This window comes from Mytilus edulis, chromosome 11 (genome assembly GCF_963676685.1).
Source record: "Mytilus edulis chromosome 11, xbMytEdul2.2, whole genome shotgun sequence".
NCBI lineage: Eukaryota > Metazoa > Mollusca > Bivalvia > Mytilida > Mytilidae > Mytilus > Mytilus edulis.
The window spans coordinates 764603-836691 of record NC_092354.1 but is presented as its reverse complement, the minus strand read 5'-3'; the positions used below and the strand labels follow the sequence as shown (position 1 = coordinate 836691).

Sequence of the window (72089 nt, the reverse complement as noted above, 5' to 3'; positions counted from 1 at the left end):
AGAAGTCTAGTTCGGTAGGTCCCATTCCAGAGAAAGAGAAACAAATATGTACAAAACAGAAGTCTAGTTCGGTAGGTCCCATTCCAGAGAAAGAGAAACAAATATGTACAAAACAGAAGTCTAGTTCGGTAGGTCCCATTCGAGAGAAAGAGATACAAATATGTACAAAACAGAAGTCTAGTTCGGTAGGTCCCATTCAAGAGAAAGAGATACAAATATGTACAAAGCAGAAGTCTAGTTCGGTAGGTCCCATTCGAGAGAAAGAGAAACAAATATGTACAAAGCAGAAGTCTAGTTCGGTAGGTCCCATTCAAGAGAAAGAGATACAAATATGTACAAAACAGAAGTTTAGTCCGGTAGGTCCCATTCGAGAGAAAGAGAAACAAATATGTACAAAACAGAAGTCTAGTTCGGTAGGTCCCATTCCAGAGAAAGAGAAACAAATATGTACAAAGCAGAAGTCTAGTTCGGTAGGTCCCATTCGAGAGAAAGAGAAACAAATATGTACAAAGCAGAAGTCTAGTCCGGTAGGTCCCATTCCAGAGAGAGAGAAACAAATATGTACAAAACAGAAGTTTAGTCCGGTAGGTCCCATTGGAGAGAAAGAGAAACAAATATGTACAAAACAGAAGTCTAGTTCGGTAGGTCCCATTCCAGAGAAAGAGAAACAAATATGTACAAAACAGAAGTCTAGTTCGGTAGATCCAATTCTAGAGAAAGAGAAACAAATATGTACAAAACAGAAGTCTAGTTCGGTAGGTCCCATTCCAGAGAAAGAGAAACAAATATGTACAAAACAGAAGTCTAGTTAGCTAGGTCCCATTCCAGAGAAAGAGAAACAAATATGTACAAAACAGAAGTCTAGTTAGGTAGGTCCCATTCCAGAGAAAGAGAAACAAATATGTACAAAACAGAAGTCTAGTTCGGTAGGTCCCATTCCAGAGAAAGAGAAACAAATATGTACAAAACAGAAGTCTAGTTCGGTAGGTCCCATTCCAGAGAAAGAGAAACAAATATGTACAAAACAGAAGTCTAGTTCGGTAGGTCCAATTCGAGAGAAAGAGAAACAAATATGTACAAAACAGAAGTCTAGTCCGGTAGGTCCCATTCGAGAGAAAGAGAAACAAATATGTACAAAACAGAAGTCTAGTTAGGTAGGTCCCATTCCAGAGAAAGAGAAACAAATATGTACAAAACAGAAGTCTAGTTCGGTAGGTCCCATTCAAGAGAAAGAGAAACAAATATGTACAAAACAGAAGTCTAGTTCGGTAGGTCCCATTCGAGAGAAATAGAAACAAATATGTACAAAACAGAAGTCTAGTTAGCTAGGTCCCATTCCAGAGAAAGAGAAACAAATATGTACAAAACAGAAGTCTAGTTCGGTAGGTCCCATTCGAGAGAAAGAGAAACAAATATGTACAAAACAGAAGTCTAGTTCGGTAGGTCCCATTCCAGAGAAAGAGAAACAAATATGTACAAAACAGAAGTCTAGTTCGGTAGATCCAATTCGAGAGAAAAAGAAACAAATATGTACAAAACAGAAGTGTAGTTCGGTAGGTCCGATTCGAGAGAAAGAGAAACAAATATGTACAAAACAGAAGTCTAGTTAGGTAGGTCCCATTCCAGAGAAAAAGAAACAAATATGTACAAAACAGAAGTCTAGTTCGGCAGGTCCCATTCAAGAGAAAGAGAAACAAATATGTACAAAACAGAAGTCTAGTCCGGTAGGTCCCATTCGAGAGAAAGAGAAACAAATATGTACAAAACAGAAGTCTAGTCCGGTAGGTCCCATTCGAGAGAAAGAGAAACAAATATGTACAAAACAGAAGTCTAGTTAGGTAGGTCCCATTCCAGAGAAAGAGAAACAAATATGTACAAAACAGAAGTCTAGTCCGGTAGGTCCCATTCGAGAGAAAGAGAAACAAATATGTACAAAACAGAAGTCTAGTCCGGTAGGTCCCATTCGAGAGAAAGAGAAACAAATATGTACAAAACAGAAGTCTAGTCCGGTAGGTCCCATTCGAGGGAAAGAGACACAAATATGTACAAAAAAGAAGTCTAGTTCGGTAGGTCCCATTCGAGAGAAAGAGAAACAAATATGTACAAAACAGAAGTCTAGTTCGGTAGGTCCCATTCAAGAGAAAGAGAAACAAATATGTACAAAAGAGCAGTCTAGTTCGGTAGGTCCCATTCCAGAGAAAGATATACAAATATGTACAAAGCAGAAGTCTAGTCCGGTAGGTCCCATTCCAGAGAAAGAGAAACAAATATGTACAAAACAGAAGTCTAGTTAGGTAGGTCCCATTCGAGAGAGAGAAACAAATATGTACAAAACAGAAGTCTAGTTAGGTAGGTCCCATTCGAGAGAAATAGAAACAAATATGTACAAAACAGAAGTCTAGTTCGGTAGGTCCCATTCCAGAGAAAGAGAAACAAATATGTACAAAACAGAAGTCTAGTTCGGTAGGTCCCATTCGAGAGAAATAGAAACAAATATGTACAAAACAGAAGTCTAGTTAGGTAGGTCCCATTCGAGAGAAAGAGAAACAAATATGTACAAAACAGAAGTCTAGTCCGGTAGGTCCCATTCCAGAGAAAGAGAAACAAATATGTACAAAACAGAAGTCTAGTTCGGTAGGTCCCATTCCAGAGAAAGAGAAACAAATATGTACAAAACAGAAGTCTAGTTCGGTAGGTCCCATTCGAGAGAAATAGAAACAAATATGTACAAAACAGAAGTCTAGTCCGGTAGGTCCCATTCGAGAGAAAGAGAAACAAATATGTACAAAACAGAAGTCTAGTTAGGTAGGTCCCATTCCAGAGAAAGAGAAACAAATATGTACAAAACAGAAGTCTAGTCCGGTAGGTCCCATTCGACAGAAAGAGAAACAAATATGTACAAAACAGAAGTCTAGTTCGGTAGGTCCGATTCCAGAGAAAGAGAAACAAATATGTACAAAACAGAAGTCTAGTTCGGTAGATCCAATTCTAGAGAAAGAGATACAAATATGTACAAAACAGAAGTCTAGTTCGGTAGGTCCCATTCGAGAGAAAGAGAAACAAATATGTACAAAACAGAAGTCTAGTTCGGTAGGTCCCATTCGAGAGAAATAGAAACAAATATGTACAAAACAGAAGTCTAGTCCGGTAGGTCCCATTCGAGAGAAAGAGAAACAAATATGTACAAAACAGAAGTCTAGTTAGGTAGGTCCCATTCCAGAGAAAGAGAAACAAATATGTACAAAACAGAAGTCTAGTCCGGTAGGTCCCATTCGAGAGAAAGAGAAACAAATATGTACAAAACAGAAGTCTAGTCCGGTAGGTCCCATTCGAGAGAAAGAGAAACAAATATGTACAAAACAGAAGTCTAGTCCGGTAGGTCCCATTCGAGGGAAAGAGACACAAATATGTACAAAAAAGAAGACTAGTTCGGTAGGTCCCATTCGAGAGAAAGAGAAACAAATATGTACAAAACAGAAGTCTAGTCCGGTAGGTCCCATTCGAGAGAAAGAGAAACAAATATGTACAAAACAGAAGTCTAGTCCGGTAGGTCCCATTCGAGGGAAAGAGACACAAATATGTACAAAAAAGAAGTCTAGTTCGGTAGGTCCCATTCGAGAGAAAGAGAAACAAATATGTACAAAACAGAAGTCTAGTTCGGTAGGTCCCATTCAAGAGAAAGAGAAACAAATATGTACAAAAAAGAAGTCTAGTTCGGTAGGTCCCATTCCAGAGAAAGAGATACAAATATGTACAAAGCAGAAGTCTAGTCCGGTAGGTCCCATTCCAGAGAAAGAGAAACAAATATGTACAAAACAGAAGTCTAGTCCGGTAGGTCCCATTCGAGAGAGAGAAACAAATATGTACAAAACAGAAGTCTAGTTAGGTAGGTCCCATTCGAGAGAAATAGAAACAAATATGTACAAAACAGAAGTCTAGTTCGGTAGGTCCCATTCCAGAGAAAGAGAAACAAATATGTACAAAACAGAAGTCTAGTTCGGTAGGTCCCATTCGAGAGATAGAGAAACAAATATGTACAAAACAGAAGTCTAGTCCGGTAGGTCCCATTCGAGAGAAATAGAAACAAATATGTACAAAACAGAAGTCTAGTTAGGTAGGTCCCATTCGAGAGAAAGAGAAACAAATATGTACAAAACAGATGTCTAGTCCGGTAGGTCCCATTCCAGAGAAAGAGAAACAAATATGTACAAAACAGAAGTCTAGTTCGGTAGGTCCCATTCCAGAGAAAGAGAAACAAATATGTACAAAACAGAAGTCTAGTTCGGTAGGTCCCATTCCAGAGAAAGAGAAACAAATATGTACAAAACAGAAGTCTAGTCCGGTAGGTCCCATTCGAGAGAAATAGAAACAAATATGTACAAAACAGAAGTCTAGTTAGGTAGGTCCCATTCCAGAGAAAGAGAAACAAATATGTACAAAACAGAAGTCTAGTCCGGTAGGTCCCATTCGAGAGAAAGAGAAACAAATATGTACAAAACAGAAGTCTAGTCCGGTAGGTCCCATTCGAGAGAAAGAGAAACAAATATGTACAAAACAGAAGTCTAGTCCGGTAGGTCCCATTCGAGGGAAAGAGACACAAATATGTACAAAAAAGAAGTCTAGTTCGGTAGGTCCCATTCGAGAGAAAGAGAAACAAATATGTACAAAACAGAAGTCTAGTTCGGTAGGTCCCATTCAAGAGAAAGAGAAACAAATATTTACAAAAGAGAAGTCTAGTTCGGTAGGTCCCATTCCAGAGAAAGAGATACAAATATGTACAAAGCAGAAGTCTAGTCCGGTAGGTCCCATTCCAGAGAAAGAGAAACAAATATGTACAAAACAGAAGTCTAGTCCGGTAGGTCCCATTCGAGAGAGAGAAACAAATATGTACAAAACAGAAGTCTAGTTCGGTAGGTCCCATTCGAAAGAAAGAGAAACAAATATGTACAAAACAGAAGTCTAGTTCGGTAGGTCCCATTCGAGAGAAAGAGAAACAAATATGTACAAAACAGAAGTTTAGTCCGGTAGGTCCCATTCGAGAGAAAGAGAAACAAATATGTACAAAACAGAAGTCTAGTCCGGTAGGTCCCATTCGAGAGAAAGAGAAACAAATATGTACAAAACAGAAGTCTAGTTAGGTAGGTCCCATTCGAGAGAAAGAGAAACAAATATGTACAAAACAGAAGTCTAGTTCGGTAGGTCCCATTCGAGAGAAAGAGAAACAAATATGTACAAAACAGAAGTCTAGTTCGGTAGGTCCCATTCCAGAGAAAAAGAAACAAATATGTACAAAACAGAAGTCTAGTTCGGTAGGTCCCATTCCAGAGAAAGAGAAACAAATATGTACAAAACAGAAGTCTAGTTCGGTAGGTCCCATTCCAGAGAAAGAGAAACAAATATGTACAAAACAGAAGTCTACTTAGCTATGTCCCATTCAAGAGAAAGAGAAACAAATATGTACAAAACAGAAGTCTAGTCCGGTAGGTCCCATTCGAGAGAAAGAGAAACAAATATGTACAAAGCAGAAGTCTAGTTCGGCTGGACCCATTCCAGAGAAAGAGAAACAAATATGTACAAAGCAGAAGTCTAGTCCGGTAGGTCCCATTCGAGAGAAAGAGAAACAAATATGTACAAAACAGAAGTCTAGTTCGGTAGGTCCCATTCGAGAGAAATAGAAACAAATATGTACAAAACAGAAGTCTAGTTCGGTAGGTCCTATTCGAGAGAAAGAGAAACAAATATGTACAAAACAGAAGTCTAGTTCGGTAGGTCCCATTCGAGAGAAAGAGAAACAAATATGTACAAAACAGAAGTCTAGTCCGGTAGGTCCCATTCCAGAGAAAGAGAAACAAATATGTACAAAGCAGAAGTCTAGTCCGGTAGGTCCCATTCGAGAGAGAGAGAAACAAATATGTACAAAACAGAAGTCTTGTCCGGTAGGTCCCATTCCAGAGAAAGAGAAACAAATATGTACAAAGCAGAAGTCTAGTCCGGTAGGTCCCATTCGAGAGAAAGAGAAACAAATATGTACAAAACAGAAGTCTAGTTCGGTAGGTCACATTCGAGAGAAAGAGAAACAAATATGTACAAAACAGAAGTCTAGTTCGGTAGGTCCCATTCGAGAGAAAGAGAAACAAATATGTACAAAACAGAAGTCTAGTTAGGTAGGTCCCATTCGAGAGAAAGAGAAAAAAATATGTACAAAACAGAAGTCTAGTTAGGTAGGTCCCATTCAAGAGAAAGAGAAACAAATATGTACAAAACAGAAGTCTAGTTCGGTAGGTCCCATTCCAAAGAAAGAGAAACAAATATGTACAAAACAGAAGTCTAGTCCGGTAGGTCCCATTCGAGGGAAAGAGACACAAATATGTACAAAACAGAAGTCTAGTTCGGTAGGTCCCATTCCAGAGAAAGAGAAACAAATATGTACAAAACAGAAGTCTAGTTCGGTAGGTCCCATTCAAGAGAAAGAGAAACAAATATGTACAAAACAGAAGTCTAGTTCGGTAGGTCCCATTCCAGAGAAAGAGATACAAATATGTACAAAGCAGAAGTCTAGTCCGGTAGGACCCATTCGAGAGAAAGAGAAACAAATATGTACAAAACAGAAGTCTAGTCCGGTAGGTCCCATTCCAGAGAAAGGGAAACAAATATGTACAAAGCAGAAGTCTAGTACGGTAGGTCACATTCGAGAGAAAGAGAAACAAATATGTACAAAACAGAAGTCTAGTCCGGTAGGTCCAATTCGAGACAAAGAGAAACAAATATGTACAAAACAGAAGTTTAGTCCGGTAGGTCCCATTCGAGAGAAAGAGAAACAAATATGTACAAAGCAGAAGTCTAGTTCGGTAGGTCCCATTCGAGAGAAAGAGAAACAAATATGTACAAAGCATAAGTCTAGTTCGGTAGGTCCCATTCGAGAGAAAGAGAAACTGACATGTACAAAACAGAAGTCTAGTTCGGTAGGTCCCATTCCAGAGAAAGAGAAACAAATATGTACAAAGCAGAAGTCTAGTTCGGTAGGTCCGATTCGAGAGAAAGAGAAACAAATATGTACAAAACAGAAGTCTAGTTCGGTAGGTCCCATTCCAGAGAAAGAGAAACAAATATGTACAAAACAGAAGTCTAGTTCGGCAGGTCCCATTCAAGAGAAAGAGAAACAAATATGTACAAAGCAGAAGTCTAGTCCGGTAGGTCCCATTCGAGGGAAAGAGACACAAATATGTACAAAACAGAAGTCTAGTTCGGTAGGTCCGATTCGAGAGAAAGAGAAACAAATATGTACAAAGCAGAAGTCTAGTCCGGTAGGTCCCATTCCAGAGAAAGAGAAACATATATGTACAAAACAGAAGTCTAGTTCGGTAGGTCCAATTCGAGGGAAATAGAAACAAATATGTACAAAACAGAAGTCTAGTTCGGTAGATCCCATTCCAGAGAAAGAGAAACAAATATGTACAAAACAGAAGTCTAGTTCGGTAGGTCCCATTCCAGAGAAAGAGAAACTAATATGTACAAAACAGAAGTCTAGTTCGGTAGGTCCCATTCGAGAGAAAGAGAAACATATATGTACAAAACAGAAGTCTAGTTCGGTAGGTCCCATTCCAGAGAAAGAGAAACAAATATGTACAAAACAGAAGTCTAGTTCGGTAGGTCCCATTCCAGAGAAAGAGAAACAAATATGTACAAAACAGAAGTCTAGTTCGGTAGGTCCCATTCCAGAGAAAGAGAAACAAATATGTACAAAACAGAAGTCTAGTTAGGTAGGTCCCATTCCAGAGAAAGAGAAACAAATATGTACAAAACAGAAGTCTAGTTCGGTAGGTCCCATTCCAGAGAAAGAGAAACAAATATGTACAAAACAGAAGTCTAGTTCGGTAGGTCCCATTCGAGAGAAAGAGAAATAAATATGTACAAAACAGAAGTATAGTTCGGTAGGTCCCATTCGAGAGAAAGAGAAACAAATATGTACAAAACAGAAGTCTAGTTCGGTAGGCCCCATTCCAGAGAAAGAGAAACAAATATGTACAAAACAGAAGTCTAGTTCGGTAGGTCCCATTCGAGAGAAAGAGAAACAAATATGTACAAAACAGAAGTCTAGTCCGGTAGGTCCCATTCGAGAGAAATAGAAACAAATATGTACAAAGCAGACTGAAGTCTAGTTCGGTAGGTCCCATTCCAGAGAAAGAGAAACAAATATGTACAAAACAGAAGTCTAGTTCGGTAGGTCCCATTCGAGAGAAAGAGAAACAAATATGTACAAAACAGAAGTCTATTTAGGTAGGTCCCATTCCAGAGAAAGAGAAACAAATATGTACAAAACAGAAGTCTAGTTAGGTAGGTCCCATTCGAGAGAAAGAGAAACTAATATGTACAAAACAGAAGTCTAGTTCGGTAGGTCCCATTCCAGAGAAAGAGAAACAAATATGTACAAAACAGAAGTCTAGTTCGGTAGGTCCCATTCGAGAGAAAGAGAAACAAATATGTACAAAACAGAAGTCTAGTTCGGTAGGTCCCATTCGAGAGAAAGAGAAACAAATATGTACAAAACAGAAGTCTAGTTCGGTAGGTCCCATTCCAGAGAAAGAGAAACAAATATGTACAAAACAGAAGTCTAGTTCGGTAGATCCAATTCGAGAGAAAGAGAAACAAATATGTACAAAACAGAAGTCTATTTAGGTAGGTCCCATTCCAGAGAAAGAGAAACAAATATGTACAAAACAGAAGTCTAGTTCGGTAGGTCCCATTCCAGAGAAAGAGAAACAAATATGTACAAAACAGAAGTCTAGTTCGGTAGGTCCCATTCCAGAGAAAGAGAAACAAATATGTACAAAGCAGAAGTCTAGTTAGCTAGGTCCCATTCCAGAGAAAGAGAAACAAATATGTACAAAGCAGAAGTCTAGTTCGGCAGGTCCCATTCAAGAGAAAGAGAAACAAATATGTACAAAGCATAAGTCTAGTTCGGTAGGTCCCATTCGAGAGAAAGAGAAACTAACATGTACAAAACAGAAGTCTAGTTCGGTAGGTCCCATTCCAGAGAAAGAGAAACAAATATGTACAAAGCAGAAGTCTAGTTCGGTAGGTCCGATTCGAGAGAAAGAGAAACAAATATGTACAAAACAGAAGTCTAGTTCGGTAGGTCCCATTCCAGAGAAAGAGAAACAAATATGTACAAAACAGAAGTCTAGTTCGGCAGGTCCCATTCAAGAGAAAGAGAAACAAATATGTACAAAGCAGAAGTCTAGTCCGGTAGGTCCCATTCGAGGGAAAGAGACACAAATATGTACAAAACAGAAGTCTAGTTCGGTAGGTCCGATTCGAGAGAAAGAGAAACAAATATGTACAAAGCAGAAGTCTAGTCCGGTAGGTCCCATTCCAGAGAAAGAGAAACATATATGTACAAAACAGAAGTCTAGTTCGGTAGGTCCAATTCGAGGGAAATAGAAACAAATATGTACAAAACAGAAGTCTAGTTCGGTAGATCCCATTCCAGAGAAAGAGAAACAAATATGTACAAAACAGAAGTCTAGTTCGGTAGGTCCCATTCCAGAGAAAGAGATACAAATATGTACAAAACAGAAGTCTAGTTCGGTAGGTCCCATTCGAGAGAAAGAGAAACAAATATGTACAAAACAGAAGTCTAGTCCGGTAGGTCCCATTCCAGAGAAAGAGAAACAAATATGTACAAAACAGAAGTCTAGTTCGGTAGGTCCCATTCGAGAGAAAGAGAAATAAATATGTACAAAACAGAAGTCTAGTTCGGTAGGTCCCATTCGAGAGAAAGAGAAACAAATATGTACAAAACAGAAGTCTAGTTCGGTAGGCCCCATTCCAGAGAAAGAGAAACAAATATGTACAAAACAGAAGTCTAGTTCGGTAGGTCCCATTCGAGAGAAAGAGAAACAAATATGTACAAAACAGAAGTCTAGTCCGGTAGGTCCCATTCGAGAGAAATAGAAACAAATATGTACAAAGCAGACTGAAGTCTAGTTCGGTAGGTCCCATTCCAGAGAAAGAGAAACAAATATGTACAAAACAGAAGTCTAGTTAGGTAGGTCCCATTCCAGAGAAAGAGAAACAAATATGTACAAAACAGAAGTCTAGTTAGGTAGGTCCCATTCCAGAGAAAGAGAAACAAATATGTACAAAGCAGAAGTCTAGTTCGGTAGGTCCCATTCCAGAGAAAGAGAAACAAATATGTACAAAACAGAAGTCTAGTTCGGTAGGTCCCATTCGAGAGAAAGAGAAACTAATATGTACAAAACAGAAGTCTAGTTCGGTAGGTCCCATTCCAGAGAAAGAGAAACAAATATGTACAAAACAGAAGTCTAGTTCGGTAGGTCCCATTCGAGAGAAAGAGAAACAAATATGTACAAAACAGAAGTCTAGTTCGGTAGGTCCCATTCGAGAGAAAGAGAAACAAATATGTACAAAACAGAAGTCTAGTTCGGTAGGTCCCATTCCAGAGAAAGAGAAACAAATATGTACAAAACAGAAGTCTAGTTCGGTAGATCCAATTCGAGAGAAAGAGAAACAAATATGTACAAAACAGAAGTCTAGTTAGGTAGGTCCCATTCCAGAGAAAGAGAAACAAATATGTACAAAACAGAAGTCTAGTTCGGTAGGTCCCATTCCAGAGAAAGAGAAACAAATATGTACAAAACAGAAGTCTAGTTAGCTAGGTCCCATTCCAGAGAAAGAGAAACAAATATGTACAAAGCAGAAGTCTAGTTCGGCAGGTCCCATTCAAGAGAAAGAGAAACAAATATGTACAAAACAGAAGTCTAGTTCGGTAGGTCCCATTCAAGAGAAAGAGAAACAAATATGTACAAAACAGAAGTCTAGTTCGGTAGGTCCCATTCAAGAGAAAAAGATACAAATATGTACAAAACAGAAGTCTAGTCCGGTAGGTCCCATTCGAGAGAAAGAGAAACAAATATGTACAAAACAGAAGTCTAGTCCGGTAGGTCCCATTCGAGAGAAAGAGAAACAAATATGTACAAAACAGAAGTCTAGTTCGGTAGGTCCCATTCGAGAGAAAGAGAAACAAATATGTACAAAACAGAAGTCTAGTTAGGTAGGTCCCATTCGAGAGAGAGAGAAACAAATATGTACAAAACAGAAGTCTAGTTCGGTAGGTCCCATTCCAGAGAAAGAGAAACAAATATGTACAAAACAGAAGTCTAGTTCGGTAGGTCCCATTCCAGAGAAAGAGAAACAAATATGTACAAAACAGAAGTCTAGTTCGGTAGGTCCCATTCGAGAGAAATAGAAACAAATATGTACAAAACAGAAGTCTAGTTCGGTAGGTCCCATTCCAGAAAAAGAGAAACAAATATGTACAAAACAGAAGTCTAGTCCGGTAGGTCCCATTCGAGGGAAAGAGAAACAAATATGTACAAAACAGAAGTCTAGTCCGGTAGGTCCCATTCGAAAGAAAGAGAATAGGAGTTTTTTTTATAATACATAATCGTGTTTAACAAACTGCCGCATTTATGGCCCTGTCCTAAAGCAGGAGTTTATTTTCTACCTATAAACTAGTACATTTATGTTAAGGAACCAGCTGAAACCCGCCTCCGGGTGCGGAATTTTCCCTCTGTGTGGACGACCATTTTGGTAATTTAAGGGTGTGTTCTGCTATTTGGTTGGGTTGTCGTCTTTCCGACACATTTCCCGTTTTCATTCTCAATTTCATTTAAAGGTTGTTGTTCTTAAATATAGTGCATATTCATATATCGTATTTATGTTATCGTCCTTCCTTAGGCTTAGGCTCCGTAATTCTCGCATCACAGATTTTTTTTTGGATCGCGGCTTATATTTTACGATATCAATGTGTAGAAAACCCGATAATCTATACTTTAGTCAAGCGTGAAACTGTCGTAGGGAAGTGGAAAAGACCAGTAATGGAACGATAAACAGATAATCGGGTTTTCTTCATAAAGATATCGTAAAAGATCAGCAGCTTGACACAATGTAAAGCTTTTTAGCTCGTTTGTTGAGTTCACTCGGCAAAATTTTTCCCATTGTGACTCGCGCTTGATATTTAACGATATCAATGTGTTAAAAAAACGCTAATTATCGTCCTGAATATCAATGCTATATTTGCCACGTGACGTTATCCAAACACCCATCTATAAACACCATAATATATTACAATAACCAACAACTGCTACCATATCTTGTTCAAATTGGTTTGTAGAGAAGCATGAACAAAGGGCTTTCAAAAACACCTGGCCTGCTCTTCATCTGTTTAAAAATTATATATATTGTTTGATCAATGCTGGTCATTCAAGAAATTAGTTGCAAACATTCAACTGATTCCAGATATAAAAAAAAAAAACGAAGTGATTAGAAAATTGGTGATAAAAATAGGTCTTTAAAAGTGTCTTGTATATGTTCCAGACAGTATGAGTATTTGGACCGTACGCGTACGGTCTGGACCGTATGCGTACTTTTTCGAAATACTCATACGGTCGGACCGTACGCGTACGGTCTGACTAATATCAAGGAGTTGGTCAATTGTACTAGATACAAATACATATAACAGATCAACATAACTTAACTCTCAAATAAATAGAAAAAAAATCAATTGTAATTGAAATAAAAACTTTACATTTTAACTATTTAAAAAATTCACGCTAATTAAATCTGTAAATCTCTAGTATTTAGCATGTAGATCAGTCATACATAATACACTAATTGAATTATGACAATTATTCTCACTGAAATTGAATGCGAATAATGTGGGAGGACAATTGCTTTAGAATATTTAGCAACTTTAAAAAAAAATGCTAATCGAAAGGAACATGCATGAACTGAAAAAATGTAAATATGAAAAATATACTTTTGGTAGCGAGTGTCACCTTTGACGAGAGTTTCAAAATAGGATTCAGATATACAATTAAACAAATATCTAATTTAAATTGTTAGGAAGTTCATTTTATCCATCTTATGTAATAATAACAATTTGTAAAACTAAAAATAAAGATTGTGATAAATGTTTGTATAGATGTATCCAATAACATGTATGGTCAGCTCATACTGGACCATACGCGTATACTCATACAGTCCGACCGTACGCGTATGGTCGGACCGTACGAGTATACGTATACGGTCTGGACCGTACGCGTACGGTCCAAATACTCATACGGTCTGGAACATATATACATGATAAACATAGTGTACTCGGTTTAAATAAATCAATATTCATTATTGTATAAATATACATGTAGTTACAAACAAAAAACGGAAAATTTGCAAACTTCCCCGATGTAAGTATATACATTTAACATCAGCGCTAAATATGTATTTTTGTAGTTTTACTTCCTTAATATTCAATTATTGATTTTGCTTCGATTTACGTAAAGTATTGGTAAGTAATAAAAGTAGTGACACTTAAAGATGTAGGTTTTGTTTTTAAAAGGCAGTAATATTTGTCTCGTTAAAGTAAAAATACTGATTGATTGATTGATTGATTGGTCTTAAATGCCACTTTCGGTATTATTGTGCTATTTCGTGATGGTTAGTTTTTTATTGGTGGAGGAAGAAGGAGTGCCAGGAGAAATCACCGACCTTCGGTATGAAACTTACAATCCTTTTTAAGTAAGATTGCAGTGGAGCGCATCTGCGAGTTTAAATCTGGCTCGGTGAGAATAGGAACTAGGGTACAAAGGGTTAACTCGAGGGGTCCAAGTAAACTCGTGTTGTTGAAACCCGAGTAATTAAAGTTAACTCGAAGGGTTCAAGTGTTTACGGCTAGTGATATATTAGTTCGACTTCTTATAGGGAAAACGGTACTATTTATTCTGCCATAGGCGACAATGTTAACATTTTCTAAATTTACCACTTTTTAAGATAAAAACCTGGATAAAACAGTTATATGTTGTGTTAGTACTTTATTATTCTGTTTTAAAAAATAAAGCCAAATAGTATCATGACCAACTTCCAACGGAGCTTGTTTATGTTATCCATGCCCACCGTCGTTTTGCACCAAATTTATGAAATTTTGCAAGTCTTTTCGAATAATTCTCTAGAAAATATTTCAATAGGTTTTAAAATTTATATTGTAAATATACACACTGTAGTTATTCATAGATAAATAAAAAAATATATTGTACCCTTACATCCAATCACAGCGCTCCTAATTTGACTTCCTTCACCTGCCTTGGGTACACAAAAGGCCAACATAATGCTGGGGGGGGGGGGGAATATCGTTGTGAAAAGTTTTCATTAATTTGATTAAAAGTTTTTATATACGTTAACCGTCAGTTTGTTTAAACACGAACTTCATCTTAGATTCAGTAATCTGAGGAAGATTTACATAAATGTCTATTTTATCTCATAAATTTCGGTGGCAAAAAATGACTACTTATAATGTTAAGCTACATGTATTCAATGATAAAACTAACGACCTTATGTATGTACAAAACATTAAACGAAAAACAAAATATGATAAAACAGCACAAATCGGCAACAATTGAATTACGAATTTGTGACTTGTGATAGGCACAAATTCTCACTGAACACATTTTTATTTAAGTGCCAGCAGAAGCCTGCCTCTTGATGCGGGATTTTCTTGCTGTGATGAAGACCCTTTGGTGGCTTTTGGCTGTTTTGTGCTCTATTGCCGGGTTGTTGTCTCTTCGACACATTTCCCATTTAAATTCTCAATTGTACATACATCTTGTGGCGGGTCCTTGATTACCATGTTTGCTGTGATCAAATTCTCTCTTTAACCTGGGACAGTGACACATCAGTACTAAATTAAAAGAAGACTGAAAGTCGGTTGAATATGCCTGCCGCATCTCTAGTTACCACTGTGAACCCCGAACCAACGAACAATGATAGCAAAAAATACCTATTTTGATGTTAATTGTCAGCTTTTTATACAAGTATATACTTTTTGTTACTTTTAACATTTAAATTAATCCCCGTACAGTAATACGAAATACAGTGTTGCTCAAGCTTAATGGGATATACCTTTGTTCTACGGAAACATCAAATGAATAAATGTGTTTTCGGACTCGTCGCATGCTTCGGTGAATAGGTACCATTCTATTCCACTAGTATTCCGGTAATTTGAAGAAAGAGGCAGCCAATTAGCGATAACAATCAGCCCTAAATAGTAACTACACTATTCGGATTCAGTATCACATACCTGTCACCAATGATATGACGAAAATAAGAAGTATTTGACCATACCTTTTGTTTTTATGCCCCATTTATGGGCATTATGTTTTCTGGTCTGTGCGTCCGTTCGTCCGTTCGTCCGTCTCGCTTCAGGTTAAAGTTTTTGGTCGAGGTAGTTTTTGGTGAAGTTTCAGTCCAATCAACTTGAAACTTAGTAAACATGTTACTTTCTGATTTTATGCCAAATTATAGATTTTATCCCATTTTCAGGGTCCACTGAACATAGAAAATGATAGTGCGGAAGGGGCATTTGTGTACTTCTTGTACACATTCTTGTTTCCACTGCTTCGGGTAACCTGTATCCGTCAGTGAGCTTCACAGTGGTTACTCCAAAACCGAATTTGGCCTTGATCAGTTGTCAGACCACACGACACGCAAACACATGTTTCTTATTTCTAACGAAATGTCTTACCATATATTTTTTTTTTATAGATTAATCAAGTCGTGTTTCCATGGCAGGCAAGTTAATTTTATAATGTGTTTAATTCAGTTTCTTACTAGAATTTTTTTATTAGTCCAAGCGTGTGTTTGTCCTAAACAAGCTTGAAATGTTGGCCACTTGACGTTTCGCACCCTCCAATCAATCACATGTTTTACTTTAAGGTACTAACTTACTTTTTGGCGGATGTTATCAAATATTACCTAACGTTTAAAAACCAATTTTTTTTCAAATGATGAATGTTCTAGAATATTATTTTAATATGCAGCTAGAATGATTATCTTCCCCAAAAGCAATAACTTAATACATATTCAATCAATACTTACTTACATAAATTTGTGACTTGTTATGCCCAACCTACGATAGTAGAGGGGCATTATGTTTTCTGGTCAGTGCGTCCGTTCGTTCTTTCGTCCGTCTGTCCTGCTTCAAGTTAAAGTTTTTGGTCAAGGTAGTTTTTGATGAAGTTGAAGTCCAATCGACTTCAAACTTAGTACACATGTTTCCTATGATATGATCTTTCTAATTTGAATGCCAAATTATAGTTTTTATCCCAATGTCACGGTCCACTGAACATAGAACATTATAGTGCGAGACGGGCATTATTGTACTGGGGACACATTCTTGTTTTATATACAATTTGATTAACGTTTGTTAAAGATGACTTTTTTTTGCCCTTTAAGATTTTAAAACATATCCGCTAAACCTACAAGGCATATCGAGTCTGATATGAATAATAAGATTTGGTATGAGTGCCAGTGAGACAACTCTCCATCCAAGTAACAATGTGTTAAAGTAAACAAGTATATACCAAAGTACGACCATCAGCACGAAGCCTTGGCTCACACCGAACAACAAACTACAAATGGCCAAAAACAATTACTTGTAAACTTGTAGTATTTAACAATTTAAGAAAGAAACCCAACTTTCTAATCTATATAAAAAACGGGAAACGAGAAACATTTAAGAAACACACAAAAATCTCTGAACAACAGATTTCTGACTTAGGACAGGAGCATATACATGCAGCGGGTTTAAATATTAAAATAGAAATGATCAAACAAAAAACATATAAAAAAACACAAGTAAACTGAACTAATAACTCTGATCTTGACAAAATATATAGAAAAGTACATGTTATGCACCAAGTGTTTTACAACAACATTATTTTTTTTTAAATAAAATCTCACATCGAAGGAATCAACATTTAAATGATTTTAAACTGTTGACAAAATATTAGCAGCAGCTTCTTAAAAGTATTGAAATTTTATTACATTTTCTAATATGATTTATTATAAGTCTTGATTTGCTAACTTTCGGCAATCTTTTGCAGGTATATGCAAATTACTTGTACTTACCGGCCTGTCCGTCATCATTATTATACTTCTGATGCCAGTACACATGCTTTCATTTTACAAATCATGTAAGTAGGAATATTGCAATATTTTAAATTACTTCACGTATGCATTTTACGATATGTTTTGTATGATATTTTACACACAGCTTTGTGATTGCATTTCTCCCTCTTAAATCCTTATTTGGCAGTTCATTCTAAATTTTAAGTTCAGACGTGTTCATAATAAGATATACGACTTTGAAACCCAGAGAGAAGAATCGGCTCCCATGCATTTATTTTAAAACAACATTAATCTTTGAACATATTGCATCGAAGGACCAAACATTAATGAATTTGTATCTGACAAGATCACAGGTACAGTATACATCTGAATGATGTAAATACTTTGAATATTTTCTAAAACGATTTTAATTATATAAGTTATTCGCGATTCATTTTATATTTTACATGTTAGTTTTTTACAATATATAGTGACAATATTTTTGCAGGTAAACATAAGTCTCTGGTAAACGCTTTTCTTCTTATCATCGCTGTTATACTGTTGGTGCCAGTGAATATATTAATGTTTTACAAATCATGTAAGTAGGACATATCTGACATTACTTCACGTGTCCGTGTACCGATGTATTTTGTAAATGAGATATTTCAGCACAGCTTTGTTTATTTGCCTTTTTTTTCTTAAAAACTTTATAAAGCAAATTCAAGGATGTAGTTCAAGAGAAAGGTGCAATAAAATAAGGAGAAGAGGTATAATTGCCAATGAAACCAAATGACGTGGGTTTATGTCACCGTATAGCCATTAACAATGAACAAAACAGAAACCATTAGCTATATCAAATGGCTCTGACATGTACAAATGCGAAGCAATTCATTTGAGAAACCCAAAGGCCTTGTTTATACGGAAACAAAAAAACGAATAACAAGTATTACTGACATCCACTGAGTTACAGGCACCTGACTTGGGTCGAGGTTATTACAATTTGGCAAAAATAATATCGTTTTCAGAACATGTAGCCTCGTTGAATTGTCTGACTCATTAACATGTATCACAAATCTCTTTTTGTTCAACATTAAAAATGCTTAGAAAAGTCAGAACTTGAAATGTACGGAAGCCGGTTAGTGCCAGGTTGGAGTTTTACTTTTCAGTCGTTATAACGACTTAGCTAACTTGTTATAACGACTTAGCATATTTATCTTGTAAAACGACTTAGCTAACTTCTTTTAACGACTTAGCTAACTTGTTCAAACAACTTAGATAGCCAATTGACACATAAATTACTAACTATAGGTCAACGGAAGGCCTTCAACAATAAGCAAAGCCAATACCGCATAGTCAGCTACAAAAGGCACCGAAATCACAAATGCAAAACAATTCAAAGTAGAAAAATAATATATATCATGTATATAGGAAGATGTAGTATGAGTGCCAATGAGAAAACTCTCCTTTCAAGTAATAATTTATAATAGTAAACCATTATGCGTCAAGGTACGGCTTTCAACACGGAGCCTTGTCTCACGCCGAACAGCAAGCTATAAAGGGCCCCAAAAATCAAAAGTGTAAAACCATTCAAATGGTAAAACCAACGGTCTAATCTATATACAAACGAGAAACTAAGCATGTATTGACTGTATGTTTCTAAGTAGTGAAAAATCACCAATGCGTAGTTATGACAATAAAAAAACGCGAGTGCAGCCTGGAAATAAACCACGAACATTTAGATGCATGGTAATACTGTTATTAGAACTCTCTTGGAACCATAATAACTAATTGCCTTTGTCTATAATTTGTTTATATTACTTTAGTTCATTAGTATTACAATGGCAAAATTGCTTTCAGTTCCAGAATATGAATTTCTATCTTCAACAAATGGTCACTTCAAATGCAGGTCAGCTGACCACCAAACAGTTTCAATGGATCCCATGCCAGAAGCTACTATTTGTGGTTCAACACAAAATATGTTTAAATACAAAGGAGTTTATGCAAACAAAACTTTTGATTGTTCTGAGAAACGCCATAACTTTGATGTTAAAGTTAAATTGAGAAAGAAATTTAGAGATAAGAAATATTATGAAAACAAAATATTGTTTGAAATAGGGTTGACAGAGAGTTCCATAAGTTCAAAATATATGCGAGACATGTATGATAGAAAGATATGGTCGGTTACAGCATTTGTCTGTGAAAACGAACATGGTATATGTTTCAATGAAAGGAATGATTTCCCGCCAAATATTGTAAGTCATTCATACAGTGTTAGTGGCAGTTTAATTAATACAAATGTAGACCTTTCTGTGGACTGTCATCATGATGATCAACCTCAGACAGAAAATAGGGTTACTCCAGTTTTTGCCTTATATGAACCGGGTGTTATCGCAATTTCAATGACAATAAACTCCGTAATAGACTTTCTCGGTTTCAATGGCTCAACACTTCATCGCCATCTTGAATTATCACCTGACAATAAGATCGTATCGAACACACCTGTAGAAGTATTTGCGGATGTAAAGAAAACAAAATCGCCATATGGTGTTCTAAAGTATATTGAAAATACAAAATATTTGCATCATATCATTGACTTAGATATAGACTACCATCAAAATGTTGAAATTACCGAAGAACTGTTTGAACTAAATATAGGACAAGTTGACACCGAGTACGAAGTTGTAGGCCACTTTACTGCTGAAGTTTGTCCGATTGATCAGGGAATACAAATTGTAGTATCACGTTTTTGTTTTTTCACTGAAGAAACAAAGTTCCAACCTAGCGTGGTGTATGGCAGTCATCTCACACTTGATCTTAATTACAATTTTGAAGTAAATATGATAACGGTTAAAATATTGACCGACGAAATTGAAGGGCAAGACACTTTCATTTTTTCGCCTGAGAAACAACTCCATGGCAACGATGTGAAAGGCCAGTTTATCGTTCTCGATCACGTGTCAGTAGATAATATGCAAGTCTCGTGTAGAGACGCGTACAATTATAGATTGATATCATCTCTTTTTCGATTGGTGGGGAAAATTGTATACTTTATCACTGACCCTTGTTGTTCAATCTTTATGACGATTTTTAATTTCTTTTACAAATTGTACAGCGTTTCGTCTAATTATGGTATAACCATTGTAGTGATCATAATTCTATCTTGTCCATTTTGTTATTCTAGCATTCGACCATGGGATGACCGATACTAATTTTAAAAAGTTAGCAAATATGAATGAGACGAACGAAGTCATTAAGTCTATGACAGATACCCCAAGGGTTGACCGTGGTTAAGTAATATGCCCATCGCCCGTGTGAATAAAGTTCTAAAGTTAAGATTTGTTCCGAACGGACGGATTTTTCTACATGTCCTACGATAAATTAGTACTACGATTTGATATCTTAACTTCAGAAGTTTTAAACATACCAGCCTCTGGCCTACTCCCATTCTTCTGAACATTAAACATGTTTTAACAGAATGTATTAATTTTTTCCGATTTTTGCAGAGAATATTTCAAAGGAAATTATGTGTATGCTTTATTCAACAGTATTTTTGGTCAAAAGATCTCATTTAATAAGAAAAACTGAATATGAACAAGTTGTTGTTAAAAAGTAAGAAATTGTTTTAACTTTTTGTGCTGATGCTGCTTACAGCAACAATCAATCTGTAAAGCTCAGAATATAAAGCAGCGACCATTACACTGTTCGGGATACATGAATACACAGCCACATCAATTCGCCGTTTCAGAATCTATTGCATTCTGGGTAATATTTTCAAAAGTGTACACCACAACGTCCTGATTGGTTGAAAATGTCATAAACAATGGAAATTTAACCAATGACGTGGCGTTATTTTCATTTTGGGGTACGAACAATGAAATTACCCATGATTCTTTAGATTCTGAAACGGCTAAATTAAGGACAGCAATTACAGTTTGAGTTACGTAAACTTATGAGTGCTTATCTTAATTGATAGTTTTGTTTATTTTTCTTAAATGAGACATTTTTAATTGTGAATGTGATGTTACTGTACCTTATAATTATGTTCTGACTGGATAAAATTCACTTATTCTAACTTACTTATGTTCTTACTAAGGTAAAGGTGACAGCATAGATCAGTTTTCAAAATCACAGTTGTTTGGCCTCCTTTTTTATTTCTTTTCAATACAATGTGATACGCCTTCTTTTCAAACGAAATTTGTCATTGTCAACTGTATTGTCAGCTTGACATATTTCAATAAAACAAATTTTTTTCTATACATTTTTTTTTAAAATTAATTGATATTCAGTCAAATCTGAACTTTTAGAGTTACGTGTTTTTGCATTTTTTAATATCCATTTTTAAATTGTTTTTTCCTACTATAATTCGACCTTAAACGTGAGGCGAAAGATACCAGAGGGACAGTCAAACTCATAGATCGAAAATAAACTGACAACGCCATGGCTGAAAAAAAACCTAACAAATAATAGTACACAATATAAAAGACAAAAGACTATATAAGCAACACGAACCCCACCAAAAACTGGGATTGATCTCAGGTGCTCTGGAAGAGTAAGCAGATCCGGCTCCACACGTGACACCCGTCGTTTTGCTCATGTTATTACAATGTCGGCAAATAGTCTAATTCGGTATGTCATATCGTGATGAAAAGGGGAGAAGATTGTAGTTACGACGTAAGGAATGTAAATCGTTGTATCTTTTTTTTTCTTCTTGTAAATGTTTATAGCATTCATAAATACTAGTAGGTCAAGGTGCGAGCATTGTTGTTTTGTTTTGTTTACATCTTCCATTTTATTATCCTCTACAATGTCACAACAAATGTATTCATTTACACCAGCTAGGTTTTTATGTGAAAGTTGTCCACTCCATTTCTATACGAATGCTGAAAGTCTTTTAATAATGACCTTTTAACATTTTTACAGCCTATGAGTTAAAGACCATTTTCATCTTTTAGGTGGATTTTTTGCGGGCGGAATATTTATTTTTGCAACTCGTCTTTATATCCGACATTACGTTAATAATTTGGGTCACGATTATTTATTTTCGGTTGTAAATGAACGGAATCATAAAGACAATAAATAGTCACCGTACGGCCTTCAGTAATGAGCAAAGCATATACCTTATAGTCAGCTATAAAAAAAAAAAAAGGTCCCGGCATTTAGAAAATGTGAAATGAATCTAACGAGAAAATGTTAAATAAATCTAACGAGAAAATGTGAAATAAATCTAACTAGAAAATCGACGGCTTGATTCATGCTAACGGGTTTTGCTCATTGCTGAAACGGTGACCTATAGTTATTAACTTCTTTGGCATTTTTTCCCTGGTAGGGAGTTGTCTCATTTGAAGTCATACCTTTCTCAATTTCATACCATATCTCTTTTTTTTTAAACACAACTACGACAGACAGAAACCGAATACAACTGAATAACAAGTTCAGGACTCAATACAAGCACATGTGATAGGGTTAAACGTGATTGTGAGCGCCAAACCCCTTACTTATTGTGTATAGTTTAAACACAAGGACAAACTGCAGCCATCAGTTAGACAGGGTTAGAAGTAAGTTAAGTAATTTGACTATAGACAACGCTGATCAAATGGTTTACTTTTACAAGTCAAGTAGGTGTACTAACGATTTTACTTATTTGATGGTTGCAAACTGTTAAAAGTTGAGGAAGTTGATTAACGACAAATCTTATGTAATGTTTAACTGTTAAGAGTAAAGTGGGTTGATTTACAAGTTAAGTTAGTTGAATAATAACAAAGCCTATTCATTGGTAGATTTTTGCAACATGGTATACCGCCATCTTGGATTGTACAATCACAGTACAACATCGGTCTAGTTATTCGCCTAAATCTGCAAATTTGGAGACAGATTTGCAATTTAATGGTGAGACTGTTAAAATAATTTTAAACCCCATCAAAACATTGGTGATCTCAAAAACTCTGCGGGTAGGGAGATCCTCATCCACTCGTGTTGCTCAATAGAAACGTAATTATAAAATTGGTTACAAGAACAACACGGTAGGTCATTATCGAGGGGAAAGGACGGGATTGTTGTAATAAAATGGAACATATCTGTCGTGATATATATGAAACTTATATTCAATATCGGTCAACCAACTCTTGTTTTACAAACTATGATTTTTATCTCTCTCTGTGTGTATCTACGTTGACCATTCTTTTTATGAAAAAGGCATTTTTTTTTTTTAAGTATTCTAGAATGAGGAATTATATCTGTGTAAACGATAGTAAAGTCGAATGTGTTGATATTATGGCAAGAGGAAATAGACTTGGATTGGACATATAAAACCACTTTAATTAAGACATACAATCGTAGTACTATATTTTCGTTTGACATATAGAAAAATACGTCCGTTTGGAACTAATCTGAACTAATTGCTTCATGTATACGGTCCATGACCTATGATAATCCTATGTGTGCCGTTTGAGGATGTGTTGAGTTTCTAGGTGAAGTGTCAAGTCTTAAATCCATTATAAAGCAGTTTTCGTAATGTGATATTCACACACCTGGAGGCCAAAATATTTTGGTTTGCCCAAATCCCCCCTCCCCCCTCCCCCAAAAGATCAAAGAATAGACAGCGGATAGGAGTAAGTAGGTAGGCATCTTCTTTTTCGGCATAGAGATTTGATGTTGTTTTTTAGACTTCATCATATCTGATTAAAAAAACATTTAATATCAGGACAATCTCGCTATTTTCTGGGTACATGTAGGTAGATTAGAGCAAACAAGCCTGTATATTCAGTGGTTGTCGTTTGTTTATGTGTTACATATTTGTTTTTCGTTCATTTTTTTACATAAATAAGGCCTTTAGTTTTCTCGTTTGAATTGTTTTAAATTGTCTTATCGGGGCTTTTTATAATATAACTGACTATGCGGTATGGGCTTTTCTCATTGTTGAAGGCCGTACGGTGACCTATAGTTGTTAATGTCTGTGTCATTTTGGTCTTTTGTGGATAGTTGTCTCATTGGCAATCATACCACATCTTTCTTTTTTATAAACATTTTTAAGCTCAATGTTGTTTTTATATATGCGGATTTGAGATCGCAAAAAAAAATCATTTCATTAAATTAGGTTGTAGGATATAAATAAATAACGATTGGTCACTTTTCCCTTTTCCGATTTGTAGATAAACGTTTTTCTTATGGGACAAGCTGTCACAAACTGACCTCAACAAATGTATTTATAGTAACCGCTTTTTAACCATACATAGGTCATTACAATATATCCGGGAATAGAAATACATGTACATTTTTGTGCCTGTCCCAAGTCAAGAGTCTCTGGCCTTGATAGTCTCATATGATTTTTAATTTAAGTTCATTAATATATTTTGGAGTTCAGTATGACGTTTATTTTTGTTAAGGATCCAGCCGAAGCATGCCTTCGGATGTGGGATTTTCTCGCTGTATTGAAGACCCTTTGCTGGCCTTTGGATGTTTTTTGCTGGTCGGGTTGTTGTCTCTTTGACATATTCCCCATTGCCATTCTCAATTTTGTAGGTCATTACAATATTTCCAGGAACAGAAATAATTCGAAGTGTAGTATGACGTCTATTATCACTGAACTAGTACACATATTTATTTAGAGGGCCAGCTAAAGCACGCCTCCGGGTGCGTGATTTTCACGCTGTGTTGAAGACCCTTTGGTGACCTTCGGCTGTATTCTCCACTTTGGTCGGGTTGTTGTCTCTTTGACGCATTCTATAATTTGACGCATTCCCCATTTCAATTCTCACTTTTTATTATCAATAGTTATCGCTTTTTAGCCACACATATGTCATTACAATAGGGTCAAGAATAGAAATACATGTTTCTTATATCTAATGGATCCATACAGTTTCCGTTAAAAAAGGACGTTGCGTCACAAACACCCAGATATTTCTCATGACGAATAAAGAACAATGTTTTCTTTATATCTAACATGATCAATGCTTAAAATAGCCGTCAGTTAAGATCAGTTAAGGTACATAAAACCCGTGGTTACTATATGTGATCTTTTTGATTGATCATAAAACTGTCTCACCACGACAGCTAAGACCAGTTCGTAACAAAAATCATACATTTTTCATCATAAAATTTGTCATATTGTCACGTGGTATCATCTGTGTATTTGGTTGAAACAGGACAAATGAAATACTAGACTATTTTCTGTATCAGGGACTCAACATTTCAAATCAGAATGGCGGAATTTAAAATTGCAATTTTTAGCTTAGTCCTTCTAGGTAAGTCTACCGTAATCTTTTTTTTATATTTGATTCGTTTTTTATTATTATTCTTAAGATAGTTTACTTAATTGTATAGTATTTGAATTAAGTATTTGCCGTATAATGTAACTTTAATGTTAATCTTTAATACTTCCTGGAAAACCCAAATTAACTCCGACGCATAAACCCGTTCCAAATTAGGAACCTCGTCCGTGGTTGTCTATTTTAAATTATTTAGATCATTAGGTTTTGAGAGCAGATCTTTGTTAATTTCTGTTTAATTTATTCATATTGTTTTAGTAGATTCCATACGATGTTGTGCTTGACATATTGTATTTTGTTAATGATTGTAGTTTGTCATTTGAATTTAAAGAAAATTTAACATGTATTCAAATAAACTTTTATTTGTATTAGATTCGGGAATATTACTTACAAGTCTGTTAGAATGTTTAATTTGTTTTTGTTACGATATATAAATTCATAATTTCCCAATACGGACATGTTTCCTTGGTTCTATGATGTTCCAGGAAAGCATTTACTACAACTAAAGTGGAAAGCTTTTCTTGTCTTCGGACAGAGATGATGCTATAGTCTTTCTAGAAATCACGGAATGAAACATACAATAGCAAATATAAATTCGGATTCGAAAACAGGAATAAAAATAATCATATGAACCCCAAAAAGTTGTGAAAAAAACGAACTCTTATGAGATAGGACTAAAATATTGGTGTATATTTTTTTTTCATAAAAAGACTATTATGACATTATTTTTCTGCCTTTTTTTTGTAATTCTAAGCCTTGGAATTACATAACTTTATAGTTGTTATAAATAGTTAGTTTTCTCTATTTTACAGTCATCGCATCAGTTGAAGGTAAGTGATATTTTATTCTACGTCATAGAATTTTATAATTTCGTAAATGTGAGAGAAACATTATTTGTTTGGTAGGTGACATCTAATATTTCATATACCGTCACGTGACGAATTTTTTGCTTAATCAGCCTCATGACCTCATATCTTCTGTTTTATAGTTAATCACTTTTGGTACTGTTTATTTTTGTTCCTGGTGATAACCCTTGAATATGCACGTTAATTTTTTTTTAAACGATAAACCTATAATTATTATAAAAAAAAAGATATGGTATAATTTCTTAAGAGAAATCTCTCTACATAAGATAAAATGACACAAAAATTAACAATTCTAGGTCACTATACGACCTTCAACAATGAGCAAAACCCACAACGTACAGTCAGATATTAAATCCCTAAGACTATGTTTTTTTGTTGCATGTTAATCTTGTATTTTTTTACTGTAGTGTTTATATTGAGTTATATTTTTTTTTGCTTGTATATGGATGCCATTATATAGAATTATAATATAATTAGGGATACAAATCAGTTTTATCAAGTACAGTACAATAAAAAATGTATAAAACTTTTGCAGTGTATGTCCGATTTGGTAGATCAAGTTCTTAGGGAGCTACCATTTGATTTTTATGGGGGGGGGGGGGGGTGCTAGGATGAAAAATTTTGTCCTGCATTTTTTTTTTAGCTGTAATCTCTGTCCTGCCTTTTTATTTTTCACTCTGTTTGGTCCTGCCTTTTTTTTTTTAGTTTATTCTGCCTTTTTTTTTTTGCAAGTGTCTCATCCTGCCTTTTTTTTTACTCAAAACTCCTGTCCTGCCTATTTTTTTCAAATTTCATCCTAGCCCCCCCCCCCCCCCCCCCCATAAAAATCAAATGGTAGCTCCCTTATGCAAATCGACAAAAATAGAATATAGAATATGTCAGAACAATATAAATTATAGGTTACTTAATCACAAAAGTCGATAAAACATTGACGGGTTTATCTCTCGTTTAGTACTTAGACAGAAGTTTGGCAAATAGTGTACATATTCATGTTCTTATTCATATTTTCGGTTCACTTCCGGTAAAGTCAAACATGATGCACCCTGTCTGATAAATGCGTGCACCCTTTAATTTAATGGCTTTTTAGAATCTTTTGGAATGCTGAATAAGTTTCCGCATTTTTTAACCGAACGACATAAAAACTTGCTTTATTATATAAGTTTTCAATGTTGTTGTAATGTCAGAATGAATTGTTTGATATTCAGCAATCCATAAAGTCATGCATGATAAGAAGTTACAAAGCAAGTCTGTTTTTGCTTCAAAATACTAGTTTTTGGGAAGACATACTTTGTATTCTTTAGAATATAGGTAATTTTTTAATAAATATATCCTTATTTAAACTGACAAGGGGTCTTTAGTTCGCTCGTCCTTACAGTTTACGACATTCCTTTATCTTTTAATAAATATATCCTTATTTAAACTGACAAGGGGCCTTTAGTTCGCTCGTCCTTACAGTTTACCCTTCCGGAGCACCTGAGATCACCCCTAGTTTTTGGTGGGGTTCGTGTTGTTTATTCTTTAGTTTTCTATGTTGTGTCAATTGTACTATTGTTTTTCTGTTTGTCTTTTTCATTTTTAGCCATGGCGTTGTCAGTTTGTTTTAGATTTATGAGTTTGACTGTCCCTTTGGTATCTTTCGTCCCTCCACTTTTACGACACTCCTTTATAGAATGCTCATTAAACAGTTTTTTTTCTATAATGCCAACATCGATTAGGTGTTTGGTATGTTATAAGGTGTCAGACCACCAATTACTCCCTCCAATTTAGAACGTATGTAAAAGTAGTCCTTCTTTGACACAAAATAGTGCTTTTGATGTCATTGTTTACTTAAACTAACCAACAAATTTGCAGAAATGAAACTTTTAGTGAAAGGGAAATATATTTAGACCATTTTGAGCCAAAATTCACTTGTCTATGAGCTTGCATTAAAAATTCAGGATTAATGCGCTACATAGTACACTAATTTAAGATTTCCAGAAAGCCGGGAGTTATTTTGGTAGTACCTGTCTTTTAAAAATCAGAAATTTGTTACAAGACTTTAAACATTAGTTGAAAATTGGCATGTAGGAAGGTGATACATGTACAATTCAGGATATACCTGGTTTCCTTGAAGTTAAACTTAAGGTAAAATATTTAGAAAGCTGTGAAAATTGCAAAATTTGGTTGAACAGATAGGGATTTTAATTGGTGGTCTGACACCTTATAACATCATAAGAATTATAATACCATTTCAATCACTTCTATCTGTCCTTACCCAAAGATCAAACAACCGATAAATAACTTCCTTCTCTAGATGTTCAAATGTTTCAGATCCAGAAACAATTCATCTTTTCAGAAACTGAAGGACTATTGGTATATTTGATTGAAAACTTGTCTATTTTCAGCCAACAACAGACATAAGCGACAAGCATGGGGTACGTAAATATGATTTTTGTTTACTTATGTTTCTAAAATTCTTTTCTAAGTCATCTAAAATTCTTCTCTATGTCATCTGATAAAGAAAGTTCTTTGTAAAATTTGAATTAAATGTAAAACATTATCCCAAACCCAGTTGAGAAAAGATAGATCAATATATTTGGATAAAGGAAAGACTTTATTATGCAGAGAAGAAGAAAAGAGTATGAGAAGTTAGTAAATCCAACACCAGAACTTTGCCCATCCATAAAAAGTCTTTCTTTAAGTCAGATTTTTAAAAGAGGTCTACCAAATGATTATGAAACTGAATTAAATTGTAAAAATAAGGGGAAAGTTCAAACACCTGAATATGTTGCACAATTACAGAGGACTGCTCGGACTACTTTGAACTTTCTTTACAGTGTCTGAGAAGTAAATCTGCGCGCATTAATCTCACATATTAAAATTGTTAGCATGTTAAATTTTGTATTCGTCGTAGAAGATAATTACAAATTATTCACTTTCTGTTTTATAGCATGTGTGCACAATTATGTATTGGATAAAATGTAATAATGAAATATAAATGATAACTTATATTATATTGTCGTTATAATAATCTATGTGTCGATCCTGCAATTTCTGAGCCTTTGAAGATATCATTGTGTACGCATTGTTTCCAATTTTCATTGGCAACGTAGAATTAGCGGAAAGAGCTAATTCTTCTGGATTTACAGCAAACACATATTAAATGAAAGTGAAAACATACAAGCATGCATATTGATGATATCGAAAAAAATCATTCTGAAATATAAAATAATACATGTTGGTTCAACCCGTAATGAATAAGCAATTTTTATTTTTATTTTGATACGAATTCTGACGTCATATTACAGTGGCGGATCCAGAGGGGGGGTTCCGGGGGTCCGCAACCCCCCCCTTTATTTTGGCCGATTAATGCATTTGAATCGGGACATATGTTTGCACCCCCCCCTGCACCCCCCCTTTGCCCTGGGCTAGCACCCCCCCTTTCGAAAATTCCTGCATCCGCCACTGTATTAGAAGAAATTAAATGGAGACCAAAACATGACTTTTTTTAAAGTTACAAAAGCAGATACAAATGTACTTCTTTAAGTCTGGTTTTATTTGTTTACACGAAATACTTTAAAACAAAATTCTTGGTAAGGTGGAAAATTTGATCAAGAAAAAAAGAGTATGTTATGTTAGAAGGTACACACATAAGATTTGTCAGTACAATTAATACAAATGACAAGAACGGCGTTGTTTTACGACATTGAAGAGTTAATTTATGGCAGAAATCGTAACGGCTGTAACACATTAAGTTTATTTTGTGACATATTCCTTACATTTTATGACATTTATATTTATATGTTAATATGATAGGTTACGGGTCATTTATCGTAGTGTTCTAAAACTGATACAGTATCTTCACAAAAAAATAAAGTTCTGTTCTCTATTTTGTTTACTGAAAACTACCTTTTGTATCTTATATTGTTATTTACAAATAATTTATAAAGAAATTCAACATTAATGAGGGGGAGGACAGGGGGTACCCTTCTCCCTTCTCCCACCCCTCTTCTCCTTTCTCCTACCCCGGTTCTCCTTTCTCCCATTAGAATAAAACATCTCCTTTTGAGATATTTTTTCTTGAAATATTAGAAATTTTTTTAAAAGGAGAGATATTTTATTTTTTCTCCTTTCTCCAACTTTTTCTCCTTTCTCCCATTCCCTTTCTCCTTTCTCCCACCCCCTTTCTCCTTTCTCCTACCTCCTTTCTCCCTGTCTCCCTTACCCCTGTCCTCCCCCTCATTAATGCGAAATGAGAGAAAGAAAACTGTTAAAATGTCAATTAAAAGTTATTAAAGCAAAATCATCGGTCCAAATTTATTTATTAATGATGTATTATGAGGGGGGATAGGACCTTTATCGGGACTCCGGGATCGGGTGTTTTTAAGCTCGGGATTTCGGGATTGACCCTTTCGGGATCCGGGAATTCTTTTTTTCTAGTCGGGATTAAGTTTATTTAAATTCGGGACCTCGGGATTTCGTTTTTTTAAGCCAGGGATTAAGGGAATGTTAAGCTTCTCAATGAAAAAAATCATAAGGTTTTAAACTTAAATTTTCGGTCAAAGGCCATAGAAAATATTTTGCTTTTCAAATTTCTTCCTACGTATTATAATCTGGTGTATTTGTTTGATATTTTTAAAAGTTAACTCTTTCTTTTTAATTTTAGTATGACAATATACAGTAAAATATTCCACATCCATACATATATCTCTCAGAAGTATAAATGCTTTCACTGTTCTACCGATACAATTTGAAAGATTAATCTCTTTTTTGTAATATTATACTTTTTTTTTTTTTAAAGAGTTGGGATTTAATTTAGTTTCCATTTCTAACGTTTGGCTCATTTTTTGTAAAAATACTTATATTAGCATTTACTTGTGTGTTTCACTTTGTATATTTTGTCGTTATATTTCCCACATCTACTGGACATTTTAGTTTACAGGTACATGTATCTAATAATTTTACCTATTTTGTATGAAAACAATCTGTTGGATAATCCGTTGTGACATAATGATAAACTATATTCGGATGTGTATGTATCAATGTCATCGCTATATATAGTTTGTGACACTAACTGACATTTCAAAGTTTTTGATTTATTAAAAATTTCTGGGTCGAAAAGGTCCAGTCTTGAAATTCAACATTCAAGTTTATCAACAGTATCTAAGCGCATCCTATTAACGACTTTCGGCTTTGCAACTGCAACGTCAGTCGTAACAGCAGCAATTAATCATCTGTGTTTTAACATTAAATGTAGGCTTCTCATATATGAGAGACTTTATCTCCGAAGATATGAGAGGACTACCATCTGATTTACATAAGTAATATAGTTTTGATAATACAGTGACATAACTTGAAGATGTTGTATCCACTTCCAGAAGATGTTATGTTGTTCTGGATTATGAATGAAATGCTTCTTTGCTTTTATTTTTCTGTCATGAAATTGAATCCTTATTACTGATTTGTAAGGCAATATTAATCGTTGTATTATGTCATTTTTTTATTCAATTGAAAAAACTTGTTGCTGACAAATCATAACAGATCATAACAAGTCTATGTCGCCTATACGTACGAAAGAATCAATAAATGGCAAAAATAAAACAGAACGCAGAACCTATTGCATACTTCATACAGATATGCGACATTAGTGTGTGCTTTTCGATTTTAGATTTATAAATATGAGAATCAGGACTTAATTGATATGTTTGTGTGATAGTCGATTATAATGCAACATCGTTTGTGACGTTCATTTTGATTGGACATCGTCACCAATTTTTATGTCACCAATTCGAAGTTGATGCTATGAAAACGTACGCGCAAGTGCAGACAACGTACGAAAGATTTAAAATGTATGTTTTAACGATGTTTTCTGTCAGTTTGATGAGAATGGAGATACCAATATTGTAGTTTAAGCTCAGAAGGGTATGATTGTCGCAAAATACCCGTTTACTGGCTCGCCAGCTAGCCAGTAAACTTAATTTTCGATCATCAAATCTATTTGATGCCTTCGGAGCATAAAATGCAATACATTTATTTCCTAAATATACGGATTTAACAGTTCCATTTGTGGATTAAATTATGGAACTGTTGTTAACACTGATATTATACAAGACACATTGTTGTAGGAACTGGTCCCAGTTTTCGCATAACTGATGGAGTCCCTGTCAACCACCAGAGCCCGCCTAGCAAAAAAGATCCACCACCACCGCCACCAAAACCCTCCTCCCCAAAAGGTGACCTCTCAATTCATGCAACCACATCCAAATCCCTTAGTATAAGCATGACTTAATGTGTTACTAATATGTCTGCTACCTTGGTGATGGCTTACTAGTTTTGTTTAAATCTGAAAAGGAAATTAATAGATGCTAACATTATTTTTTTTTTAAATACCCTAAAAATCTTACAATAATAAAAGGGGGTACATTTTTTAACATCAAAAACATTACATAAATTACAATCGAAAACAATCATCAAAGGTACTAGGGTTATATTAAATACGCCAGACGCAACGGTAACAGTATGTATATGAAATGAATATGTTTGAATAAATTACAAGGTAACAACTATCAAAAATATTCTAGTGCAATAAAGGTAACAACTGACAGATTCTTCTCCTGAACGTTGACACATTAACATGTGTTGTTTCTATTTTGTTTCTACTTGCATTTATATTTACTTAATTTTTACCTCATCATATATATCGGGAAAGTGTTAACAGTAAAGGTATAAACTAGCAACAGCAAAATCCTTTTTTTTGTTGATGTCATTATCAAATGAATGACAACGATGAATCTCACATAATTTTGGTCTTGGCATCTATGATGAGTTTATTTAAGAAATAATTCATGGCAGTCGTAGATTAGTTTTCATTTAACCATGGGTTGGGCATTTATATTTGATTATTTTACCCTCTGCGTTTGCGAGGGATAAAATACGAATATAAATGCCCAACCCATGGTTAAATGAAAACAAATCTACGGCTGCCATGAATTCTTTCGATTCTAACAGGACAAATTCGGTAGTTTTGTTAACCTTGAAAGCTCTATATATATAATACTGTTTGGCTGTTCCGTTTTACCCAATTTTGATAATATTAGGATTTTATATAATTCAATGATTATTTTTTTTCAATCGCAATTTTCACTTATATATTTTCTTCCAATGCAATTTTATTCGTTCTAAGGCGTACAAGAAGCTTTAAAACGCCCGGTATTTACATTTGATACTTTTTGTTTACGGAAAGATGCTTTTGACGTCATCTTGTTGCGTTGCCATGACAAGACAATAACATCATTTCGCGAAATTTTCGTTTTATGAAATTTTACCATGAAAAATGATTTTGCTGTAGAATAGAGATTAATATATTGTATCTGAATCTTGGCCTACGTAAACTGGGGGTTTTGATGTTAAAAATTGAGAATATCTGGCAGTATAAATAAGTTGGTGGTAACGCGGAACAGCCGTTGTTGTGTATTACTGCGTTTGCGCTAAAGGTAGATATATTGTGATTATACTGGTTGACGATAATAGGTCGTCTTATTAGAATACTATATATTACACCTTAGTGTGTGACGTCTTAGTTAGATTAATTTGTATAAATTTTTAAATATTTTAGTCAGTTGTGTTGTATGTCTGTGATGTATGTGTACACAGGTCAGTTTCGGCTGTTTGGTCCCAATCGTTCACTTCAACCTGTTATATCGGTTCGGGCTGTCACCTATTTTGTTCGAATATGCAAGTTTTTTATAAACCCCCTCGTTTCAAAATTTTCCTTCGAGTTCGGTTATTAAATGTATACATAAAAAGAGATGTTGAAAGTGATTGGAGTAGTCCACAGAACAATTGAAAATAAGGAAATAAACTCATCATAGATACCAGGACTAAATTTTATATATACGCCAGACGCGCGTTTCGTCTACAAAAGACTCATCAGTGACGCTCGAATCCAAAAAAGTTTTAAAAAGAAAGCCAAATAAAGTACGAAGTTGAAGAGCATTGAGATCCAAAATTCCTAAAAGTGTTGACAAATACAGCTAAGGTAATCTATGCCTGAGGTAGAAAAGCCTTAGTATTTCAAAAAATTCTAAATTTTGTAAACAGATAATTTATAAATATAACAATATCAATGATAATTCATGTCGGCACAAAAAGTGCTGAAAAGGACACTAAGGTCAACGTCTTTAACAATATAAATAATACGATGTCTTAATCAACAAACTTCTCATATCGTTGTACTTAATTAGAAGAACGTTAAACTAAAATATGTGAAGAAATCATCTTTATTCTGTTAACGGTTAACTTAAACAAAAAATCATGTATTATGTCTTTTGCTGTTTTATCAATTCTTTCAAATCCATTATTGTTTGTCAATTATGTTACTTCGAATAATATTTTAGTTCTGAGACGGTTTGAATAAGAGCTACATAATTAACTTTAAATATAATCAATAGATTTTATATTTTTGTAATCAGACAGTCTTATGCCCAATTGACAACAAGACATTTTTAAAAACAAACAAAAAAAATTCACTTTTAGACAAAAATGATGATAGGAAATATCAAAGAAATACTTTGCTTATAATGTTTATTGTCTAATAGTGTTATAAGCCTTTTTCTGTTACACTAATCTAGTCTTGCACAATCTACTAAAATTGTATTTATCAAATAAACGCCCTGCCTAGCGCACCCACCCCAGCTTTGTGCATGCCATTCTGTATACAATACCTAGCGGCAACCTGCAAATGATATTAACCTTATAGCATATGTTTACCTATTTGTACTAATGTGATGGTGTCAGTGCACTCAGCGTTCAATCTTGTTTTTAGACTCCATTTATAAATTAGACATATGTTTTAGTCTTCAGTCTTTAATTAAAAGTTTTTTTACTCGTTCCTTATATTTGTGAAATACTTTGAAAGTTGATCTTAATTTTTTTTATCAGGTATTGACATTGTTGGTACAACTTAATGTTAAATGAGTAAACCATAATATAAACTTGTTAATTGTTAAGCTACACGTTGAAAATGATAAATGTTATTAACTATACCATGTTCAAATTAAAAATGGTTTAATTTTTATCCTCGACTCGATACATGTTAAGGCTTTTCAACAATAAACATACACATTTCATGATATTCATCTGGTTTCACTCAACATTATTGTTTATATTTTAAATAGGTCAACAAAATCCATGGATGACCGGAAGCGGAACCGGTAACAATGGCCTTGACCTAATGAACAGTAAGTTAATAACATTAAGAAAAGTTAGATATAACGTAAGGGTACCCAAATTGCACCTATTTAGAAAAAATAGCAACGTTAATCTTAAAAGATTTCCTAGAGACAAATCAATTTGTAATTTTATGATTTGATACTATGCACGTCTTTCAACACAGGTAAACATATTTAGATATACACAAAACGTTCACAGTATTTATCAACAGATGGACTGTTTACTAAAAAGGAAAATGTACGAAAACGTCACCATGCGACGTCATCAAAACGTCATCTTTTTAAAATTAGCAAATACAATATATTATAAGTATCCATTTTGTAAAATATGAAGAGTAAGCATGGACTAATATCCAATTGTTCAAAATATTTGAAGAAATTAAACAAAAGCTCGGTTATTAGACTTTTGACGATGTGAATTTAAGCATGGATGCAATTTGGGTACTCCTCATTACAGAATCATGGATAGTTTGGAGGTTGATTCAAACCCATTTTTTATGATTCAATATGGATTAAAAATCAAATTGGTGTACCTATACAATAAAGAAGGATAGGGCTACAAAATAAACACAGTATGGACATTCATAAAAAAACGTAGGTGAGAAAACTGTCAAAATAGGTGCAATTTGGGTACCGTCACGTTAATGCATTAGGAAAACAAAGTTGCTTAGCAGTGAATAAAAATGCTGCATTATATTGTTTATAACAGCATATCTAGTCAAATATATCAAAGATTATGAATGCAAAAAGATTATTTGGAACTACGTATGAATATCGTAAAGAATGTGAACGTAACATTAATACTTATATAATTTAATTTTGGATGTAACGCGTCTTTTGATTGGCTGAAGTTATTTTCTTATCAGCCCATAGACATAATTTAGTCATGTGACCGTGACGTCATCAACGTTTTTTCATGGTTTTCTACGGTTTAAAATAGAGTTTAGAATTAAGTTATAAGAAATGACAGTAATATTTTATCTGTCTATTCGAAATAACATAAAACATGTTGTGCACACTGTTAAATAACCCGCTACGCGCGTTTTTCAGTGTGCACCACATTTTTTATGTTATTTCTTCAGACAGAAAAAATATTAGTCATTCCTTAAATAGTGAAATGATTCTTTTGCAAACATTTAGGATAAACGTAAATGTGCATTAAGTATTGATAATTTGACTTTCCATTGCATTTTTTAAAAGAAAACCTTACCTTACGAGTTTTCTGTAAATTCATACACAATTGCCACTTCGACTCTTATTCTGATATCAAAGTTCGGGTCGCCGAATTAATTCTTGCTGTGTCATAAATCATAAAATCATAAAACTGTTTCTGATGTATCACTAGCTCAATGTTTAGCTGTGTTGATATGCAATATTATTGCTAAGGACATATTTTATATTAATTTTGAATTGTTCAAAACGCTTAGGATTTTCTACCACCAGGTTTACTTTAGCTGTATTCAGAATTTTTGGTTATCACTGCTCTTCAAACCCGAACTCTATTTGGCCCATTAACATTTTTTTTGTTTTGAACGTCACGGGTAAGACTTCTGTAAATTAAAACTGCGTCTGACATACACAATTATCACTGATGAGTCTTATGTAGACGAAACGCGCGTCTGGCGTACTAAATTATAATCCTGGTACCTTTGATAACTATTATCACCCTGATATTATTGATAAGTGTTTTCCCAATGCTCTTGTTCAAAGTATGATTTCATAAATTTCCATCGGTTCGCACAATTAAGTCCCTGTTGTCTTATTGAAGCAGAACATAGGGCACAACTTTAAAAAGTCCGACATTTATAATTATACTGAACTGAATAAGTGCTGAAAAATTGAAAAGACTTCTATTTACGCTAACATACAACTATCCATTAAACATTCCACTTGCAGTTTTTATGCAAAGAGTAACTACTTTTTTTTTATAAAATATAAACTCAGGTTAAAATGATTTATTCGAATGTTGGAACGTAGCATAATGAGTTATCAAATGTTTATTTGTAATTAATTAAATTTTGGATGTAACGCGTCTTCTGATTGGCTGACGCTATTTTGTTATTAGCCCATAGACATAATTTAGTCATGTGACCGTGAAGTCATCAACGTTTTTTCATGGTGTTCTACGGTTAAAAATGGAATTTAGAATTAAATTATAAGAAATGACTGTGATATTTTTTCTGTCTATTCGAAATAACATAAAAAATGTGGTGCACACTGTTAAATAACCCGCTACGCGCGTTATTCAGTGTGCACCAAATTTTTTATGTTATTTTGTCATAGACAGAAAATATATTACAGTCATTCCTTAATCATTTATTGCACATTTCAGTAATTATGATTTCATTTTCATTGCATGCTTACTGATTGAAAGAACAATCGGACTTTTACACTTTATTATAGTTATTTGATACGCCAGACGCGCGTTTCGTCTACATAAGACTCATCAGTGACGTTCAGATCAAAATAGTTAAAAAGCCGAACAAGTATAGAGTTGAAGAGCATTGAGGAACCAAAATACCAGAAATGTGTGCCAAACACTGCTATAAACCACACTGAACATGTTAGTTATATGTTGTCCCATTCGTTTAATGTGTTTTATCATTTGAGTTTGCCATTTGATTAGGGACTTTCCGTTTCCGAGTTCAATATCTCTGTGATTTTTTTTTAAATATTTTATTCCTTAAGTAATGAAAACGACTGTTATTATATACCTTAAACGTTCCATTCTGTTTTTCAGTGATGGGAGGAGGAGGAGGAATGAACTTTGGTGGAGGACGTAACACAGGCATGGGCGGCTCTGGAACAGGTCGAGGTAATACAGGGTCTCAAAACAGGTGGGATCACCCACCGCCACCAGGGCATAATCAACATCCGCCGCCGCCTCAAAATCATAGGAATTCACAACCACCGCCGCCACCACAACAGAATTGGAATCACCCTCCGCCACCTCAAAATCATTGGAATCATCCCCCACCCCCACAAAATTGGCACCATCCACCTCCCCCTCTCCCAGTAAATCCTGCCCCGAAAAAACCAGCTGCCGATGTTGCAGGTAAATAGTCTATAGCAAATATGTTTGGTATCCTGTAGTTTTCCAAAATCCAACCCGTCACCTACTTTAAGACTCTCTAATGTCAGTGGAACGCATCTCTCTTCTAATGTTCACGTGTTTTTGGAACACACATTTCCTTTAATGTGCATGTGTTTGGTGGGACACACCTTCCTTTAGTGTACACGTTTTTTTCAGAACACATCTTTCCTTTAATGGACACGTATTTGGTGGAACACATATTACTTACAATGGTCAAATGTGTGGTGAAACACACGTTTCCTGTAATGAACACATGTTTGATGACCCAAGTCCTTTACATGATGGGTTGGTTGTCATACCGTCATACCTATTATCCAATTCGTTTGTTGTTTTCCTTCCCTATTAACGTTATGTATTGGTGTACAGTAATACTCACTAATGCCATATAAGGATTAACATATGTAACCTGTTATTTAAATTTCACTGAACTACTCTCCAAATCACGGACTCTGGCTATGTAGTATCTTTAATTGTATGTATTTTTGTTATCATATTCTATAAAAGATTTATCTATCTGATGCTGATCGAGTTTTAGGACATTATTTGATAATGAAAATTAAAGTGAAATTCGTTAATCATTTTAAAGCATTCGATCTAAAAATTATAATTTCAATGTGGGTTACTTTGTACTCTGATTCGTTTTCATTGTTGCATGTACCACTATTAATCTGTTCTTTTTATGTATGTTTCATTATGTCTCAAATCATCCATTCAAATTGTTCTAATGTTCTTGGTACATTAAAAAAAAGGTACAAAAATGTATATATAAAATGTTTACGAATATGTGTTGGTCTAGTCACATCTGCATCATTCTCCAATTCATAATAGACTGTTCGTCTTCCTCCATTGGTAATGTGTTGCATGTGTAATGTTTTTTATTTAACTTTATTGTACGTTTTCTTATGTTCTATTGATGTTTAAATTTGTTATCAACTTCTAACTATTTACAATTTTAACGCATGTACAGTTTCAGTTTTGTCAATCAATATATTATTTTCTTAATATATCAAGACAATTTAAATCATTTAAGCAACATTTTGAAATATGTTTTCATTTACTAAGCTTTTAATGTTATATTTTCAATTCTGCTAAGGTATGACTGTGGTAGCAAACATATTTACTATAAATTGCGATGTGTATGCAAGACTTGTATTCGAGGCATTATGAAGTGAAGTTTCAAAGTTTAAAGTTTTCTTTCAAATCAAAAATCTAAAATTAATATGCTTTGTAAAATGACGATCAATGATATTGTAGATATAACAGTATAACTTTCGTTTATCTATTCTGATATTGTGAATAAGTGACTTTCAGTAATTTATACGATTTATTTCTGTCGTATGGAATTTTTAAGCCTTCGGAAAAATAAAATAGCAAATGTTGTTAAAGTTATTTTCAATATGAATTTGACGTGAAATTTACATGAAAAATTTCACGTGAATTTCACATAGAGTAATTCACAAGAATTTGTTGATTTTTTAAAATTATATTGTCTAATGTAACAGGTACCTTAGCTGCATTAAGACGACAACTAATGATGGGAATCGGTGTAGGTGAGTCGATGATGTGGATTAGAATGGTCGTTTCATGATACTGTGGATTAATTTATTTTCGTGGGCGCCAATTTTCTTTGACGGGAAAAATTTACATTTTGGTGGATATTTACCTTCACTAAAATTAATTTGGCTCGTTTAATTTTCATAAAATTTTCACAAAGTATTTACTTTGACCCTTTGACAAAAATATAAAAAAAAATCAAAAAGTTTGAACCAACCATTTTATCAGAAAAATTACACTGGTTATATAGCAGTTTGACAAACACTAATTTTGATCATTGAGTAGCTTAGTATTGCCTTCACAATGCAATGTAATTAAAACGTTTAGCTGATTTATCTCCCTGTACCACCTTAATTTCTGCATTTTTTTACCCACGAAATCAACGAAAACTGCTATCCCACAATTAATAATGAATTCACAGTAGTTTTAATACTCAATAAACCCCTGGCTCCTTTGTCCCAGCTATGAGTTGAACATTTAATTCAAAATGAGGACAAACGATACCAAAGGGATATTGAATCTCTTACGGTGAAACAGAAATAAAAATGTCATTACAAAAAAAATACGAAAAACGGCGAAAAGACAGACGACAATATACAAATCACAACATAGAAATCAAGACTGAGCAACACACATCATTTATAACAGGTGGTAATCTCAGGTACTCTGAAAGGTTTAGCAGATTCTGCTCCAAATATAGCACCGGTCGTGTGGCGATTGTAAGTACTAGAATATACCCGGTTGAGTCTTATTCGGTATGTCAAATTCGAGGAAAAGAAGACGAGTTTTTGTTGTAACAATCGATACATACACACACTTGAATCTGATATGCACTTTAAGCGACATATTTTTTTTATTTCTTATTTAATTTTTTATCAAATTCATTACCTTTTTTTTTTACGCTCGTTTCATAAGAAACTTCAGCAGCGTATTTTTATTTAAAATTTACATTTTCAAACAAACACACATACATACATCTTCATTTTCCATAATTTTGATTATTGAATAAGAGTATTAACAATACACCTAACTCCAAGAGAAATTAAAAAAGAAAGGTGAACGTCTCTAAACCTGACAAAATCATAATTTCAATTGTATCGATAAACGAAACGAAAAGAGAAACAACTGTTATATTCCTGATTTGGTACAGACATTTTCTAATGTAGAAAATGTTGGAATAAGCCTGGTTTTATAGCTAGCTAAACCTCTCACTTTTATGTCAGTCGAGTAAAATTCACTGATAGTTCCCTGCCTTACGGTCATAAAACTTTCGAGCAAGATTTTTGTACTCAGACTCGAGAATCAACCAATCAAAATACAGGATTTGGTGTTTCGAGCATGATTTTTGTGCTCCAAGCACTGAGCAAAGTTTTATGACTTCAACCCCCTGTCTTTTCATGGAGCATGATATCTCCATTGTCTTTCCATGGAGAACGTTTCCATGGAGCATGATATCTCCATTGTCTTTCCATGGAGAACGTTTCCATGGAGCATGATATCTCCATTGTCTTTCCATGGAGAACGTTTCCATGGAGCATGATATCTCCATTGTCTTTCCATGGAGAATGTTTTTTCCTTGTTTTATCATCTTGACGGAGATGAATAATATTCTAATGATTTAATACTTTCTTTTTGTAATAGATACACCAGACCACAAGAAGGGATTTAATCCAGGTAGTCTTATCTATATAACACCTGTATACATAAAAACAATGAAATGTCGTTTAAATGGAGATATTTATTGTTCTGAGTCAAATTAAATCTCGTTAACATGTTTTACTAGCTAGACTCAAACTTTAAACCTATAACTATTCAAGATAAATAAAAGGATATATTGTGAGCTTTATAAAGTAATCCTTAGAAATTTTTAAAATAAGGTTCACGTTGGTGAATTATATATATTCTTATATGATAATTAACTTGACTCGTTTAGAACTTTTTTGCCATTAAGTGTTGTAATTTCATAATAAGATTATTTATAAACTAGACTGCAATTTATGTTTCAATACAAGATAAGTCTAGACCAGGAAAATATTTTTAGTAATAATTTTGTTTTTAAATGCCTTTCAAAACATGTACACTCCAATATATATTTAGTCAAAACATAGTTCTATTTGGACTCTTCTTGTCACAGAAAAATAATAAGAATTTGTAAAAATTTTTTTTTTTTCAGCTCCAGTAGAACTTCTCCACTATGGTATGTATAACACGAAAACAGCGTGCTACACATTTATGCGTCCAAAGGGTTTTCTGTATCAGGAAAGCTCAAAACCGAATACTTGAAAGCAACATCAGAACCAGTCGAAGAGCTATGTATATGTTTATACAAAGCAATGGAGCATTATTCAAACATTATCCTAATTGACCTGATTCCGACATTGAACTTTACAAATCGAGTCTCGATATTGACCATGTACTTTTTAAAATCAAGTCTCGAAAACGACCATGTACTTTTCAAATCAATTCTCGATATCAACCATATACTTTTCAAGTCAAGTCTCGATAACGACCATGTCTGACTTTTCAAATCAAATCTGGATATCGACCGTGTAGTTATCAAATCGAGTTTCGATATCGATCATGTACTTTTAAAATCAAGTCTCGATATGACCATGTTCTTTTCAAATCATTTCTCTATATCAACCAGGTACTTTTCAAAATTAAGTCTCCATAACGACCATGTACTTTTCAGGTCAAGTCTCGATAACAACCATATACCCACAAGTCAAATCGCGATATCGACCATGTACTTTTCAAATTATGTCTCTATATCGACCATGTACTTTTCAAATCAAGTCTCAATATCAACCTTGTACTTTTCAAATCAAGTCTCGATATCAACCTTCTACTTTTCAAATCAAGTCTCAATATCAACCTTGTACTTTTCAAATCAAGTCTCGATATCAACCTTGTACTTTTCAAATTAAATCTCGATATCGACCTTGTACTTTTCAAATCAAGTCTCAATATCGACCTCGAGTTTCTTTGAGTTTCTTCAAGTAAAATCAGACAACTAAACATTATTATAAACAAAACAAAACTACAAAAATTCGACGTGACGTAACATATCATCTATACAGTCCGCCAAAAGTTAAGCACCACCTATTTTTATTGCATCGATTTTTTTTCAAATTTAAAAAAAATCAATTATTTCTCGAAAAAAAGAAAACAATCATATAGCAATTGTGCTAATGTATACCATAAACAAACCACAAATATAATTTTGGTCACTTATGAAGGTTCTATGCATGTAGGTTTTTCCTTCATAGAAATAGTGTAAATAACATAATTCAGAAACGGAATTTAAGTTTCACTGTGATTTGATTTTTTTAAAACAATTGATCACCCGCTATCATTAAAAAAAAATTCTACACATAATCTTTGGTATGTTCGGCAAATTTAATGTCAATATTTGAGTCAATAGCATGTGTTACAACCTCTCTTCCGGTACAGTTTCATAACACGACGTATCATTCTCGGTACAAGCCTTCAAAACTTTAGTTGAGGATATCTGTTGCATTAAACAACAAATATCACTTTTAAATCGACAAAATATTGTGAAGGTGGATCTCTGCGATTGAGATTTCTGTCAATGGCATCTCAGACATGTTTGATTGGGTTTATGTATGGAGACATGGAAGGTAAAAAAATTAGTGTAAATGGCTTGTTGCTCTTTGGACTCGGTTAAAATCCTTGCCCTGTGTGGTCTAGCGTTGTCGTTCATGTACAAGGGCCTTGACAATGTTGATGCAAGTGGGGGATTATTAAAATGAGGGACTACTATGTTTTGAGGCACCAAATCTCTGTATGTCTGTCCGTTTATGTTACCCTGCAGAATATGCATACCCAGCTTATAACGGTATAAGAAGCAACTCCGTACTGGAACACCACCAGCACTGAATGCAGTCCTTGTGCAAACATTGTTTTGGTCATAGGCCGTTTTTGTCCCTGCGAAATTCGTGTTATGGCGTCTACTGGCAGTAAAATCAACTGACTCCCATCTGACCAATGAGTGTTTTGTCCGCTCCTTATGTTCAAGCATAGATAGTCATTATCCCATTTAAACGTGACGGTAGAGTGTCTGCCTGTAAATACAGGTCTCTATACACCACGACTTGCTCTTCGGTTGCCTCTATTAAGTCGACGGACCAATGTACGAACACTAACACGACCACCTGGAGAAACAGTGTGTTTGTAAACGCGCAGATGACCTTTGATAAAAGGTTGCTTGACTGCTTTATTGGAGTTCAATTTTTTTGGTCGTAATGAATTTTCTTAGTGTATGTTTAAGGTAATTCATAACACCAAACATTAATATTTTTTTTTGCAATAGTTAAAAACATTTTGCCAGTTATATTTCGGTGGTGCTTAACTTTTGGCGGACTACATATAAGTCTTCACAGGATTAAACCTCTCAGGCGGTTATAATTTCACTGTTTGTGTTCTCAAGCGGATATATTTCTACTGTTTGTGTTCTCAATCGGTTATAATTTTACTGATTGTGTTCTCAAGCGGTTATATTTCTACTGTTTGTGTTCTCAAGCGGTTATATTTCTACTGTTTGTGTTCTCAAATGGTTATATTTCTACTGTTTGTGTTCTCAATCGGATGTATTTCTACAGTTTGTGTTCTCAAGTGGTTATAATTCCACTGTTTGTGTTCTCAAGCGGTTTTTTTTCACTGTTTATGTACTCAATCGGTTACAATTCTACTTTTTGTGTTCTCAAGCGGTTATATTTTCAATGCTCTTCAACTTTTTATTTGTTTGGCTTTTTAACTATTTTGATCTGAGCGTCACTGATGAGTCTTATGTAGACGAAACGCGCGTCTGGCGTATAAAATTATAATCCTGGTACTTTTGATAACTATTCACAGTTTGTGTACTCAATCGGTTATAATTCTACTGTTTGTGTTCTCAAGCGGTTATATTTCTACTGTTGGTGTTCTCAATCGGTTATAATTCCACTGTTTGTGTTCTCAAGCGGTTATATTTTCACTGTTTGTGTTCTCAATCGGTTATAATTCCACTGTTTGTGTTCTCAAGCGGGTTTTTTTCACTGTTTGTGTTCTCAATCGGTTATAACTCTACTGTTTGTGTTCTCAAGCGGGTATATTTCAAATTTGTGTGTTCTCAAGCAGATATATTTCTACTGTTTGTGTTCTCAAGCGGTTATATTTCTACTGTTTGTGTTCTCAATCGGATATATTTCTACTGTTTGTGTTCTCAAGTGGTTATAATTCCACTGTTTGTGTTCTCAAGCGGTTTTTTTTCACTGTTTATGTACTCAATCGGTTACAATTCTACTTTTTGTGTTCTCAAGCGGTTATATTTTCACAGTTTGTGTACTCAATCGGTTATAATTCTACTGTTTGTGTTCTCAAGCGGTTATATTTCTACTGTTGGTGTATATTTTATTATTGAATATCTATGTAGGCTACGTGTACTTTCTTCATGTTATAGGATGTCCACATGAACTACCTGTTCAGCAATGCGTTGTTAATCCATGTCCAATTAGATGTAAAAGATTCCCAATGGCCAAATGCTAGTAAGTAAAAGATTCCCAATGGCCAACTGCTAGTAAGTAAAAGATTCCCAATGGCCAAATGCTAGTAAGTAAAAGATTCCCAATGGCCAAATGCTAGTAAGTAAAAGATTCCCAATGGCCAAATGCTAGTAAGTAAAAGATTTCCAATGGCCAAATGCTAGTAAGTAAAAGATTCCCAATGGCCAACTGCTAGTAAGTAAAAGATTCCCAATGGCAAAATGCTAGTAAGTAAAAGATTCCCAATGGCCAAATGCTAGTAAGTAAAAGATTCCCAATGGCCAAATGCTAGTAAGTAAAAGATTACCAATGGCCAAATGCTAGTAAGTAAAAGATTACCAATTGCCAAATGTTAGTAAGTAAAAGATTACCAATGGCAAAAATGCTAGTAAGTAAAATAATAAAAAGAAGATTCAGTCCTGTGGAATCATTAATATTCGCTGGATACTAATTTTCGTGGATTTCGTGGGTACAGGGGAACCACGAATTTAAATGTTCAACGAATTACAAATTTTCTGAAGGAATGAATGCAGACTATGCCAAAACCACGAATTTAACAATCCACGAAAATGTAAGTTTTGGACAATCCACGAAAATTGGTTCCCAGGAAATAAAATGAAACCACAGTATACCTAATTATCTCAAGGGTGTCATCAATTATGGTAAGACCAAGTTTGCACAAAGGTGAAATCATTACTGATATCAATGACTATGTATGCTATAAGTAAAAATCAGAAGATTACTAAATACCGTTGTAGATCTGGAAAAAAATATCAAATCCATTTTATAAACGGAAGCGAAGCGAACGACGCAATGACAAACATCTAAAAATAAACCCAAACAAAAGAAAATAGACCTAATTACATGTAAAGATCGAGAATCTCAACCAAAACAAAAGTTATGAATGAACGGGTCTGCAGTTCCAGTGTATTGTTCATAAATTTGCCATTATTTTTTAGTAATTGCCACATACTACTATATGTTTTTTGTACATTCTATATAAATATTAATTAATTAATTCTTAAAATTAAAGGGCTAAAATTGGATCTGTACGGTAATGGGACTGGTAATACATTTTTTTGCATAAAATTATACTGCCAATCCGGAATAAGAAAACTGCCCTGTACAAATGTAAGTGCATCGAAACATTTTGTACATGTACATGTACAATGATTTTTAACTGTATATTTTTTTCCAGCACAAATGCTTGCGGAGGTTGTGCACCAGAATGGATACAGAATGGCATGAAAATTATTGACTGCGATTAAAGTATGAGTCCTATATAAAAAGTATGTAACATGTTGATGGGTTTTGTATCAATATTTAATTACACAACCCAAACAAAGAAATTATGTAGCTTCGGAAGGGTAAACAACTCAATCATGATGGCGTCCGTAAAACTTTAGAAAAAAAAATCAACTTTAAAATTACTTCTTAATACTGATATTAAAAAAACATGAAAACGAGCATGATGATAAAAGAGGCAATTTTATGGAAATCTCATGAACTCCCAATTGTATCTTGGGACTGAGTGCAGAGTCGTATGGCGGGAAGTGCATTCATAACAGGAGACTCTAACGCTGTTGTCGCATCCAGTCTCAATCCTTTTGGAGTTCATGTTTTTTTCTCAGTTTTGTTACCTTGCATTATCTCTTTAAAGTCAACGTGATAGATTTATTAACCTTTTCTGCCTTGACTTCTAATTGTGTATTTATATATATAAAAAAGACGATGTGGTATAATAACAATACGTCACCGTACAGCTTTCAACAATGAGCAATGCCCATACCGCATAGTCAGCCTTATAAGGCTCCGAAATGACAAATGTGAAACAATTCAAACGAGGAAACTAACGGCGTTCTATATTTACAAAAATTAAGAACAAAAAATAAGTAATGCAACACATCAACAACGGCGCCACTAAACTACAGGCTCTTTTCTTTATTATTAGACCTACGTTAAAGTGTTTTGTTACCAGCTTGATGTATATTAAATAAATCTTATTTCAGATGATTTAGACTGTCAGTGCGGAATGGTGGACACAAAGGACAATTGAAGTGCGAATGTTTTGTTTGTTTAGTCTCCGGACTGTGTCATGTAGTTGTGTTTAAACAACTATCCACGTTTACCTACCCGATGAAATATTTTATTATATTTTGTATCCAAAAACAATAGAGAATCTAAATAGTAATTTTTCACAGTATCTAGCGACAGTGTGCTTCTGATATTCTTATCATTCAAAATCAATACGAGAAATATGAAATTATAAAATCAACTGGCTCTTTCTTCTTTATTTCTGTCCATTGTTTGAATATATTATTTATATATTTATATATTTTCTATATTTGATACTGGGGAGATAATATAATTCACTCAAGGCGTATATATGTACATAAACATGTATTTCTTGGTTTGTTCTGTTATTCATTTGTTACTACTAGCCTCGCCTTGTTGGTCACGTGGTATAGGTTGTTATTGTAATCACTAGCCAGTCAACACTGAGGTTGTGACTTCGAACCCTACTCATTCGGGTGCACCCGACTCCAATCTTGATTGACTAGGGCCGTGTTCACATTGACCTAAACTCGGTATTGTGTTAGTGTAACTCGCACGTACACTAAACAAAATTACGTTCCCATTGATAAAACTCAATGTTTACATGTAGTTTAAATCATGTTTTGTCTACATGCAGTCGATACTCGATGTAGGCTTTGTGTAGATTAAGTGTACACAAAACTAGGCATTTAGGCAGCAACCATTTGATTTTCTGGGGGGGGGGGGGGGGGTGTCTATGGTTTTTTTGGAAAAAAAAGTTTGTTTCCAGTTTTTGGAGAAAAAATAATTTGTTTTGAATTCTGAAAAAAAAAAATTGTTTGTTACACCCTCAGCTGCCACTATATGTAATGCTAAAATTGAAAGAAAAAAATTGTTTTCGACTTGTCGCAAAAAAAAAAGTTTGTATTTCGCCGCAGTTTGTACAGAAAAAAAAAACCATAGCCCCCCCCCCCCAGAAAATCAAATGGTTGGTGCCTTAGAATATCAATTTTATCATATATATTTAAAGAAGAAACGATTTTTGAATTAAATTGATATTTATAACAATTATTAATAAAGTTCTTTACAGAAATATTTGTATAAACTTGATATATTTATTTGTTCTGAATAAAACTTAACGTTTCTTTATTGACCCCTTATCAAGACTCATAGCATCATCATTTCCGAACAAAATTCATTTGAAAAGGTCTTCCGGAATCCACTGGACGTACACAGAAATATTTGTCACTGATCTTTACTCAAACAACGATTCGCTCATAAATGCATTACTAAAAAGTGAGAGTTAAATTATTTTGTTTGTCTAGTATCTCAGATCCGTTAACATACACTTAGAAATATCCAAAAAATCATAACCCCCTACTTTTGCAAAATACTCCTTGGAGAAAAAATACCAACAAAAGAAAAAGAAACAAACAGAGAGGATAGAAATGTAGTACTCCTTAACATCTCAATCCTTTTTCATCGTCTGTAAGCATGCCGAAGCAGCTTACGTTTTCTGAAACGTAATCGAGAAATATTTAGTATCTTTTTAAACTACTGCAAATCAGCAAAATAGCTTTCATAAAGGAGCAACCACTTAACTTATAAAAAGGGGGGGGGGGGTGAGTCAGATTTTTTTTCGCGCGAACGTTTTTATTTTTTTTTTTCGATGCCAGCAATCAAATTTTTTTTTTTTTACAATATTTAACACTTTAATGTATGGGGAAGCTCTGGATTCCGAATTTTTTTTTTAATCATCTGTATCACCAGGATATTTTTTATTTATCAAATTGGGGATCAGAATATTTTGCAAGTAAAAAATCACCCCCACCCCACCCTTTTGAAGTCAAACTGTTGTTCTCTAACTGCTAGAAAAGTTGTCCGAAAAAAATGCATTTGGTTCTACGTAATGAACATTTAAATGACACATAGTTTACAAGTGTGAACAAATCTTATGTACAGGTAACTAAACAAGGTGTATGAATGTGAACAAATTTAATGTGAAACCAATGTACATTACACTAAACTAAATGTAAACATGTTTACTGTACATGACGTTTAGTGTGAACACGGCCGAGGATTGTCAGTTTTCCTATTGAAGGTCGGTAGTTTTTCTCCGGACACTCCAGCTTCCTTCACCAATAAAATCTGGCCTCCACAAAATAGCCCAAAATGAGCGCTTATAAGTGGCGTTAAAAAACCAACAATCAATTAGTCATTTATTACTACCATAGTCTTTTGGTTGACTGTTATTTGTATACAAAATAGCAACAAGTATTTTTGAATAAATTGAAATCGACAATGTTTAGACTATACATTATTTTAAATTTATTATTATTAATGCTCTCTTTTCTTTTTATTCTGCTAGTTAGTTGCTTACTCTTGTTCTTAATGTTTAAGTTTGTATGGTTAGTTGCTTACTCTTGTTCTTAATGTTTAAGTTTGTATGGTTAGTTGCTTACTCTTGGTCTCCATGTTAAAGTTTGTATGGTTAGTTGCTTACTCTTGGTCTCCATGTTAAAGTTTGTATGGTTAGTTGCTTACTCTTGTTCTTAATGTTTAAGTTTGTATGGTTAGTTGCTTACTCTTGTTCTTAATGTTTAAGTTTGTATGGTTAGTTGCTTACTCTTTTCTCAATGTTAAAGTTTGTATGGTTACTTGATTACTCTATTCTCATTGTTGAAGTTTGTACGGTTAGTTGCTTACTCTTTTCTCATCGTTGAAGATTGTATGGATAGTTGCTTATAATTACTCACGTTGTCACATGGTAATACCTATGAAGCCGTAGGGTTAGTAAATTTCATAGGGGGTTCATGACGTCACGTTTACTGCTAATCTCTAAAATTTAATGTTGTTGTGTTTCTTTGATTTTTTTTCTCTACACATCGCAGAAGAAAAGTCCTTCGTATGAAAAGTTCGTTCTACGGTTCACTACTGATCCCCTTCGGCCTTACCTCCTATGGATTTTACTAATCTTCTATGGACCTGTAGGGGGTCAGTAGCGAACCATGTAACTTATAATATGGATATAAAATGACTGAATAATAGTCAACGATAAGTCGTAGCTGAAGCTCGCATTACACCTGCTTCTTAGCCTCTTACAAAAAAGGCTGATATAAAGAGATATTAAACAGTTAGAAAGTAAAAGGTATATGAATATTCGGCGAGACAAAATGAGTATAATCGAGAGAAAAAATGCACTGTAAATAATTAAGCAAACCTTATAACAACGGGTGAAACTGAATATATAAAATCGAAGATGTGGCATGATCGTATTCATTATATTGCTTGCTAAAAGGTCAATTTGAGCTTACTACTAAACGTAAACAGATTAACGTGAGATAATGTCTAAAAAAAACCAACATCAAATCTCATGATGAAATCACCCATTATTGCATACCAGAAACACAAGAACTTGAAAGAATATTTAACATCTTCTATAAAATAGAATATGTCAGATTAAGCTATATCACAATATTCGCAATTTAGCATAAATAGCATAAAGAAAACAGAAAGATGATTCACTGAGTGTCGTGCACCAGAATTTTCGTTAATTTTTATCATGTTGCTGTAAGGCTAGGGTACCTGATAAGGATAATTCCGAGGTTATATAAAACCTAAACCGAAACACCAGGTCATCAAATCATTTAATTCATTTAATTCTTACCAAAATCTATGCGTATATAAGCGTGTATGATTTAACTATTGAAGGAGTAATACTTAAAGTATCAAAAGGAAGGCAACATATACTAACATTACCACAGGGAAGGGGATAGACATATATAGTATCAGAGGTACCGCGACACATACATACAGTACCACAGTGAAGAGGACAGATACTTATACTATCAATGGGAACGAGACACATACTAACAGTACCACAGGGAAGCGGATAGATACTTATAGTATCAATGGGAACACGACACATATTTACAGTACAACAGGGAAGCGGATAGATACATATAGTAAATAAACGGAAGACGACATCTACTTTTAGTACCACAGGGAAGGGGACAGATACGTACAGTATCAAAGGGAACGCGACACATACTTACAGTACTAGAGGGAAGGGGATAGATACATATAGTATCAATGGGAACGTGACACATACTTACAGTACCACAGGGAAGGAAATAGATACTTATAGTATCAAAGGGAAAACGAAACATACTTACAAAACCACAGGGAAGGGGATAGATACCTAAATATCAATGGCAACGTGACACATACTTACAGTACCACATGGAAGGGGATAAATACTAATAGTATCAAAGGGAACGAGATACATACTTACGGTACCACAGGGAACGGGATAGATACATTTAGTATTAATGGGAACACGACACATACTTACAGCTCCACAGGGAAGGCGATAGATACAAATAGTATCAAAAGGAACGAGACACATACTTACAGTACCACAGGGAAGGGGATAGATACATTAAGTATTAATGGGAACACGACACATACTTACAGCTCCACAGGGAAGGGGATAAATACATATAGCATCAATGGGAACATGACACATACTTACAGTACCACAGGTAAAGGGATAGATACTTATGATATCAATGGGAACGCGATACATACTTACAGCTTCACAGGGAAAGGGATAGATACTTATGATATCAATGTAAACGCAACACATACTTACCGTACCACACGGAAGGGGATAAATACTTATAGTGTCAATGGGAACGCGACACATACTTACCGTACAACAGGGAAGCGGATAAATACTTATAGTATCAATGGGAACACAACACATACTTACATTACAACAGGGAAGGGGATAGATACATATAGTAAAAAACGGAAGACGACATCTACTTATAGTACCACAGGGAAGGGGATAAATACTAATAGTATCAAAGGGAACGAGATACATACTTACAGTACCACAGGGATGCGGATAGATACTTATAGTATCAATGGGAACACGACACATACTTACAGTACAACAGGGAAGGGGATAGATACATATAGTAAAAAACGGAAGACGACATCTACTTATAGTACCACAGGGAAGGGGATAGATACGTATAATATCATAGGGAACGCCACACATACTTACAGTACCACAGGGAAGGGGATAGATACTTATAGTATCAAAGGGAACGAGACACATACTTACAGTACCACAGGAAAGGGGATAGATACTTATAGTATCAAAGGGAATGAGACACATACTTACAGTACCACAGGGATACGGATAGATACTTATAGTATCAAGGGGAACACGACACATACATATAGTACAACAGGGAAGGGAATAGATACATTATAGTAAAAACCGGAAGACGACATCTACTTATAGTACCACAGGGAAGGGGATAGATACGCATAGTATCAAAGGGAACGCCACACATACTTACAGTACCACAGGGATAGAAATAGATACTTATAGTATCAAAGGAAACGAGACACATACTTACAGTACCACAGGGAAGCGGATAAATACCTATAGTATCAATGGGCACGAGACACATACTTACAGTACCACAGGGAAAGGGATATATACATTTAGTATTAATGGGAACACGACACATACTTACAGCTCCACAAGGAGGAAATTTGGACTGCAACTGGAAAATGAGGGTATATTGGATAGGGACAGAAATTTTGCCTTACAACAGGCTACCTTCAGGCCCTCAAAGAGTTGTTGAAAGGGTTCTTAACGTCCAAAGAGCGTGGCACCCTCTTTACACGAGACATCGGATTTAACGTCCCCATTCTGACCGGACGTGACTGCGAACTTAATACATCCCACACAGCCAAACGGACGCCCCACTTCGGCAAGCGTTTTACTGCCGGTCGGAAAAAGACCAAGTGACCATATTTCTATTCCCCAGTCACCCTTGGGGGGTCCACATAGATACTTATTGTATGAACGGAAAGGCGACACATACGTAAAGTACCACAGGGAAGAGGATAGATACATAAGTATCAAAGGAACGCGACACATACTTACAGTACCACAGGGAAAGCGATAGTTACTTATAGTGTCAATGGGAACGCGACATATACTTACAGTACCACAGGGAAGGGAATAGATACTTATAGTATCAAAGGAAAGGCGACACATACGTAAAGTACCACAGCGAAGGGGATAGATACAAATAGTATCAAAGGAACGCGACACATACTTACAGTGCCGCAGGGAAGGGGATATATACTTATAGTATCAATGGGAACGTGACACAAACTTACAGTACCACAGGGAAGGGGATGGATAGATATAGTACCAATGGGAACGCGACACATACTTACAGTACCACAGAGAAGGGGATGGATACTTATAGTATCAATGGGAATGCGACACATACTTACAGTACCGAACGGAAGGGGATAGATACTTATAAAATCAATGGGAACACGACACATACTTACAGTACCACAGGGAAGGGGACAGATACTTATAGTATCATTGGGAATGCGATACTTACTTACAGTACGACAGGAAAGAGGATAGATACTTATAGTATAATGGGGAACGTGACACATACTTACAGTACCACAGGGAAGGGGATAGATACTTAAAGTATCAATGGGAACGCGACATATACTTACAGTGCCACAGGGACGGGGATATATACTTATGATATCAACGGGAACGCTACACATAATTACAGTACCACAGGGAAGGGGATAGATACTTTTAGTATCAATGGGAACGTGACACATACTTAAAGTACCACCGGGAAGGAAATAGATATTTATGATATCAATGGGAACACGACACATACTTACAGTACCATAGGAAAGAGGATAGACACTTATAGTATCAAAGAAAAACGCGACACATACTTACAGTACTAGAGGGAAGGGGATAGATACATATAGTATCAAAGGGAAACGTGACACATACTTACAGTACCACATGGAAGGAGATAGATACTTATAGTATCAAACGGAACACGAAACATACTTTCAAAACCACAGGGAAGGGGATACATACATTTAGTATTAATGGGAACACGACACATACTTACAGCTCCACAAGGAAGGGGATACATACTTATAGTATCAATGAGACATGACACATACTTACAGTACCACAGGGAAGGGGATAGATACTTATGATATCCATGTAAACGCGACACATACTTACAGTACCACAGGGAAGGGGATAGATACATTTAGTATTAATGGGAACACGACACATTCTTACAGCTCCACAGGAAAGGGGATATATACAAATAGTATCAAAGGGAACGAGACGACACATACTTACAATACCACAGGGAAGGGGATAGATACTTATAGTATCAAAGGGAACGAGACGACACATACTTACAGTACCACAGGGAAGGGAATAGATACATTTAGTATTAATGGGAACACGACACATACTTACAACTCCACAGGGAAGGGGATAAATACTTATAGTATCAATGGGAACATGAAACATACTAACAACTCCACAGGGAAGGGGATAGATACATATAGTATCAATGGGAATGCGACACATACTTACAGTACCACAGGGAAGGGGTTAGATTCTTATAGTATCAAAAGGAACCCGACACATACTTACAGTACAACAGGGAAGGTAATAGATACTTATAGTATCAAAGGGAACGCGACACATACTAATAGTACCACAGGGAAGGGGATAGATACTTATAGTTTCAAAAGGAATGTGACACATACTTATAGTACCACAGGGAAGGGGTTAGATACTTATCGTATCAAAAGGAATCCGACACAATCTTACAGTACCACAGGGAAGAGAAAAGATACTTATAGTATCAGAGGGAAGGCGACACATACTCACAGTACCACAAGGAAGGGAATAGATACTGATAGTATCAAAGGGAACGCGACACACACTTACAGTGCCACAGGGAAGGAGTTATATACTTATAGTATCAAAGGGAACGCGACACATACTTATAGTAACACAGGGAAGGGGATATATATATAAAGTATCAAAGGGAACGCAACACATACTTACAGTTCTTATAACGTGACTCTGTACTTTAAAAGATCCCGTCAGTATGATATTGTTCTATTATATGTCATTATGATATATTTCTATTATGAACTACAATATACGTTGAACCACAAACGTCAAAATCATTCAATCGCGTAGTGGTATTAACTATTTTTGGATTCTTATAAATTCTATATATAACTTTTGGACTAGTTTAAATCTCGGTCTATTTCTTAAATTTATTCTTACATATTTTGATTTTTTAACCCTGTATGCTAACATTCCCATGAAAATTTTAAAATTGTTAGTACGCACATTGAACGACACATTTATGTGACGTATAAAATTTTCTGACGTCAGACACTCAATAAATGTGTTCGTAGATAGTAGATGTTTTTGTGTTCTGTTAAATTGTTCCTTTTAAAATTGTTAAACGATGATGACTGATGTACCCATATTTTGACTATTATATTTAGTGTGTCAGTTTATTCAACGCATCAATATAAAAATATCGGAAATTGATCAGACTGTCAATAAAGTGAGAGGGTTAGCGCTATAGAACCAGGTTTAATCCACCATTTTCTACATTTGAAAATGCCTGTACCAAGTCAGGAATATGACAGTTTTTGTCCATTCGTTTTTGATGCGTTTTGTTATTTGATTTTGCCATGTGATTATGGACTTTCCCAATTGATCTTCCTCAAAGTTCAGTATTTTTGTGATTTTACTTTTTTCCACAGGGAAGGGGATAGATACATATAGTATCAAAAAGAACTCGACACATACGTATAGTATCACAGGGAAGGATAAAGATACTTATAGTATCAAAGGGAAGACGACACATACTCACAGTACCACAGGAAAGATTGATTGATTGAATGTTGGCTGCTTAACGTCCAGTGGCAAATGTTTCATGCATATTCAGGACGAGAACAAGTTCACAATAAATACAATAGGTAGCTTTTGTCCCAATAGAGGCCATCTGGGATGATTGTTGGGGAAATTTGGACTGCCACTGGAAAATGAGGATATATTGGATAGGGACAGAATTTTTGCCTTGCAACAGGCCACCTACGGACCCCTCAAAGAAATGTTGCAAAAGTTCTAAACGTGCAAAGAGCGTGGCACTCTATTTACATGAGGCATCGGAATTACATATCCAATCTAACCGGACGTGACTGCGAACTTGATACATCCCGCACAGCCAAACGGACGCCCACTTCAGCAAGTATTTTACTGCCGGTCGGAAGAAGACCAAGTGACCATAATTCTATTCCCCAGTCAACCTTGGGGATCCACAGGGAAGGGAATAAATACTTATAGTATCAAAGGGAAGACGATATATACCTACAGTACCAAAGGGATGGGAATAGATAGTTATAGTTTCAAAGGGAATGCGACACATACTTACAGTACAACAGGGAAGGGGATAGATACTTATAGTATCAAAGGGAAGACGACAAATACTTACATACCACAGGGAAGGAGATAAATACTTCAAGTATCAAAAGAAACGCGATACTTACTAACAGTACCACATTGAAGGCGATCTATACTTCGAGTATCAAAGGGAAGGTGACACATACTTACAGTACCACAGGGAAGGGAAAAACTAATAATAGTATCTAAAGGAACGTGACACATACTACCAGTGCCACAGGGAAGGGGATAGATAGTTATAGTATCGAAGGGAATGTGACACATACTAATAGTACCACAAGGAAGAGGATAGATACTTATAGTATCAAAGGGAAGGCGATACATACTAACAGTAACACAGAGAAGGGGACAGGTATTTATACAATGTTATAGTATCAGAGGGAAGGCAACACATACTTACAGTACCACAGAGAAGAGGATAGGTACTTAGAGTCTCAATGGGAAGGCGACACATACTTACAGTAACACAGGGAAAGGAATAGGTACTTATAGTATCAGAAGGAAGGCGACACATACCTACAGTACCACAGGGAAGGGGATAGATACTTAGAGAATCAAAGGAAACGCGATACATACTTACAGTACCACAGAGAAGAGGATAGACACTCATAGTCTCAAGGGAAAGGCGACACATACTAACAGTAACACAGAGAAAGGAATAGGTACTTATAGTATCAGAAGGAAGGCGACACGTGCACATACTTACAGTACCAAAGGGAAGGGGATACATACTTAGAGTATCAAAGGAAACGCGATACATACTTATAGTACAACAGAGAAGAGGATAGGTAATTATAGTATCTTAAGGAACGTGACATACTTACAGTACCACAGGGAAAGTACTAATTTTAAAGTAAAGAAATAGTATTAAATATTACAAGTGAATTTCCAGAACGACAGATTTTAAGTACAGAAATGATACCTTTGCAAAAGTAGCTTTGTACGGTATCAATGGGAACGCGACACATACTTACAGTACCAGATGAAAGGGGATATATACTTATAGTTTCAAAAGGAACTCGACACATACTTACAGTACCACAGAGAAGGGGATAGATACTTATAGTATCTTACGGAACGTGACATACTTACAGTACCACAGGGAAAGGGGTATATACATATAGCATCAAAGGAAAAGCGACACATACTTACAGTACCAAAGAGTAGGAGATACTTATAGTATCAAAAGGAACACAACACATACTAACAGTACCACAGGGAAGGGAATAGTTACTTAAAGTATCAAAGGGAACGCGGAACGCGACACATACTTACAGTACCACAGGAAAGGGAATAGATACATATAGTATTTTAAGGAACACGACACATACTTATAGTATCACAAGGAAGGGGATACTTACTTATAGTATCTACAGGAACGCAACACATCCTTGTAGTACTACAGTGAAGTGGATAGATACTTATAGTAACAAAGAAAACGCGACACATACTAATAGTACCACAGGGTAGGGGATAGATACGTATAGTATCAAAGAAAACGCGATATAAAATAAGAGTACTACAGAGAAAAAGATAGATTCTTATAGCATCAAAGGGAACGCAACACATATTTACAGTACCAAAAGGAAGGGTACACATACTTATAGTATCTACAGGAACACGACACATACTTATGGTATCACAAGGAAGGAGATAGATACAGATAGCATGTAAAGAAACACGACACATACTTACAGTACCACAGAAAAGTGGATAGATACATATAGTATCTAAAGGAACACGACACATACTTACAGTACCACAGAGTAGGGGATAGATACTTATAGTATCCAGGGAAGGCGACAATTGCTTGCAGCATATATATGAGCCAGTCCATGCGAAAAGGTACAAAAACGAAAAATTAAAATTCTAAAAAGTGTGCATAATTATTGGTAGTGGACTTGTGATTTATAAAACACATTTACTTTCCCTCATATCATCAAGCTGTGAGCTACACGCACCTGCGAGTGTTGAGACCCCCCCCCCCCTAGTTTTATCAAGATTTTTAGTGAATTATTTCATATATTTCAATCATTTTCAAAGTACAGTTTAAATGGCTTGATTTGCCAATTGATAACGTTAAACCTGGTAGCAGTGGGGATAAGGCTCTCGCTTACGATGCGGATATCAATGCAATCAAACCGGGCAACGGTTCGAATCCCGTGCAACTAAGGTTGATTTATATAATATTAAATAACTTAACTTAACTTAAATTTCAATTTCTAAAACACAAGATGTCATAGTTTTTGCATTTTCCCTCATGTTTTAATGTTGTCTTTCTTTCTTTAAACCTGTAGAACTGACGGAAATTATTGACTTTTGTCTCTGTAGTGTCATAATTTTTTGTAGTTTCTGGTCGGTATAGCATTAGTCCGGGGAACAAATGATTTTACACTTGCTCAAATACCAAAAATGCAGATATTTCTACGTCTTTTTCGGTTTTAGTTGACAAATTCGGGATAGAATTGACAATCTTATGAATGTTTACATTAATGTAATTTTTTTTCGGATAAAATCGTTTTTCAAAAATACTATAACAAACTTTGATAACGTGTCCTGTAAAGTTTACCAAAAGGACTTTTTGTACCTTTTCGCATGGACTGGCTCATATAGTATCAAACGAAAGGCGACGCATACTTACAGTACTACACTGAAGGGAATCGATTTATAAATCGATTTATAAAATATTTGAAAGAACGCGACATCTACTTACAGAACAACAGAGAAAAGGACAGATACATATAGTATCTAAAAGAACGTGACACATACTTACAGTACCACAGACAAGGGGATAGATACATATAGTATCAAAAAGAACGCGACACATACTTACAGAACCACAGACAACGGGATAGATACATATAGTATCAAAAAGAACATGATACATACTTACAGTACCACAGAGAGGGAGATAGATACTTATAGTATCAAACGGAAGGCAACACATACTTCCAGTACCACAGGGAAGGGGATAGACAATTATAGTACACAGGGAAGGCGACACATACTTACAGTACCACAGCGAAGGGGATAAATGCGTATTGTATCTAAAGAAACACGACACATACACAGAGTAGGGGATACATACTAATAGTATCCAGGGAACTCGACATACTTACAGTACCACAGATAAGGGGATTTATACTTATAGTATATCAAAGAACGCGACACATACTTACAGTACCACAAAGAAAGGGGTAGATACTTATTGCATATCAAGGAACGCGACACATACTTATAGTATAACAGGGAAGGGGATAGATACAGATAGTTTCTAAAAGAACACGACACATACTTATAGTATCACAGGCAAAGAGATAGATGCATATAGTACACATACTTACAGAACCACAGGGAAGGGAATAGATACATATAGTATATTAAGTAATGCTACGCATACTTATAGTATCACAAGGAAGGGGATAGATACTTATAGTATCAAAAAGAACGCAACACATCCTTGCTGTACCAAAGTGAAGGGGATGCATAAAGTATCAATGGGAACGCGACACATACTTACAGTACCACGGGGAAGGGGGTACATACTTATAGTATCAAAGGGAACGCGACACATACTTACAGTACCACAGGGAAAGGGATAGATACTTATTGTGTCTAGAGGAACACGACACATACTTGCAGAACCACAGAGTAGGGGATAGATACTTATAGTATCCAGGGAACGCGACACATACTTACAATACCACAGTGAAGGGGATAGATACTTATTGTATCTAAAGGAACACGACACATACAGTGGAGATCACTTTTACCTCTCATTAGAACTGTCAGAATATTCTGTCATAGAACTGTTCTAACTTGTCCTAGAACAGTTCTACCTAGAACAGTTCTACCCTAGAACTGTTCTAAGTAGAACTGTCAGAATCAGTTCTAGGTAGAACTGACTAAATCAGTTCTAGGTAGAACTGACTAAATCAGTTCTAGGTAGAACTGACTAAATCAGTTCTAGGTAGAATTGTCAGGATCAGTTCTAGGGTAGAACTGTCAGGATCAGTTCTAGGTAGAACTGTCCAAATCACTTCTAACCGTAGAACTGTCAGCAGAACTGACTTAATCAGTCAGGACTGTAAAACAGTTCTAAATGACGTCACTGCAGTAAGGGCACTTTAGAATTTAGAAGAAATAAATCACTTCCAATTACTTTGCTATATATTAAATAGCAGATTTTCTATATTTTTTACTGATCAAACGACGTTTATTACGTTACATGTACAAATATCGAAGTGAATAGAAGGTTATCCAACTCATCGGAGATATTTTTATAAGATTGCATACGGAAACATCATTGTTTACGTTACTTCGTTTCCCGTTTTTAACAGTCTCTTCGTAAATAAAACTCTACATTTAATTCATGGAATTTTAATCGTAATTTACCTTGTTTGCCTTGGATTTACATTCATTTATAATTCTGTTTTGACAAATTTTCAAACGAAAATTGTACAGTGGATGAATTATGGGATATTAATGAAAAAAGTGTTATGTAACGTAAAAAAACTATATATACATTTGCACCATCTCGTCTTAGCCAAACTTATCCGTAATATAACGATTATATAAATAAATGATATCTGGGAGTCTGCAACTCAGAAAAATATACTGGATCTGAACATGAATGAAACATTTGCCCCTGGACGTTCGGCTACAAACAAAATCATGCATTTTTCTTTGCCTTCTTCAAATTATATTAACAGTATACTATTCCAAGAAGAGAACTTCCCATACATGTACTGTTTATTTTATTTTTAAAATAAAGTATATGAATCAGTCATGTGAGTGTTGGATGATGCCATTAAATAGTTTTGTTTAAAAAAAACCATCACAACCTACTGACTTAAACATGTTAAAAAGGTCACTTGAGCATGTTTAATGACGGTTCATTATTATGGATACAGAGAGGAAATAATGGCGCGCTAAATTCTTAGATATGGTATAAATACACCTTGTCGCAATTTGTCTGCCATTACTGGATATCACACAGGTTCCCGTAAAATTTTGACGTCATAAAACAAAATATCTGACGCCACAATGGAAAAGTCATTGTTGTATGCTTCAAAAGTTCAAGAGGCCGGGTCAGCCAGGATTAGCAATAAAGTGTATTGTGTTTCAAATTTGGTGTCATTTTTATCATACGATCCGTCCTCACATAGAAATAACATTAATTTTATCATGTTTACAATGAGGCCATAATTATGATATATACATGTATATTTACATGATAAAGTGTAAATAAGTTCAGTTTTGGTTGATGCGGTCAAATAATTTTGTTAAAACAACTCTCACTCAGTCTGATATATCGAAACCACTGATTTGTTTACAATTCAATATTTTAAATAAAAAGAGGACTTGCTGATATTCTAAATTGATGTGGAAATTTTTTTGTAGCCAATGTGTTCCAATATTCATTGATATTGCTGTCATTTGAATTATACAATCCATTGTTACCGGTATATGTATTACTATAAGTGATTTAGTATGCGGCTATATATATATTAAGATTTTCATAACAAAGTGTAATTATGGTCAGTTTTGGTTGATGCTGTCACATATGGTCAGTTATGGTTGATGATGTCAAATATGGTCAGTTTTGGTTGATGCGACAAATAATTTTGTTATATTTATGAGTCAGTCTGAGATATTAAAATTACTGAAATTAGTTTACGATTCAAAATTATTATGAAAAAGAGGACATGCTGGCACTATAAACTGATGTGAGCATAATTTTATTTTCCAATATTGCTTTCATTTTTATTAAACAATCCATCCTGATATAAAAATATACAAAAAAACCGGTTTTTTTCTAAAGTGAACATTGATTGGTTAAATATTTCTCAGTCATGTCCTGTTTTTGAATTTGTTTGTTAGCTTTTTGGTCATGAATGTTTGTCTCTAATATTTAATTAACTGTGCATTTGTATTCAGATATCGCAGATCAAATTTATTCGTTCATTGTTTAATCATACGTTTTTTGATTGAGTTAAGTCTGCCAATTGATATTTTATCGTATGTTTTTCTTTGTTGTGATGTTATGCTATTGTTTCAGAAAAAGGGAGAAGGTTTGGATCCATTAAAACGTTTAATCCCGCTGCAAATGTTTGCACCTGTCCTAAGTCAGGAATCTGATATACAGTAGTTGTCGTTTGTTTATGTAATATATACGTGTTTCTCGTTTCTCGTTTTGTTTATATAGATTAGACCGTTGGTTTTCCCGTTTGAATTGTTTTACACTAGTAATTTTGGGGCCCTTTATAGCTTGTTGTTCGGTGTGAGCTAAGGCTCCGTGTTGAAGGCCGTACTTTAACCTATAATGGTTTACTTTTTAAATTGTTATTTGTATGGAGAGTTGTCTCATTGGCACTCACACCACATCTTCCTATATCTATGATTTACTTTGCGGCTATTAAGATTCACATCATGTTCATAATAAAGTGCAAATATGGTCAGTTTTGGTTGATGCGGACAAATTATTTTGTTATACCAGTCAGTCTGAGGTATGAAAACTACTGATATTTGTTTATGATGCAATATTTTGAATAAAAAGAGGACATGCTGGCATTCTAAATTGATGCAAATGAAATTAGGTAGCATTGTGTTCCCATATTTCTATCATTTGTATTTTCATGATTTTACAATCCATCCTTACATAAAAATATTACATTGATTGATTGATTGTTGGTTGCTTAACGTCCAGTGGCAAATATTTCATGCATATTCAGGACGAGAACAAGTTCACAATAAATACGATAGGTAGGTCTTGTCATAATAGAGGCCATCTGGGATGATGGTCGGGGAAATTTCGACTGCCACTAGAAAATGAGGGTATATTGGATAGGGACCGAAATTTTGCCTTGCAACAGGTCACCTACGGACCCCTCAAAGAGTTGTTGCAAGGGTTCTTAACGTGCAAAGAGCGTGGCACTCTCCTTACACGAGGCATCGGAGTTAACGTCCCCCTTCTGATATTACAGATTTACTATGCAACTAGAAGAGTTACATAAAAAAGAGCAAATATGGTCAGTTTTGGTTGATGCGGTCAAATATGGTCAGTTTTGATTGATGCAGACAAATAATTTTGTTACATGTTACTGTCAGTCTGAGGTATGAAAACTACTGACATGACTGATATTTGTTTCTGATGCGATAGTTTGAATAAAAATAGGAAATGCTGGCACTCTCAATTCCAATATTGTAGTTATTTATATACTACAGTCCCTCTTGACCTAAAAGTATAACTGAATTACTGTGCAGCTATTTAGATTTACATAAAAAAAAAAGCAAATATGGTAAGATTCGGTGGATGCGGTCAAAAAATTTTATTATACGACTCAGTCTGAAGTATGAAAACTACTGATATTTGTTTATGATTCAATATTTTGAATAAAAGAGGACATGCTCATTGGCTGAGCAAGGGGGGGGGGGGGGTTCAGGAGTTGGAACCCCCTTTTTTTGACGATCAATGCTTTTGAATTTGAACATATAGTTGGAACCCCCCCCCCCCTTTTTAAATGGCTGGATCTGCCCCTGCATGCTGGCACTATAATTTGATGCGAACAAAAATGTTTTCCAATATTGCTGTAACTTGTAAAGTACAGTCCCTCTTGACCTAAAATTAAAACTGAAGTACTGTGCAGCTATATAGATTTGCAGAAAGACTGAAGAGCAAATAATGTCAGTTTAGATTAATGTGGTCAAAAGATTTTTGTTAAACAGGTCCGTCCGAGGTATGAAAACTACTCGTAAACAGATATTACATTTGGTTAATGAGGATAATTTTGTTATGTGATAACGAGCCATCCTGACTCCCAGAATAAAAAATGTAAAACAATTCAAATAATAACCCCCCCCCCCCCCCAACACCCACCCCCCTACCCCCATAATGCTAATTAACGGTCTAATTTATGTACAAAAAATGAAAGAAAAACAAATATTTTATACTACACATCAACAAAAGAAAATCACTGAATTACGGGCTCCTGACTTGGAACAGGCACTGACATACATGCAGAATATGGCGGGGTTAAACATGTTCTCTTGCCGATTATAAATCTGAAATAAAACCGGCAAAATAGCAAAACTCTATATAATATTAATCGCTATTTTGCCGAAGCCTTTATATTAAGACAAATATTTCTTAAAACTTATAAATCAATTCTAGCCGTAGAATCTGAGACTACTATGTGTTATAGTAGTCTCAGGTAGAATTTATAAATCAATTTTAGCCGTAGAATTTATAAATTAATTTTGGCTGTAGAATTTATAAATCAATTCTAGCCGTAGAATTTGAAATCAATTCTAATCGTAGAACTGTTCTAGAAGTAGAACTGACCAAAGATATTTGGTCAGTTCTAGCTAGAACTGTCTAAAACTGTTCTAGGGTAGAACTGTCAGGATCAGTTCTAGCTAGAACTGTCCAAATCAGTTCTAGGTAGAACTGACCAAATTAGTTCTAGCTAGAACAGTTCTAACCTACAACTGACTAAAAGGTGTCAGGCTGACAGTTCTACATACTGTTCTAGAACAGTTCTCCTGACAGATTCTGACAGAATTTATGAGAGGTTAGAACTGATCTCCACTGAACTTGCAAAACCACAGAGCAGGGAGTAGATACTTATAGTATCCAGGGAACGCGACACATACTTACAGTACCAAAGAGTAGGGGATCGAAAGTTATAGTATCTAAAGGAACACATACTTGCATTGCCACAGAGAAGGGTATAAATACATATAGTATCAAAAGGAACAAGACACATACTAACAATACCACAGAATACGGGATAGATACTTATAGTATCTTAAGAAACACGACACATTTTTGCAGTACTACAGCAAAGGCTGTAGATACATATAGTATCTAAAGGAACACGACACATACTTATAGTATCACAGGAAAGGAGATACGTACAGATAGCATCTAAATAGTTATACTTATATTTTCTAAAGGAACGAAACACATCCTTGCAGTACCACAAGGAAGGGGGTAGATACTTATAGTATAAAAGTAAAGGCTACACATACTTACAGTACCACAATGAAGGGGGTATATACATATAGTATCAAAGGGAACGCGACACTTACTTTCAGTACCACAGGGAAGAAGATAGATACATACAGTATGAAAGGAAAGGCGACACATACTTACAGTACCAAACGGAAGGGGATCCAAAGGAACACAACACATACGTATAGTATCACAGGAAAAGAGATAGATACAGATAGTATCTGAAGAACACGACACATACTTATACTATCACAGGAAAGGAGATAGATACAGATAGCATCTAAAGGAACACGACGCATACTGATAGTATCACAGGGAAGGGAATAATACATATAGTATCCTAAGGAACGCGACACATACTTCAAGTACCAAAAAGAAGGGGACAAATACATTAGTATCAAAAGGAACAAGACACATATTAACAGTACCACAGAATACAAGATAGATACTTATAGTATCTTAAGGAACACGACACATATTTGCAGTACCACAGCGAAGGGGTCGATACATATAGTATCAAAGGGAACGCGACACATACTTACAGTACCACAGGGAAGAGGATAGATACCTATAGTATCAAAGGAAACGCAATACATACTTACAGTACCAGAGAGTAGAGGATAGATACTTAAAGTATCAAAGAGCACGCGACACATCCTTACAGTATCACAGAGTACGGGATAGATACATATAGTATCAAACGAAGGCGATACATACTTGCAATAGCACAGAGAAGGGAAATGTACATATAGTATCCAGGAAACGCTATTCATACTAAAAATACCGCAGGGAAGGGGATACATATATATACTATCTAAAAGAACGCGATACATACATAGTAGGGGATAGATACTTAAAGTATCAAAGGGAAGGCGACATATACTTACAGTACCACAGGGAAAGGAATAGATACTTATAGTATCAAATGGAAGGCGAGACATATTTGCAGTACCACAGGGAAGGGGATAGATACTTATAGTATCAAAGGGAACGCGACACATACTTACAGTACCACAGGGAAGGGGATAGATACTTAAAGTATCAAAGGGCATGCGACACATCCTTACGGTATCACAGAGTACGGGATAGATACATATAGTATCAAACGAAGGCGACACATACTTGCAATACCACAGAGAAGGGGAAGATACATATAGTATCCAGGGAACGCTATACATAATGACAACATCACAGGGAAGGGGATAGATATATATACTATCTAAAAGAACACGACACATACATAGTAGAGGACAGATACTTAAAGTATCAAAGGGAAGGCGACATATACTTACAGTACCACAGGGAAAGGGACAGAAACTTATAGTATCAAATGGAAGGCGACACATACTAACAGTACCACAGAAAAGGGGATAGATACTTTTAGTATCAAAAGGAACACGACACATACTTACAGTACCATAGGGAAGGGAATAGATACTTATATTATCTAATGGAAGGCGACACATCCTTGCAGTACCACAGGCAAGTGGATAGATACTTATAGTATGAAAATGAACGCAACACATACTTAAAGTACCACAAGGAAGGGGCAGAAACTTATAGTATATCAAGGAACGCGAAACATACTTATGATATCACAGGAAAGACGATAGATACAGATAGCATCTAAAGGAACACGACACATACTTATAGTATCACAAGGAAGGGGATAGATAATTATAGTATCAAAGGGAACGCTACATATACCTACAGTACCACAGGGCAGAGGATAGATACTTAAAGTATCAAAGGGCACGCGACACATACTTACAGTACCAAAGTACGGGATAGATACATATAGTACCAAAAGGAAGGCGACCCATACTTACAATACCACAGAGAAGGGAAAAGATACATATAGTATCCAGGGAACGCGACACATACTAACAATACTACAGGGAAAGGGATATATATATATATATATACCATCTAAAAGAATGCGACACATACTTACAGATACTTAAAGTATCAAAGGTAAGGCGACATATACTAACAGTACCACAGGAAAGGGGATAGATACTTATAGTATTAAAAAGAACGCGACACATACTTACAGTCACATAGGAAAGGGAATAGATACTTATAGTATCAATGGGAACACGACACATACTTACAGTACCATAGGGAATGGAATAGATACTTATAATATCAAAGGGAAGGCGACACATACTTACATTACCACATGGAAGACGATAAATACTTATAATATCAAAGGGAAGGTGATACATGCTAACAGTACCACAGGGAAGGAAAAAAATACTTATAGTATCAAAGGAACACGACACATACTTACAGTACCACAGAGAAGGGGATAGATACTTATAGTATCAAAGGGAAGGCGACACATGCTTACAGTACCACAGGGAAGGGGATAGATATTTATAATATCAAAGGAAAGGCGATACATACTAACAGTACCACAGGGAACGGGATAGATACTTATAGTATCAAAGGAACACGACACATACTTACAGTACCACAGAGAAGGGGATAGATACTTATAGTATCAAAGGGAAGGCGACACATGCTTACAGTACCACAGGGAAGGGGATAGATATTTATAATATCAAAGGAAAGGCGATACATACTAACAGTACCACAGGGAACGGGATAGATACTTATAGTATCAAAGGAACACGACACATATTTACAGTACCACAGGGAAGGGGATGGATACTTATAGTATCAAAGGGAAGGCGATACATACTAACAGTAACACAGAGAAGGGGACAGGTATTTATACAATGTTATAGTATCAGAGGGAAGGCAACACATCCTTGCAGTACCACAGGGAAGAGGATAGGTACTTAGAGTCTCAATGGGAAGGCGACACATACTTACAGTAACACAGGGAAGGGGGTAGATACATATAGTATCATTGGGAACGCGACACATACTAACAGTACCACGGGGAAGGGGGTAGATACTTATAGTATCAAAGAAAACGCTACACATACTTACAGTACCACAGGGAAGGGGATAGATACTTATTGTAACTTAAGAAACACGAGCGACACATACTTGCATTGCCACAGGGAAAAGGATAGATACTTCAAGTATAAATGGGAACGTGACACATACTTACAGTACCACAGGGAAGGGGATAGATACTTCTTGTATCAAAAGGAACAAGACACATACTAACAATACCACAGAATACGGGATAGATACTTATAGTATCTTAAGGAACACGACACATTTTTGCAGTACTACAGCGAAGGGGGTAGATACATATAGTATCTAAAGGAACGCGACAGATACTTATAGTATCACAGGAATGGATATAGATAAAGATATCATCTAAAGGAACACGACACATACTATAGTATCACAGGAAAGGAGATAGATACAGATAGCATATAAAGGAACACGACACATACTTATAGTATCACAGGGAAGGGAATAGATAAATATAGTATCTTAAGGAACGCGACGCATACTTCAAGTACCAAAAAGGAGACAGATACATTAGTATCAAAAGGGACAAGACACATATTAACAGTACCACAGAATACAAGAAAGATACCTATAGTATCTTATGGAACACGACACATATTTGCAGTACCACAGCGAAGAGGGTAGATACATATATAAGTACCAAAAAGAAGGGGACAGACACATTACTATCAAAAGGAACAAGAGACATATTAACAGTACCACATAATACAAGATAGATACTTACAGTATTTGCAGTACCACATGGAAGGGGATAGATACTTATAGTATCAAAGGGAACGCGACACATTCTTACAGTACCACAGGGAAGGGGATAGATACTTATAGAATCAAAGGGAACGCTACATATACTTACAGTACCACAGGGCAGAGGATAGATACTTAAAGTATCAAAGGGCACGCGACACATACTTACAGTACCAGAGTACGGGATAGATACATATAGTAATAAAAGGACGGCGACCCATACTTACAATACCACAGAGAAGGGAAAAGATACATATAGTATCCAGGGAACGCGACACATACTAACAATACTACAGGGAAAGGGATATATATATATATACTATCTAAAAGAATGCGAAACATACTTACAGATACTTAAAGTATCAAAGGTAAGGCGACATATACTAACAGTACCACAGGAAAGGGGATAGATACTTATAGTATTACAAAGAACGCGACACATACTTACAGTCACATAGGGAAGGGAATAGATACTTATAGTATCAATGGGAACACGACACATACTTACAGTACCATAGGGAATGAAATAGATACTTATAATATCAATTCTAATGCAACAACGTTTGTAACGTTCATTTTGATTCGATAACGTCACTTATCTACATGACATCAATTGACAATTGATGCTATGGAACGTACGCGCAAGCGCAGACGGCATATGCCAGTTTTTAAATACATGTTTTAACGTTGTTTTCTGTCAGTTTCATTAGAATGGAGATAACAATATTGTATTTTAAGCTCCGACGGCATCAATTGGGGATTTGATGGTCGCAAATACTCGTTTACTGTCTCCGCTAACGCGTCGCCAGTAAACTGAATTTGCGACCATCAAATCCCCAATTGATGCCGTCGGAGCTTAAAATACAATACAGTTATCTCCTAAAGGGAAGGCGACACATACTTACAGTACCACATGGAAGACGATAAATACTTATAATATCAAAGGGAAGGGGATACATGCTAACAGTACCACAGGGAAGGCAAAAAATACTTATAGTATCAAAGGAACACGACACATACTAACAGTACCACAGAGAAGGGGATAGATACTTATAGTATCAAAGGGAAGGCAACACATACTTACAGTACCACAGGGAAGGGGATAGATATTTATAATATCAAAGGAAAGGCGATACATACTAACAGTACCACAGGGAACGGGATAGATACTTATAGTATCAAAGGAACACGACACATATTTACAGTACCACAGGGAAGGGGATAGATACTTATAGTATCAAAGGGAAGCCGACACATACTTACAGTACCATAATTAAGGGGATAGATAATTATAGCATCAATGGGAACACGACACATAATTACAGTACCACAGGGAATGGGATAGATACTTATAGTATTAAAGGGAAGGCGACATATACTTGCAGTACCACAGGGAAAGGGATAGATACTTATAGTATCAAAAAAGGCGACACATACTTATAATACAACAAGGAAGGGGATAGATACTTATAGTATCAAATGGATTGCGAGACATACTCATAGTACCACAGAGAAGGAGATAGATACCTATAGTATCAAAATGAACTCGCAAGATACTTACCGTAACACAATGAAGTTGATATTTACTTATAGCATCAAAAGGAACGCGACACATACTTACAGTACCATAGGGCAAGGGATAGATACATATAGTATCAAAGGGAACGCGACACATACTATCAGTACCACAGAGAAGGGGTAAGATACTTATAGCATCAATGGGAACGCGACACATACTTACAGAACCACAGAGAAGTGGATAGATACATATACTATCAAACGGAACGTGACACATACTTACAGTACCACAGAGAAGGGGATAGATATATATAGTATCAAAGAAAACGCGACACATACTTACAGTAAGACAGGGAAGGGGATAGATACTTATAGTATCAATCGGAACGCGACAAATAGTTATGTTACCACAGGGAAGGGGATAGATACTTATAGTATCAAAGGGACCGCGACACATACTAACAGTACCACAGGGAAGGGGATAGATACTTATAGTATCAGAGAAAACGCGACAGATACTTACAGTAAGACAGGGAAGAGGATATATACGTATAGTATCAATGGGAACGCCACACATACTAACAGTACCACAAGGAAGGTGATAGATATTTATCGCATCAAAGGGAACCCGACACATACTTACAGTACCACAGAGAAGGGATAAGATACTTATAGCATCAATGGGAACGCGACATATACTTGCAGAACCGCAGAGAAGGGGATAGATACATATACTAGCAAAACGAACGTGACACATACTAACAGTACCACAGAGAAGGGGATAGATATATATAGTATCAAAGGGAACGCGACAAATACTTACAGTACCACAGGGAAGGGGATAGATGCTGATAGTATCAATGGGAACGCGACACATATTTACAGAACAACAGAGAAGGGGATAGATACATATAGTATCACAGAAAACGCGACACATACTTACAGTAAGAC

General features: G+C 35.2%; 2 protein-coding genes across 4 annotated transcripts; both read left to right on the top strand.

Moving 5' to 3' along the window:
- The first annotated feature begins 13450 nt into the window (after window positions 1–13450).
- Window positions 13451–21031, top strand: LOC139495021 (uncharacterized). Its single transcript, XM_071283164.1, has 5 exons — window positions 13451–13574; window positions 15619–15645; window positions 16959–17048; window positions 17471–17560; window positions 18820–21031. Exons 2-5 carry the CDS (start codon window positions 15639–15641, stop codon window positions 20169–20171), a joined length of 1539 nt encoding a protein of 512 aa, XP_071139265.1. The 5' UTR covers window positions 13451–13574; window positions 15619–15638; the 3' UTR covers window positions 20172–21031.
- A 4017-nt stretch (window positions 21032–25048) lies between these two features.
- On the top strand, window positions 25049–47901 carry LOC139495019 (WAS/WASL-interacting protein family member 1-like). 3 transcript variants are annotated; one of them, XM_071283161.1, is made up of 12 exons: window positions 25049–25202; window positions 26039–26056; window positions 28477–28506; window positions 32197–32304; window positions 35248–35310; window positions 38042–38356; window positions 39898–39945; window positions 41591–41623; window positions 42123–42146; window positions 45411–45495; window positions 46691–46781; window positions 47502–47901. In XM_071283161.1, the coding sequence occupies exons 1-11, from the start codon at window positions 25160–25162 to the stop codon at window positions 46758–46760; spliced, it is 837 nt and encodes a 278-aa protein (XP_071139262.1). In that variant the 5' UTR covers window positions 25049–25159; the 3' UTR covers window positions 46761–46781; window positions 47502–47901. The 3 variants fall into 3 exon arrangements, with proteins under 3 accessions (XP_071139262.1, XP_071139263.1, XP_071139264.1); XM_071283163.1 differs by having other exon boundaries at window positions 25053–25202; window positions 38042–38116; XM_071283162.1 differs by lacking the exon at window positions 32197–32304 and having other exon boundaries at window positions 25052–25202.
- The last annotated feature ends 24188 nt before the right edge of the window (window positions 47902–72089 follow it).

Coding starts and splice junctions, on each gene's coding strand:
- LOC139495021 (XM_071283164.1), top strand. Junction 17,049..17,470: donor GCTTTCATTTTACAAATCAT/GTAAGTAGGAAT, acceptor ATATTTTTGCAG/GTAAACATAAGTCTCTGGTA. Junction 17,561..18,819: donor ATTAATGTTTTACAAATCAT/GTAAGTAGGACA, acceptor AATTGCTTTCAG/TTCCAGAATATGAATTTCTA.
- LOC139495019 (XM_071283161.1), top strand. CDS start 25,160: ATGGCGGAATTTAAAATTGCAATTTTTAGCTTAGTCCTTCTAG. Junction 39,946..41,590: donor AATGATGGGAATCGGTGTAG/GTGAGTCGATGA, acceptor TTTTTGTAATAG/ATACACCAGACCACAAGAAG. Junction 45,496..46,690: donor TTCCCAATGGCCAAATGCTA/GTAAGTAAAAGA, acceptor ATTTTTTTCCAG/CACAAATGCTTGCGGAGGTT.